The sequence below is a fragment of the Zingiber officinale genome, chromosome 11A, assembly GCF_018446385.1.
Source record: "Zingiber officinale cultivar Zhangliang chromosome 11A, Zo_v1.1, whole genome shotgun sequence".
In the NCBI taxonomy this organism is placed as follows: Eukaryota; Viridiplantae; Streptophyta; class Magnoliopsida; order Zingiberales; family Zingiberaceae; genus Zingiber; species Zingiber officinale.
The window spans coordinates 59151410-59223498 of record NC_056006.1 but is presented as its reverse complement, the minus strand read 5'-3'; the positions used below and the strand labels follow the sequence as shown (position 1 = coordinate 59223498).

Genomic DNA, 72089 nt, shown 5'->3' with positions numbered 1-72089 from the left:
ATTAATATGTCATCAACGTATACCTCCAAGTTGCATCCGATCTGCTTCCAAAACACCATGTTCATGAGCCTCTGGTAGGTGGCGCCAGCGTTCTTCAATCCGAATGGCATGACATTGTAGCAGAATGTTCCGTCGATCGTAATAAAGCTAAATTTTTCCTGATCTTCTTTGGCGAGCGACACTTAGTGGTAGCCTTGATACGCGTCGAGCATGCAAATCAACTCGCAGCCCGTCGTAAAGTCAACCATCTAGTCTATCCGGGGCAGTGGATAGAAATCCTTTGGACACGCCTTATTCAAGTTAAAGAAGTAGATGTACACCCCCCATTTGTTACTTGGCTTAGAGACCAGCACGACATTAGCAAGTTAGATCAGGAACTGGACTTCCCAGATGTGGCCGCCCTCCAGTAATTTCTCTATTTTTGCCCTGATGATCAAGTTATACTCCGCACTGAAGTTCCTTTTTCACTGCTTCACGAGTCGGGTGTCTGGTCAGATATGACGCTCATGTTGGGTGATGCTCAGCAAGATTCTAGGGAGTTCGTGGGTCAATCAGGCGAACACGTCATGGTTCCGTCTAAGGCAGGTAAACAACTCTGCCTTTTTCTCATTCTCCAAATCGACGACAATGAATGTGATTGCTGTTAGAGTGTATACTAAAAGCCTAGCTTTTTGTAAATATTATTTTTGAAATAAAGAATCACATTGGTCAAATGTCTACATTTATGTGCTAAGTGTAGTTGTTCAATTAATTTATATTATAGATAACATGGTGTGTGGTGTCACACATAGAAGATCATGTTATCAGTTCCTTATAAATTATAAACAGTAGCTCACGACTAAGATGAATAGGAACAAACCATTGGAATAGTCGTAGTGTAATTTGGTATTAGTTTATCTTGACTATAAAATTACACTAGTACACTCTGAGTGTATTAAGCAGGATCATTTGAGGTAGTTTTTTTTATACTGACTAAATAAAAGAACAAGACCTCTGTTATTATGGAAGTGTGTGCTCTTAATCCTAATATATTAACAAGCACATATACTTAATATTTATTTCTTTAATTTATCAAAGGGTGCGATTTAGTTTGATAAATCAATAGGTCCGATAAGTTAGGAAATGATATTATTTATAGTGTGTGTTATTGATTATAGAAGGAACCTGTGTCCTAGCAATCTAGGTTGATAATGTCCCCAAGAGGAGCTCATAAGGATTGTCATGTAAACCCTACAAGTGGAATTGGTTTGACATGACAATAAGGTTGAGTGGTACTACTCTTAGACTTAAATATTAATTAAGTGAGTTGTTAGTAACTCATTTAATTAGTGGACATTCGATATCTTAAACACAGGGAGATTAACACACTCATGATAAGAAGGAGCCCATATAGTAATATGGGATTGGTGCGGTAGTTCAATAATAACTCTTTAGTGGTATGAGTTATTATTGATGAACTCGAGTTGGGTGTTCGGGGCGAACACGGGAAGCTCAAGTTCATCGGGAGACCAAAACCAATTCCTCCTCTCGGTCCCTGTCGTAGCCTCTTATTTACAAGGTCTTATACCCACCCATACCCACCTTCTTACCCATCTTAAGGTGGCCGGCCAAGCCTAGCTTGAAGCCCAAGCTAGGGTCGGCCAAACCAAGGTTAGATGGGTCAAGTAGGTGGTCGGCCCTAGCTTGAACCCAAGCTTAGGTGGCCGGCCAAAATATAATAAAAGGGGAGTTTAAATTTAAATCTTTCCTTATGTGGAAGCCATGATTTAAAAGAGAGTTTAAAAATTAAATTATTCCTTTTATAGTTTCTACAAAAGATTAAAAGAAAGATTTGATATCTTTCCTTATTTGTAGTTAAAAGGAAGATTTTAATTTTGGAGAAAACTTTCCTTTTTGTAATCATCCACATGTTTTAATAGAGAAATTTTAATTTATAAAAGTTTCCTTTTATAACCAACCATGAAGGGAATTTTTAAAAGAGAAATTTTTATTTTAAAAATTTATGGAAACAAATTAGGAAGTTTTAATTTTGTTTAAAACTTTCCTTGTTTGGAGGAGATGGTGGTAGCCGGCCGTTAGAGAATTAAAAGGAAATTTTTTTAATTAAACTTTCCTTTTGATCATTGGCAAGGAATATAAGGAAGTTTTAATTATAAAACTTTCCTTATTTGCCAAGACCAAGGAATATAAAAGAGAGGGTAGAGGTGTCTCACCTCACAACAACACATCTATTATTCCTCTCTTCTCTTCCTTGGTGGTGGCTGGCTCTCTCTTCCTTTTCTTCTCCTATTCTTCTTCCTTGTGTGGACGATGGCATCTTCATCTCAAGGAGCTTGGTGGTGGCCGGATCTTGTTAGAGGAAGAAGGAGAGATAGGAGGCCTTGTTTCTTAGCATCTCTTGGAGCTTGGTTGGTGGCCAAAGTTCTTCATCTCTAGAAGACTCTTGGTGGTCGAAACTTCCAAGAAGAAGAAGGAGGCTTGAGTGCATTCTCGTCTCGGTAGATCGTCGCCCACACGACGTCCGAGATAAGAAGAGGAATACGACAAAAGATCGTGAGATCTATAAGCTATAAAAGGTATAACTAGTTATTAGTTTCCGCATCATAACTAGTTTATCTTTTTGTTTAGATCTTGAAATACCAAACACAAGAGGCTAGTGATTCTAGACTATCGAATTTATATTTCAATTTTGTGTTTCTTTTACTTTTCGATCTTGTGATTCGATTGTTCTTAATGGTTAAACCTAGGATTACTATAAGGAGACTAAATATTGAATTTCTTTGTAAGATTTTGTCTAGGCAGTGGTGGATGATCCTATACCTAAGAAGGCCTAGTGCCTTGCCACATTTGACCTAGAAGCCAAACTTTGAAATAAATATTTAATTAAATTTGTAACATAGGTGGATTTGGATTAATAATGTTAAGTATTGTTTGAGATCCAAGTCTAAACCTCTAAGAATAGATAAGTTAAATTTGGAATCAATAATGTTAAGTTCTATTTGCGATTCCAAATTTAATTTCTAAAGAACACAATAGGTTGTTAGGAAATGTTCAGGACTTGTACAAAATTTTTGTACAGAGAAACCAGTATGACATTCCGAGAAGCAACCAACAATTGGTATCTGTAATACCCCGGTTCTGAGATTCTGGTTAAGTATGACTTAAAAGGTTAGATGGTACTATCCATATCACCATGGTGCACCTTCTTTTTCGGAAGCCCAAACTTAAGAACTCCAAAGTTAAGCGTGCTTGGCTTGGAGAAATCTGAGGATGGGTGACCTCCTGGGAAGTTTTCCAGGGTGCGTGCGAGTGAGGACAAAGTACGCTGAAAGGACCTCCGGTGGTCTGTGGAGCTAGTCATCAAACCGATAGGTAATTCTGGTGTCATTCCTGGTTCGGTCCGGGGGGGTCCCGCCCGGGCCGGGGCGTTACAATATCAGAGCTTGGTTTTCAGTTTAATTATGCACATGTCATACATAATTTAGGCAGAATAATAGTAGGATATGCTAACTCTGTGGTTGCAGGCTCCAACTATTATGGCTTATTATGATTATGTGTGATTGGACCCTTGGACATGTCAAGGGCGTTTTATGTGTGTGCATGATTATATTTATTAAATACAGCAGGAGTTGTATTAGCCCTAGGATTTTACATTTTTGTTTGATCTAAACTTCATGTACATTCCCTTGTGGAATATAGGATCAATATATGTAAAATTTTATTTTTGTCACGGATCATATCCTTGCGAGGCGTGGGACTATTGGAGGACCAGAGGCACAGTAGAAAAGGAAGCTCGATGGACCTAACGACATGAACCCTAGGGCTGACAGCACACGGAGGACAGTGATAGAATAAGCCATAATAGTTGGAAAATTAATTTTCATATTTATTGCTTTTATTTACTGTGATGTGTGTTTGCATGAAAAAATTCCTCACCTTAAATAACTAAGTGGGAGAGGGATTTTAAATAAATTTCACGGACTCCATTACTGGTTTGTAAGTGATGCAATAAACTTGCGTGTTGGCTCTGAGTGCCTCCCTCCACAACGGATGAGTTTGTTTGTGGATCACTAGATCAAACTTCCTTTATGGATGGTTATAGGAAATTATTTAGGAGTGTGTGATCTTCTCCAACTGAAGGGGCACAATCCTATTTAATGGACTAAGTATCAAGTAATGGTATACACTTAGGCGCATCTAATAGTATCCTCCCCAACGGAGTCACTGCTAATTTTTGTGTGACCAAAGGAAAACCAACTATTAATTTTATTTGTCATAAAATTAGGATGACAAGATAATAAAATTAATGGGTAAAACCTCAATTTATATACGTCCACACTAACGTGGCATGCAATATTCATGGTGCTTTGAGGTGTTGATAAATTTAAATAGTATTGTTTGAGGAATCAATATTATTCTAAATTTAGAGTCTTGATCAAAAGTTTATTTTGTGATTCTTAGGATGACTTTCAACCCACTGGCCATTATACTGAAAGAGAACAAACTTATTGGTCCCAATTACATAGATTGGAAAAGAAACCTGAACATTGTCCTAATTGCTGAAAGCTATAAGTTTGTACTGTTAGAGGTCAACCCTAATGCGTCTAATAGTGATTCTAGTGAAAAGGAGATTGAGTATCATAAGAAATGGGTAAAGGCAGATGAGATGGCGCGGTGTTACATTATGGCTTCAATGTCAAATGTGCTGCAACATCAGCATCAGGACCTGCCAACTGTTTATGACACTTATGACATGATGAACAATCTCAAGGAACTCTTCGGACACCAGAATCAGGCTGCTAGGCAAGAGGCAATGAGAAAGTAATGACAACCACCATGACAGAGGGTACACTCGTTAGGGATCATATCCTAAAGATGATGGCTTACTTGAACGAGATACAAATCCTTGGAGCTGAAATCGATGGGGAAACCCAGGTCGATATTATTCTCCAGACATTGCCCAAAAGTTTTGAGCAGTTTTGCCTGAACTACAATATGAATAAAAGGATTTATTCATTGGTAGAATTACTGACAGAACTTCCGGCAGCAGAAGGACTATTTCATCATAATTCTCAAATTCACTTTGCTGAAAATGTTTCTAATTCTAAGTCGAAAGGCAAGAAGAAGAAGAAACAGGCTGGCTCAACAACGAAGGTGAATAGATCTCTAAGTACTGGACCAAAAGCTGGAGTGAAGAAGCCAAAGGGCAAGTGCTTCATCTGCAAGCAGTTTGGACATTGGAAGGCGGACTGTCCTCGTAGGAGAAAGAACAATAAAGGTATATCTTATTCTCTTGTAGTTGAAAAATGTTTAGTAGTGTTATCTACCAGTACCTGGTGTGTAGATACAGGAGCCACTGATCATGTCTGCAATTCTTTGCAGGGGTTCCAGGAAACCCGACGACTATTTGAAGGAGAGATAACCATCTACATGGGCAATGCTACTAAGGTGGCGGCTGTTGCAGTGGGAGAGGTCTACTTATCATTTAATAGGAATAGAAGTTTGGTTTTAAGAAATTGTCTTTATGTACCCAGTTTCAGAAAGAATTTAATTTCAGTTTCTAAACTGTATTTGGATGGATATTCTGTTTCTTTTAATAACAATGTGGTTATCAAGAGAAATAGGGTTATTATCTGTTTTGGTGCATTAGTTGGCAATTTATATACTTTAAATCCAATTTCTCCCGCAAAGCAACGAATGGAAATTAATAACACATCTTCTAATTAAAAGAGAAAAGAACATTCGGAAATGAACCAAACATATCTTTGGCATCTAAGGCTTGGACATATCAACTTGAGTAGGATTCAAAGGCTAATAGCCGACGGACTCTTGAGTTAGTTATTGTTGGAAAATTTTATTCTCATAGGAAAGAGAACAATAAAGGTATATCTTATTCTCTAGTAGTTGAAACATGTTTAGCGGTGTTATCTACCAGCACCTGGTGTATAGATACAGGAGCATGTCTGCAATACATTGCAGGGGTTCCAAGAAACTCGACGACTATATGAGGGAGAGATAACCGTCTACATGAGCAATGCTACGAAAGTGGCGGCTATTGCAGTGGGAGATGTCTACTTATCATTCGATAGGAATAGAACTTTGGTTTTGAGAAATTGTCTTTATGTATCAACTTTTAGAAAGAATTTAATTTCAGTTTCTAAATTGTTTGTGGATGGATATTCTATTTCTTTTGATGACAAAGTAGTTATCAAGAAGAATAGGGTTATTATCTATTCTGATACATTAGTAGGCAATTTATATACTCTAAATCTAATTTCTCCCACAAAATAACAAATGAAAATTAATAATACATCTTCTAATTCTAATAAGAGAAATGAACCTTCAGAAATGAACCAAACATATCTTTGGCATCTAAGGCTTGGTCATATTAACTTAAGTAGGATTCAAAGGCTAATAGCCGATGGACTCTTGGGTTCATTAGTGTTGGAAAACTTTTCAACTTGTGAATCTTGCTTAGAAGGTAAAATGACCAAGAACCTTTAAGGCCAAGGGGTATAGAGCCAAAGATGTGTTAGAATTGGTTCATTCTGATTTGTGTGGTCCTATGTCCATCCAAGCAAGAGGTGGTTTCAAATATTTTGTCTCTTTCATAGACGACTATTCGAGATATGGGTACATTTACTTGATGCGCCGTAAGTCTGAATGTTTTGATAAGTTCAAAGAGTATAAGGCTGATGTAGAGAAACGTCATGGTAAAAGTATTAAGACACTACGGTCTGATCGTGGTGGCGAATACCTCTTTGGAGAGTTTAGAAATTACTTATCAGAGACCAGGATTCAATCCCAATTGTCTACACCTGGTACACCCCAATAGAATGGTGTGACAGAACAAAGGAATAGGACTCTTATGGAAATGGTTAGATCGATGATGAGTTATTCAGAATTACCAAATTCGTTTTGGGGATATGCTCTAAAAACAGCAGTGTACATTCTGAATATGGTACCTTCTAAATATGTACCCTCTACTCCCATGAAATTACGGAATGGGCGTAAGCCTAATCTGAGTCACATTAGGATATGGAGTAGTCCAGCACATGTGTTGAAGGGAGATACTGATAAGTTAGAATCATGTATAGAAGTTTGTCTGCTTGTGGGATATCCTAAAGGAACGAAAGGTGGTTTGTTTTATAATCCTAAAAATCAGAATATCATTGTTAGCACCAATGCTCGATTTTTAGAGGAATATTATGTAATAAACCATAAGCCCATGAGTGAAATTGTTCTAAAAGAAATTAGAGAGGACACGTCTAGTCTAGGACCAACAGTACAAGATGAAATATCACAAGAAGCTGCAACACGTATCAAAAATGATACACAACCACAGACAATGCCTCGTCGTAGTGGGAGGGTTGTGAGGCAACCTGAAAGATTCATGTTTTTGAAAGAGTCTTCGGACTTGATCCCAGGTAAACATGAACCTGATCCCCGTACATATGACAAAGCACTCCAAGATAAAGATGCAGCATCTTGGCAAAGAGCAATGAATTCAGAAATAGAATCTATGTATTCTAACAAAGTCTGGGAGCTAGTAGAACCATCAATAGTGTAAAAGCTATTGGATGTAAGTGGATCTACAAAAGGAAAAGAGGGACAGATGGGAAGGTGGAAACCTTCAAAGCAAGGCTTGTTGCGAAAGGGTACACTCAGAAAGAGGGAATTGATTATGAGAAAATTTTTTCGCCGGTAGCCATGCTTAAGTCTATCCAGATACTCTTATCTATTGCCGCTCATATGGATTATGAGGTTTGGCAAATGGATGTCATGACAACTTTCCTTAATGGAAGTCTTGAAGAAAACATTCATATGAAGCAACTAGAGGAGTTTATTGCAAAGGACAAAGAGCATCTAGTGTGCAAGCTCAATCGGTCTATTTTTGGACTAAAGCAAGCTTCAAGGTCTTGGAACATCAGGTTTAATGATGTAATCCAGTCGTATGGATTTATTCAGTGTCCGGATGAGTCTTGTGTATACAAGAAATGTGATGGAAACGTGGTGGTATTTCTTGTACTATACGTAGATGACATTTTGTTAGTTAGAAACAATATCAAAGTGTTGTCGGAAGTAAGGGTATGGTTGTCCAAGCAATTCGATATAAAGGACTTGGGAGAATGTGCACATATCCTCGGGATCAAAGTAATAAGGGATCACAAGAAAAGAATGTTGTGCTTATCCTAAGCTTCATATATCGATACAATCCTAGCTCGTTTTAGTATGCAAGACTCCAAGAAAGGTTTTCTACCTTTTAGGCATGGAGTAGCTTTATCTAAAGAGATGTCTCCGAAGACATCAAAGGAGATAGAGGGCATGAAGGCAGTTCCTTATGCTTCGGCTATCGGAAGACTAATGTATATAATGCTGTGTACGAGACCGGATATCTGTTTTGCCGTGGGCATAGTTAGCAGATATCAAAGTAACCCTGGACAAGGACATTGGACTACTATAAAGCATATATTGAAGTACCTGAGAAGGACTAGAGATTATATGCTAGTTTACGAAGCAGATGATTTGCTCCCTGTGGGTTACACAGATTCTGACTTCCAATCAGATAGGGACAATAGTAAGTATACATCAGGCTATGTGTTTACTTTAGGAAGTGGAGCCATTGCATTGAGGAGTGTTAAGCAGAAATGCGTTTTAGACTCAACCATAAAAGCTGGGTATGTGGCAGCCTCTGAGGCAGCCAAAGAAGCTGTGTGGCTCAGGAACTTCTTGATGGACTTAGATGTGATTCCTAGTTTGCCCAAAATCATCACAATTTATTGTGATAATAGCGGTGCAGTAGCAAACTCGAAGGAACCACGAGCCCATAAGGCAAGTAAACACATAGAACGCAAGTACCACCTGATACAAGACATCGTAAAGCGAGGAGAAGTTGTTGTCGCCAAGATTGCATCAGTAGATAACCTGGCAGATCCTTTCACTAAGGCCCTTCCGGCGAAAGCCTTTGATTGGCATGTTGAAGGATTGGGAATCAGATGTATGGCAGCATTTATGGCAGCATAGTCTTTTAGTATAAGTGGGAGATTGTTAGAGTGTATACTAAAAACCTAGCTTTTTGTAAACATTATTTTTGAAATAAAGAATCACATTGGTCAAATGTCTACATTTATGTGCTACGTGTAGTTGTTCAATTAATTTATATTGTAGATAACATGGTGTGTGGTGTCACACACAGAAGATCATGTTATCAGTTCCTTATAAATTATAAATAATAGCTCACGACTAAGATGGATAGGAACAAACCATTGGAATAGTTGTAATGTAATTTGGTATTAGTTTATCTTGACTATAAAATTACACTAGTACACTCTGAGTGTATTGAGTAGGACCATTTGAGGTAGTTTTTTTTTACTGACTAAATAAAAGAACAAAACCTCTATTATTAAGGAAGTGTGTGCTCTTAATCCTAATATAATAACAAGCACATATACTTAATATTTATTTCTTTAATTTATCAAAGGGTGTGATTTAGTTCGATAAATCAATAGGTTCGATAAGTTAGGAAATGATATTATTTATAGTGTGTGTTGTTGATTATAGAAGAAAACTGTGTCCTAGCAATCTAGGTTGATAATGTCCCCAAGAGGTGCTCATAAGGATTGTCATGTAAACCCTGCAGGTGGACTTAGTTTGAGATGACAATAAGGTTGAGTGGTACAACTCTTGGACTTAGATATTAATTAAGTGAGTTGTCAGTAACTCATTTAATTAGTCGGCATTCGATATCTTAAACACAGGGAGATTAACACACTCATGATAAGAAGGAGCCCATATAGTAATATGGGATTAGTTCGGTAGTTCAATAATAACTCTTTAGTGGTATGAGTTATTATTGATGAACTCGAGTTGGGTGTTCGAGGCGAACACGACAAGCTCAAGTTCATCAGGAGACCAAAACCAATTCCTCCTCTCGGTCCCTGTTGTAGCCTCTTATTTATAAAGTCTTATACCCACCCATACCCACCTTCTTACCCACCTTAAGGTGGACAGCCAAGCCTAGCTTGGATCTCAAGCTAGGGTCAGCCAAACCAAGGTTAGATGGGTCAAGTAGGTGGCCGACCATAGCTTGAACCCAAGCTTAGGTGGTCGGCCAAAATAAAATAAAAGGGGAGTTTAAATTTAAATCTTTTCTTATGTGGAAGCCATGATTTAAAAGAGAGTTTAAAAATTAAATCATTCCTTTTATAGTTTCTACAAAAGATTAAGAGAAAGGTTTGATATCTTTTCTTATTTGTAGTTAAAAGGAAGATTTTAATTTTGGAGAAAACTTTCATTTTTGTAATCATCCACATGTTTTAATAGAGAGATTTTAATTTATAAAAGTTTTCTTTTATAATCAACCATGAAGGGAATTTTTAAAAGAGAAATTTTTATTTTAAAAATTTCCGGAAGCAAATTAGGAAGTTTTAATTTTGTTTTAAAACTTTCCTTGTTTGGAGGAGATGATGGTGGTCGGCCATTAGAGGATTAAAAGGAAATTTTTTAATTAAATTTTCCTTTTGATCATTGGCAAGGAATATAAGGAAGTTTTAATTATAAAACTTTCCTTATTTGCCAAGACCAAGGAACATAAAAGAGATGGTAGAGGTATCTCACCTCACAACAACACATCTATTATTCCTCTCTTCTCTTCCTTAGTGGTGGTCAGCTCTCTCTTCCTTTTCTTCTCCTATTCTTCTTCCTTGTGTGGTTGGCGGCATCTTCATCTCAAGGAGCTTGGTGGTGGTCGGATCTTGTTAGAGGAAGAAGGAGAGATAGGAGGTTTTGTTTCTTAGCATCCCTTGGAGCTTGGTTGGTGGCCAAAGTTCTTCATCTCTAGAAGACTCTTGGTGGCCGAAACTTCCAAGAAGAAGAAGAAGGCTTGGGTGGATTCTCGTCTTGGTAGATCGTCGCCCACACAACGTCCGAGATAAGAAGAGGAATACGACAGAAGATCGTGAGGTCTATAAGCTATAAAAGGTATAACTAGTTATTAGTTTCTGCATCATGACTAGTTTATCTTTTTGTTTAGATCTTGAAATACCAAACACAAGAGGCTAGTGATTCTAGGCTATCGAATTTATGTTTCGATTTGGTGTTTCTTTTGCTTTTCGATTTTGTGATTCAATTGTTCTTAATGGTTAAACCTAGGGTTACTATAAGAAGATTAAATATTGAATTTCTTTGTAAGGCTTTGTCTAGGCAGTGGTGGATGATCTCATACCCAAGAAGGTCTGGCCTAGTGTCTCACCACGTTTGACTTGGAAGCCGAACTTTGAAATAAATATTGAATTAAATTTGTAACATAGGTGGATTTGGATTAATAATGTTAAGCATCGTTTGAGATCCAAGTCTAAACCTCTGAGAACTTATAAGTTGAATTTGGAATCAATAATGTTAAGTTCTGTTTGCGATTCCAAATTTAATTTCTAAAGAACACAATAGGTTGTTAGGAAAAGTTTAGTACTTGTACAAAATTTTTGTACAGGGGAACCAATATGACATTCCGAGTAGCGACCAACAGTTGCTTCTAACCGACTCGAGTGGATCTGGACCTCCTCATTTTCTTCATAAACCAGTGTAGGGGGCTTCTCAATGATGGTGTTCACCTCCAAGCGCGGGTTTATCTAAGCGGTCTTTGCTTCTGATCTGACCATCTCAACGTAGTATCGCTGAGTGACCAATTGGTCACCTTTGACTTCTCCCACCTTGTTGTCCACCAAGAACTTAATCTTATGGCAGTAGGTGGACACTACTGTTCAGAACTCGTTGAGGGCCAGTTGGCCTAAGATAACATTATAGGCTGACGATGCGTCTACCACAATGAAGTTTGTGGTCCTTATCCTCTTCAGAGGCTCCTCGCCGAGTGAGATGGCCATCTTGGTCTAGTCGATCGGCAACACTTCGTTGCCCGTGAAATCGTAGAGAAGGGTCATCATCGGCAGTAGTTCGCTCTAGTCAATTTGCAACTAATCGAATGTCTTTTTGTATATGATGTTCACCGAGCTCCCTATATCAACAAAAGTTCGATGGATTGTATAATTGGCAATTACCGCTTGGATGATTAGTACATCGTCGTGAGGAATTTCCACTCCCTCTAAATCTCTAGGGCTGAAACTGATCTCGGGTCCTTCGGCTCTCTCCCTACTGCAGCCAATAGTGTGGATCTTGAGTCACCGAGCATGTGACTTCCTTACTCGGTTAGAGTCTCCACTAATCGGCCCACCGGTTCTCATTCCTATCTCTCCCCGAACGGCGTTACTATGGTTCTCTTCCTCCCGCACTGACAGTTTGTTCCGCTCGGCAAAGACTCGGGCAAGACTTCGATTGCTTACATGCTGAAGTCAATGGTGGCGTGGTTTGGCTATTGTCTTGTCTTCTTCCCATCGGCCGGTTGATCGGTGCCTATGTCGTTGATCAGGTGATGGGGTGCTAGCTAGCAAGGATATCCCCACAGGGTCGGCCTGCTAGCTGCCAGGTCGTAGTAATCCCGGGGGTTGTGCATTGTCGACTGGTGGAAAGAGCAGAACATCAGCGTCCACATCTTACCTTTTGCATCCTTTAGATGAGCGGCCGCCACATGTTGCACGGTATGTGTCCTAGGCTCATTTGGTGGGGCTCCTCCTTATCGAGGCCCCTTGGGGGTTGATGATTGCTCGGCTGTTGCTGTTCAGATACTCCTGCTGGCTCGACGGGCGTCTCCTTTTTCCTAGCTGCCTAGGCTTCTTCCATGTTAATGTATTCATTAGCCTTCTTTTGTAGGTGGCTAAAGTCCCTTAATGGCCTCCGAATGAGCGATCGGAAGAACTCTCCTTCGGTGAGCCCTTAGGTGAAGGCGTTCACCAAACACGTCCAAGGAGACTGCCGTGATATCCATCGTCACTTGATTGAAGCGCTGAATATAAGCCCTTAATGCCTCTCGAGGCCCCTGCTTCAGTGAGAATAGATTCACACTCGTCTTCTGATGGCGGCGACTGCTAGCGAAGTGATGTAGGAAGGCCACTCTGAAGTCTTTGAAGCTATGGATCGAGTTGCACGACAACCGCTTGAACCAACATTGCGTCGATCCATATAATGTGGTGAGGAAGACTCGGCATGTCACCCCATCCGTGTACTGGTGAAGTGTGGTCGCGTTATCACCTTGGCCAAGTGGTCGTCGGGATCAGCCGCTCCATTATATTCCTCGATCATCAGTGGGGTGTAATGCTTCGACAGAGGGTCATTTAGAATCCCCTCCGAAAACTGTTGATTTACCCGCTCGGGTGAATTATCCTCTCTGGGTACCTTGCTTTTCCTTGTGTCTCGAGTGGGTGCCTCATCAGAGGAAGATCCCCGGTCTCTATCCGCTCGGGCCCTCTCTTCTGCTAGAGTCCATAACAACGCTTGGTGGAATAGGACTGGTGCAGGGGCTTCCCCATCGGTGCCAATCGGCCTCTTATTTGGTTCCCGAATGGAAAGTTGTTCCGCTTGGTCCCCTCGCTCAGCCTAGCGACCTGCCACAGAGGTTGTGAGGTCTTGCGCTTGACACTCGTCCAATGCTTGTTGTTGCTATTGTTCCACTATCTTCGCCGCTCGGGCTTGTATCAGCGTGTCGAGCTCCTCTTGCGTCTCTGTAACCATTGTGATTCGTTCGACGTCTTCCATCTTCTCGTTCGGATGCAAGTGACGTTCCCACATAGGGCGCCAAAATGTTCCTGTCCGAAAGCGTGAAGCTGGAAAGTTGGGGATGTGGTGGCTCTGTTGACTAGATGAAGACATTGCTCCTCTCTGTAAAACAAAACCAAACCAGGGAAGGAAACTCTGGCGTTGGCCCTCCGACGCTCAAGTTAGAAACAAAATAAGAAGAGAAAGTGAAAGTACTAGGGACCGAGATTAATCTTGCCTTTCTTCATACCTATCATACTCTTTTATATACATGTCTTAGTGACTCTTTATATTCCCCGGTTTAATGATATTAATTTATAGACAGAAGGCATCTTTGTCTTGGCTTCTCCGCATTCAATGATAGATGGAGTGTTCTCTTTTATTTCTCTTCTCCTTATTAAGTATCCGTTTTTCCTCTTTTATTATACTGATTTATTATTCACTGTCAAGGGCATATCCCGAGACGGACGGATGACCCGCTTGGCCCGCTCTCCTGCCGATCCGATCAGCCTATGTATCCTCCTCTCGCTCGAGCGACGCGGTTGAGCCACCTTGACCATCTTGACTTTGACCTCCACCGTGACCGTTGACCCGTACCAGGTGGGCTCCTCTTTATCGCCGCATCAGTAACATTTCAAATGTCTACCTATACTCAATAAACCAAAATACAGAATTAAAACACTAATCTCCAACCATTGATGATGACATTCAGACTAGGATTTGATTATTCCCATTTGATCTTTTGTTAAGATCAAGGACCTATACTTGGAGCTAGTTTATATCGACCTTTATGAGAATCAAACAACCATAGGCAGGAGGTGGTTAGCATAAAAGTAGATTAAACATAGATTGATTGAGGGAAGTAATCATAACTATCTTGTAACTGCTTTGAATTCACAAGAGGACCCATAGCTTGTGCGGGTTTCTAACACTTGTTTGTTATATTCATAAACCAGATTTGTGCACCCCAAAACATCTCTACCGTAAGACACATTTGGGACAGAGATAAGTCAACTTGCATCATAGATTGGTGAGAGACTTCCAACTAAATCATAGATTACAGATGACTCTGATTGCCAAGATCTTGAAGTAGATTCATTCAACAGTTGGAGGCAAACTGCAAATATTGTCATCTGAACCTCTCCTTCATGGCAACTCTAGCAATGAGAGACACTTCATCAAGGGCTCAAGCATTTTCAAGGCCTCTCCTGCATCAGGTCGACTCTTTCTTGTAATCTCTGAGCACCTCAAACCCAAGTATGCCAGCTGCTCGGCCTCTGAGTAAGGCCAGTCTCCTGCTGAAGCATCAAGGACTTCAGAAAGGGACCCCTTATCCAATGCTTGCTGCACTGCTCTGTTAATCCCAAATGGTGGTCTCCCTGTCAAAAGGCGCAGAAGAATAATGCCATAAGAATACACATCTGAGAGCGGTGTAATCTCCCCAGAAGCAAGAAACTCAGGATCCATGTATACAAAAGTTCCCATGGCATGAGTACAGCAATAGAGAGTCATGCTGTCGTTGAACTGAACAAGACTACAGATACCATAGTCGCCAAGTTTGCTGATGAAGTTTGCATCAAGAAGAATGACAGCTGGCGTAAGATCTCCATGGACTACACTAAGGCACTTGTTATGATGGAGAAAGTTTAGAGCAGAGCAGATTTCCACAGCAACACGAATTCGGATCTGCCAAGTTAGAGGTGGTGAATTGTCTTTGCAAGTGAGGCGATCTTCTAAGCTTCCATTGGGAAGAAAATCATAAACCAGAGCCCAGGCTTCTGGACACGCTCCCAATAGCTTGACAAGGTTTGGATGCTTCAGCTTACTGAGAACATTAATCTGTATCAACAAGAAAAAGAAAATTATATCAACTACAGAATTTTACTGAAATATAGTATTTCCCTTATATGAATTCTGAAATATGCTAAAATTTACCTCTTTATGAAACGCTTTTTGCCTTTGCATGACTTGAGAATTCAGCTTTTTTATAGCAACTGTATTCTGCCCAAGTGTTCCCTTGTAGACAATTCCGTAACCACCTTCTCTGATCTTATATGACTCATCAAAGTTATTAGTTGCCTGTTGCAACTCTGAGTAGGAGAAGTCACAGAATATATCTGAACCTTGGATTCTCCTTTCCAATTCTTCTATCTGATGATGTAGCTTTTCAGCTTCTCTTACTGCATTGTCTCTCTCCTTCCGTAGCTCAACATTCTCACTTTGGAGTGTGATGAGAAGATAATGAGTATCTGATAATTTTTTCTCAAGGTCCTTTGTCTTGTGCTTGACATCAATAACTTCTTGTTCCAATGCTGCCTTTTTCTCAAGTGTTTTACAAAGTTGTTCAAACATTTCATTTCGCTGTTTCATAATTTCTTCTACTCTTCTTGTTTCTTTCAAGAGCATATCTTCAATATCCTTCCTTTGTTCCATCTCTGTAGTATACAAATCTTCAACTGCTTTGATCTGTGGTAAGTACAATACATTCACATCAAGAAAAAAATTCATAATCCTCGATAAGATGCGACACCTTTACCCAAAGAGGAAGAGATGCCAAATTACCTCCTCAAACTAAAAAAGGTGATGAACATTCATCCAACCAGATCTAAAAGAAAACAATGAAACTAAGAGTAATTGTTGTATTTTCCGAATAATAACAAAGCGAAGAAGGTTCATACTGACAAAGAGCAGTTTCCGTTGAATTTATGTTCACCAGATAATCAATATCATCATCAAGCCATGTCCACTCCAACTACTTGGCATTAGTTAGATGAATCTTATATCTCCATTGAGTTATATACAATTGTGTCATTATTCATATTCAAATCAACTAAACCATTTTCTATTATTAACTAATGTTTTATTGAGTCTCCCTTTAACACTTTGTACTTTCCATTCTAATTGAGTCAAACACTTCAAAATTTCTGACTCTTTAAACATATTATCTCAACATATTTCCTATAATTTACATCCATTGATTTTTGAAGGATATTAGTACTATCTATTTTACTTTTTCAAAAAGATCAAATTCATCTTAGCATTTAATCTCTATTATATTATAATTTTGTATTTGTTATTTTCTAACAGTCCAATGACCATAGAGTATGAGTTCTTATAAAAATTTTATCTTACTCTATGTGTACATAACAATCACAAAATACTCCAGAATATCTTCTTCATTTGCATCATTTTTTTGTATTTTATTAGTGATATCTCTATCAGTATCTCCTTATTGCAAGATCTATTCGAGATATCTAAAACTTTTACGAGACTTAGAATCGTCTTTATCCTTCACTATTTCGTCATTCTTTTCTTATCGCTACATTTACTGTTTCAATTTTAATTCTACTTAACCCTTTAGTTTCTAATGTTTTTCTATACGATTCAAGCTTTGATTTAATTTATTCACTAGACAATGCATCTTCAAAATAGATTTCATTGAACAAAAAAATTGTCTCTGGTAGTCTAAAAATATCAAGGTATATCAACTACACTTCAGTCTCATAATAGGCCAAATAACTAGGTTATAGTAATCAATGCAATATTAAAGAGGAAAACAAAAGGTCAATAGATGATACCTTCTCAGCAGCACCATGCAAATCTCGAACAGCTTTTTGATGCCTAAGAGCTTCTTCCTTCGCTGCGTGAGTCAAGTTATTTGCCTCTACAACAGCATGTCGTAGATCATTGTACAATTCATCATTTAGCGTGGCACCATCCTAGGAAAAAAGGGATGCCATTTTTACCTTTTTCTGTTGCATGAATGATTAGTACCTTCTTTTACTAGAAAAAACAAACATGTTGCTATTAAGTTGCAAGTGAAAAGGACTTTAGCTGTGTTTTTTTTTCCAAAAAAGTTAGAAGTGAAAACCTCAAGTTGATTGTAACATTGATTGAAACTTTACCTAAGGCATTGGGTTATGCTATTCTAAAGCAGCATCAAAACAAGATACAGGATCACAACCCAAAATTTCTTGGAAAGGAGAAACTAGATCAAGATCTGAAAATAGATATCTTAAGCATTCGAGAAATGAATCTGAAAGAACATATCTATTCCTATGCTGTGCCAGATCTTCCTCAAATTTTCCAAAGATGAAAGTACATTAGTAAACACATATGTACCATATCACTATTTGATGTTGACAATTGAAAGGGAGCTTCAAAACCATGTGGAGATTCAAGAACAAATGATCCCACATTTTTCTGATCCTTCGCGATGCTTATTGAACTGCTAGTGCAAGGTATCTCATCAGTCACCGAACTCCTAACGCTCCTTGAAACCACATCAAACAAATCAATGACTATACCATCTCTACTGCCTGAACTTGATTCAGTGTGGTTGTCACAGGGTAGATCCATCATTGATGAACCAGGAATAGTTGATATTGATGGTTGACTAAGTTCCTCTTGTGCAGAGTCAGGAATGAAATTTAGTAGATGACCGTGAGTAGGTGATGTGTTGGGATTTGAGTTACCAGATGGCTGGGTAGTGGCACTTAGAATGACTCTGCTTGCTAGTATATTACCATATGCAACTGGACTAGCTTCCCTGTTGAAGGAATTTCAAACATGAATTTTAGGGAACACAAAAAGAATGAAAAACTTCATACAATAAATACACTAACAGAACTTAGAAGACTAAAGTAGTACAAAGTTAAGGATGTAAAAAAAGAATACTATTAATTAAATATATCATATCCAAAAGGACATCTAATTTATGAAAGTCTTAATGTCAAACAATCAGGATTCAGGATATTATCAAAACTCTTGTAAATTGTAAACACTGTCTAACAATAGCCTATAGTTCCATCAAAAGACAGAAAAAACAAAAAAGACACTCATTAGCCAATGATTAAACTGGAATACCCAACCACATTACTATTGTTCTAAAGTCAACGGTTAAGAATTGTTTTTCAGTACAAATTTTTTTTTAAACATATAGCATGAGTTTACATATCCATATACTTCATTTAAAGTAAACTCAGACTCAAACAGGAAGAATAAGCCATGGCAGGAATTAAGGTAACTCCTTTTCATCAGCTGCAAAGATCGCTCTTAACGCCCTTAAAGAGCTTATACTTGAGAAAACCTGAAGTTAACTTATGCCTCAAAATGAAAGCCCTTAAAGAGGTAGTCATCTTTATATGTCGATAAATGATGTTTAATGCTAGTGTTAAGAAATGTGCTTAAGTTATAACAACTTTGGAACCATTCCGTTATGGACATGCATAAAAAAAAACTCTAGAACATGAAATTGGATTACTTATGATGTTTGAAGTCAGATTTGTTTGAAATTGGAATACTAGGAAAATAGAACCAGAAAATATTAATTTCTTCTGAAATGTGTTTAAATAATCATAGTATAATTCTGGAATGACTTTTCCTCTGAGGGATGGGAATGATATGGAGACAAGCCTTAAATAGTATGTTAACCATAACAATACAATATGAAGGGGTACTACTTCAAACACCCAAAGCTAGACTTCTTGGAGAAAACAAAAACACTACTGGACAACTCAATATATGAACAAATCAGAAAATATTAGATTGTAGAATTTATAAAGAAATGCAGGGTACAACCTGCATAACACACTCCTTACATCCAAAATTATATTGTCTATGTAGACTCTGTACAGCCATTGATCTATTGAGTTCTATTTAAGTCAAGACCGCTAATTTAGATAAATTGTAATTCTATTTATTATTTTGAAACAATCAACTTGTATTCATTCCTGTGCAGGAATGAATGTAACAATTATCTTCAACGTTTATTCTTGCTTCATTTGATGTAATATTCAACAAGAAGGGAATATGAATGAAGTTATTAATTATAGAATAAAGAATGGGTGGTCCATTTATTGTGTTATATCTAGATCGAGATGATTACCTCGTTGGTCCCGGATTCTCGCAGGATCAGAAAGAAGTCTACAAGAGTCTTCTTCGTAGTTCCTTGCTCCAAACGTCCTCGGGATCCGGTGGTGATGTCCCGTGAGAGAAGTCTTGTACTCGTGTGATCAAGAGAGAAAGAGAGAAAAGTGAGAGTCTTGCCCTTTTCAAGAGAGAAAACTCTCTTCCTTTTATACACATGGGAGGGGTGTGGTTTGTCAACCTTTGGCAACCTTTGGTCATAGGTTGCTTTGGCAACCTTTGATGTGGGCAATAACTGCGCATATTAACATCTCTCACTTGCCCACATAGGGCACAATAAAAGGTCAGTTGCTCACTAAGAGCAATTCATGTCTCGACACTTGCTTCTCAATCTAACATGCGGCGAATGGAGTAAGCGACCTTACGAGAGTCGGCACAACAAATGAGTAGTGATCTATTAAGTTATCAACAAAACTAACAGATCACAATATTCTAAAGGAATCCTGTGGTACCCTAGATATCTTCAATATTCACCAGTTTTAACATCCCGAATCTCTTAAAACTAGTGACGTCAAGACTCAAACGTTTTATGCTCACGACTTTATCGCCACTAAGTCGACATAGTCCCTCGAGGTATGAGCCACAAAACACGGTGCAATATTTAGATGTCTTTCTTGAGTTCTCATGTCAATTCAATTAGTCTTGACCGCTTTCCTAGTCATGTCCCGCTGGACTGTATCAGCCATAGCCCTAAGTTGCATGCTAAAGTAGGGACATCAAGCTTCCTTTTTATGACATAGATCTCAAGTCCTAAGGGTACAGATGGATCAACAAATTATGATCCAAGAGCTCACACAATGATGAAACAGAGATCTCATTCATCATTTTCTTCAATGGTCGTTTTACGCACATGTGGTATGGTCACATGCTATGGTGTTCTTCCATCATTATGGACATATCACATACAACATAAAAAAAACACCATACGATTCTTAGTCTAGCCACTCCCACTGCGGCTAACCCGAGTCTCACGACGTCTTATCATGAAACTCGCAACCGGCTTAATAAAGGCTTCACAGAATTGATTCTCATATCCTGTGATCGATCCAGAGGGATCTCATCTTAATTCAATTTAAGGCGACAATAAAATAAAAATATCTTGCTCGCTCTCATAGCGCCATAGATATAAATTTATCTCACTCGCTCTCATAGCGTCATAGATAAAAAAAATTGTCTCATATTGCTCGCTTTCTTAGCGCCAAGGCAAATGACCCGTGTGAGGGGGGGTCTATTCAGAGCCTAGTGACACTTTTCTCAATGTGTAAAGTATTCCAACCATAGACACACATAAGGAAGGAAAACATTATTGCTTAATTGTCAATAAATATTGTGTTACGATTTACATAATCCCATATTTCTAATATGGGTTACAAATGCCTCCCTCGGGATTTGTTTAGTTAGTGGATCAGCCAACATATGATCTGTTGAAATGTGTCGAAGAACCACCAACTCCTTTGCAACTAAATCCCGAATGTAGTGATAACGAATGTCAATGTGTTTGGTTCGTCCATGGTATTTAGGGTCCTTAGCATAGGCCAAGGTCGATGTGTTATCAACATACAGCACCACTACCTCCTTTGTCAATTATGTCATGGCCGATCACCGTAGGAAACTCTGTAACCAAACAGCCTCTTGACATGTAGCAAAAGAAGCCACACATTCGGATTCCATGGTGGATAAAGCAATGCACGTTTGTTTCTTGTTACTCCAAGAAATGGCCCCTCCACCCAACATAAACACATAACCTAAGGTGGATTTGCGTTCATCTTTGTCACTGGCCCAATCAGCATCGCTATAACCTCTCAATCTTAAGTCACCTCCTTTGTAACATAAGACAAGGTCCGAAGTACCACGGAGATATCGAAAAATCCTTTTAACTGCTTTCCAGTTAACGAGACCGGGATTACTTTGATAATGACTAACAAGGCCCACCACAAAGTTAATGTCTGGCTGTGTACATAACATGACATACATTAGGCTTCCAAGTGCAGCAGCATATGACACTTTAAACATTTCATTCTTTTCCTTATCAGTTTGTAGACATTGACTGATACTTAAAACACAACTGTTATCAACTGGAGTATCGATAGGTTTAGAATAATGCATCCGAAATCGCTCAAGAATCTTATTTATATAAGTCTACTATGACAAACACAGAAGTTTATTCGAGCGATCTCTAGTGATCTTTATTCCCAGCATATAATTTGCTTCACTCATGTCTTTTATCTCAAAGATAGAAGACAACCATTTTCGAGTGACTTCGATAGATTCCATGTCATTTCCTGCCAATAAAATGTCATCAACATATAATGACAAAATAAGAATCTTTTCCACCGTACGTTTAACATACACACAGTGGTCTTCTTCAATCATCTCAAAACCAAATGAGATAATAGATTTATGAAATACCACTGTCTAGACGATTGTTTGAGGCCATAAATGAAACGTTTGAGATAGCAAACTTTACGCTCCTATCCCTTTGCCTCAAAACCTTCTGGTTGAACCATGTAAATTTCTACGTCTAGTTCTCCAATGAGAAATGTTGCTTTAACGTCCATCTGAAAAAGTTCTAAGTCTAAATGTGCAACTATGGCTAGAATAAGGCGAACCGATATGAATCTCACCACTGGGGAGAATGTCTCATCCAAATCTATACCCTCCTTTTGAGTATATCCTTTCTTTATAAGTCGTGCTTTATATTTGTCGATTGATCCATCCGCCTTACGTTTGACTTTGAAAATCCATTTATTTCCATTAGCCTTACGCCCTGGAGGGAGGTTGACAAGTTCCCAAACTTGATTCTTACTCATAGAGTCCATCTCATCTTGTATTGCTTCCTTCCACTCTTTACTAGCGGATGAAGTTAATACTTCTTTAACAGAAGTAGGCTCATCATCATCAGCAAGCTGGCACACAAGGGCTTCCTCTTCGATCTCAAATCAACGACGAGGTATGTGTCCATGTTTGCTACGGCGTATCTGATCATCTTGTTCTTCTATAGCTGTGCTCCCACTAGGCACAAAGCTCCCACTTTCATGATCATCTCTACTATCTCCGGTGGCTTCTTGGTTAGGAACTAATTCCCTCCCTTCGCTGGAAGATGGTAGAATATCATTAGGGTCATCCAACTCATGGAGATTAAGACTTTTTCCAGTGTCGCCGATACTAGGAAATTTTGTTTCTAAGAAAACAACATCTCGGACATCTTTTTCTGCCATTCCTCCATTCAGATGTTGTCCGTACATGACATAACCCTTAGAGCCTTCAGGATATCTTATAAAGATAAACTTTCTAGTTTTAGGGCCAAATTTTCCAAACTTATGAGAAGTGTCATGGACATATCCCGCTAAATCCCATGGGCATAGATTATCTGAATTTGGTTTTTCACCACGCCATAACTCATAAAGGGTGGAAGGAACTAACTGTGAAGGTACGCGGTTAAGGATATAGGCCACAGTCATTATAGCATCCCCCAAAAAGATATTGGAAGGTTGGCATACGCCATCATCGACCTAACCATATCCAGCAGTGTTCTATTCCGTCTTTCAACAACACCATTTTGTTGCGGTGTATTTGGAATAGTTAATTGCTTGCGTATTCCTTTTTCTTCACATAAAGTTCGGAACTCATCCAAAAGATATTCACGTCCTCGATCTGTCCGAAGAACTTTTATGGTTTTGCCTAATTGATTCTCAACCTCTGCCAAGAAGTGTTTGAAGCAATCTAATGCTTCATAGCGGTAAGCGATCAAATAGACATATCCATATCGTGAATAATCATCTATAAATGTGAGGAAATATGAAGCCCCTTGACGAGTCTTCACACTCATGGGTCCGCAAATGTCAAAGTGAATCAATTGTAAGAATTCAGTGGCTCTCTTAGTCTTTCCGAAATGCTTGCGACATGCTTTACCGGCTAAACACGATGCACACATAGGAAGATTGACTTTAGTGAGTAAGCCTAGCAAGCCTTCTCAAGCTAACCTTGTCATTCTATCTTGTCCTATGTGTCCTAGCCGAGCATGACAAATTTTCGAATCAAGGTTATTATCAATAGTCACCACATAAGACACATGATAATCCAAATCTAACTTAAACAAACCATCCATGAATAAAGCATGATCATATATAACATTGTTCAAACAAATGTCAATTTGGTTGCTAGCAAAAGAAAAAGAGAAGTCTAATGCCAATAATGCTGAACTCTACGCGCATAGAGCACGACATAGAGGGTTAAGACTCGTCTAGTCTTTAACTTGAGTTGATACACACCAACTTCAAGGGCTTCCTCGCTGGAACCATTTCCCATGTATACGCTTTGCGATCCCGTTGAGATTCGGCGATAATACACGAATCCTGCTCAATCCCTTGTTATGTGCCTAGTCGCTCCTGAATCCACTATCCATTCAGGATTTGTTCCAGCAACTAAAATATGCGAACAAACATGCACAGTTAGAGAGCAAAGAAATTGGAATACCTTTTTCGGCTCAGTGCATTCACGAGCGAAATGCCCCAATTGTCCACAATTATAGCATTTAGCCTTCGACTTATCTCTCTTTCCACCGTGCTTGCCTCTTTGGCGCTTCGGTGTCTGCCCCTCTTTGGAAGTGGATGCAACATTTTGCTTCTTCCTCTTGAAGTTCTTCTTTGGACCCTTCATGCCCTGTTGTCTGCCTCCCTTGGCGACAAGGGCAGTAGCTCGCATAGCTTCCTCGCGCTCAGCTTCTAACTCCACATGGCGAGAGATGTCAGAAAAATTTTTAATGCTCTCATTTGTGAGTGAGGATTTGTTTCATGTGAGTCCAAGAGTCTGGCAAAGATCTTATGGCAGCATGCACCTGCTACTCATCAGTGAGATCGTGACATGCAGACTTCAAGTCGTGGATCATGCTTGACATCATCCTAAGATGCTCAGTCATGTTCTGATGGGGATCTTTTCGGAGGGTCTCAAATTTCAAAACAAGAGCCCTTAACCTCGTGGTAGAGGTTCCTCCAAAAGTAATTTTTCAAGTTATCCCATATATCCTTGGCAGTCTTACACTTTTCAAACTCGCCAATCAAATCATCCTGCAGGTTGCTTAACAGTGTAAAGCACGTGCTGCGATCTTCGTTGAACCATAAGTTGTAAGCCTCTTGATCTCGTTGGTGTAGAGCAGTGTTGCCTTCTGCAGGCAGGGTCATGGATGTAGTAATGTGATCAAGCAACTCTTGCTCGTTCAAGAGATATTGGATTTTTCGATGTCATATGTCATAGTTAGTGCCATCTAATTTATCCCCTTTCGTTAAGTCAGCAATAACATTTTTCGAGGCTCATCGGTGAATCTTATTATATGGAGAATATTTAATATTATAATGTACCACGGACTGTGCGGCCTCACAGTAGGTTGTGGTTGGCACGTTCGTGCGCGTTACCGCGGGTCGCGAGGCCTACATGGCCATGGATGGCGCGCCCGTCCACATGGATATGAGCCGCATCCCTCACAGGTTCGCGAGCAGCGTCTGTAGTGTGCTCACGAGTAGTGCCTCCGTCCATTTCGCGTGAAGTGCCTCCGCCATGCACGTGAGCGTCAACAGTGCGAGTCAAGGGAGAAGAGCGCAACACTTCAACATAATCCCTTGCAGTCATTAGTCTTCGATATCTAATAGGCGCCATAGACTCCTACGTGAGTGTTGGGTCGTTGCCAACCAAGCTATCCCCATCGCTGGCGGTGGAGATCTTCGTTGATTCAAAATCATCTTCTTCCATTGTAGCAAGCTCTTACGCATGGAGATCATCCGATGACATCATGGAGAGAGGAATGGGAAGGCTCTGATACCAATGTTATATCTAGATCGAGATAATTACCTCGTTGGTTTCAGATTCTCGCAGGATCAGGAAGAAGTCTACAAGAGTCTTCTTCGTAGTTCCTCGCTCCAAATGTCCTCGGGATCCGGTGGTGATGTCCCATGAGAGAAGTCTTGTACACATGTGATCAAGAGAGAAAGGGAGAAAAGTGAGAGTCTTGCCCTTTTCAAGAGAAAAAACTCTCTTCCTTTTATACACATGGGAGGGGAGTGGTTTGTCTCTTTCCAAAGGTTGCTTTGGCAACCTTTGGTGTGGGCAATAACCGCCCATATTAACATATTGGATGGTCAAAATAAAGAGGAGAATCTAGAATCTAGTGTTGGAACCCCAAGGTTGTTTTGGTGTGATCAACAAGTTAAGTTAGGTCTTGTGTTGTTTTAACCTTGTGTCTAAGTGTGCAGGAGCTTAGGAGCACAGGTACTCGAGCGGAAGACGCAGCTAGCGAGAAAGGACGGCACGCGGTGCGTCCGAGAGACAAGGTGCTACGGAAGAGTACTCCGGTGGACGAGAAGGAAGCGTGCGATGGTTCCGAGGGACGAAAGCCGGAGCGGAAGATTGCTCGGGGAGCAAGAGACGCAGCTAGCAAGAAGGTCGGCACAGGATGAGGGGAGCTGGTGAGTACAGACGAGAAGGAAACATGCAGCGAGAGGCCAAGAAGGCTCGAGAAGACCGGAAGTTGGGTTGGGTGAGCCGGATGACGAGATCACCCAAGCGAGCGGATCCGGAGGAGAAGAACCGGACCGAGGCGGGACTGAACCAGAGAAGACGAAAAAGTCAACATCTGTTGACTTTGGGCTCCGGCGCCGGAGCCCTCCGGGTGCCGGAACCCCGGCGCCCGGACCGGACCCGGGATCGAGATTTGACTCGATCTGATGTTGGGGATAAAGTTTATAGTGCTCGGTTCACGACACGAAAACCTATAAATATAGTTGGTCCAAACTTTCAATGAACTCAATTGTAATTCCAACTTGGCAATTTAGTCTAGAGTTCTGACACATCGCGGGCGTGGACTCCGCCTGAAGGGGTTTTTAGTGAGCTTAATCTTCCTTGGATTAACAACCACATCGGTTGTAACCAAGTAAATCCTTGTGCCTCGCTTTTTCTTTATGCTTTTAATTTATCGGCTTACTTTATATATGCAAGTGTTCTGTTGAAAGTTCGAGAAGGGTACTTTTGTTTTATTTTACAGGACTATCCAACAACCCCCTTCCAGTCGGCCCAACGGTCCTACAAGTGGTATCAGAGCCGAGACGCTTCAAGAAGGACTAACCGCCGTCTGAAGCAACAAAACGATGGTCGGAGCTAGCGACTACCTACCAGCATTCGAGGGGGAGTTTACCGTTTGGAAACAAAAGATGGAGGTATATCTTAATTCTGATTTTGGTATTTCTTTAATATTAAAATTTGGCTATGAAGCACCAAAGACAACGAATGGAGAAGAATTCGATCTACGCCTCTGGAACAAGAAGCAACGTGACGAGTCGCAAACAGTCAGGCAGAATTTCACATTCTAACCGTAATACCAAATGAAGATCTCAATAGAGTTGGCGAGTACAAAAGCGCAAAAGAACTTTGGGAAAAGTTCTTGAAGATACATGAAGAATCAGAAGAAGTCAAATCCGAGACTAAAGAAATTGCCGAAACAGCAATCATAGCAGAAGACCCACCAAAAGATGAAGAAAGCTCAACCGAGATGAGCATCGAGAAAGGGGGAGAGTCTTCAGAAGAAAGTAATTCAACAAGGGGAGAACCAACTATCGAAAAGGTAAGTCAGGTATGGACTCGAACTTCTGATCAATTGGTTCAATCAATCGAAAAATTACCTGAAGATTTTTTCGAATCAGAAATTGAATCTTCGAAAAAGATTTTTAGATTAATAAATATATTATTAATAGACTCCTGCAAATTAGAATTTTTGTTAAAAAATTCCTGCAAACTACAAAATATTTTTTCGAACGAATCTTGCACAATGCCGAAAGAATTTTTTATATTGTCTGAAAAATTTTTCGGATTAAAAAATCTTTTGTCAAACGAATCTTGTAAAACAGAAAAATTACCAAAAGATTTTTTACCTATTATTTTGATAAAAAAATTTTGCAAGTTAGAAAATATTTTGACAAAAGAATTTTGCAAATTAGAATTTATGACAAAATATTTCTGTGAATTACAAAATATTCTTCTGAAAGAATTTTCCAAAGTAAAGACATTGCCGAAAGAATTTTTACAAATTATATTGTCGAAAAATTCTATTAAATTAGAATTTATACTATCAAAATATCTTTGCAAATTAGGAATTCAAAATACAATAGAAAATGACATGTTACAATTTATACAAATTTTTACAATTCAAAATTCAAATTTTCTTGCTTTAAAGTTATGAAATTATGATAAATTAAAATGAAAATTTAAAATTTTCTGATAAAAGCATTAAAATAAAATAAATTAATGCATAGGAAATTTTTTTCAATGTTATCAATTTTCTTAAAGTTTTTCTTGCATAAAGTTTTGGGCTCAGAAAGATTAAAACTAAGAAATTTTTTCACAAGTTATTTTTGACTTAGTAATTTTTCCTTACTTGGAAATATTTTTTTCTGAAAATCATTAGGATAGATTTTTATAAGTTTCTAAGTGTCAACCTTTAGACTTTTCTTGCAACCCCAATTTTTTATGTGATCAAAGGGGGAGAAGAAAAAGTATAAGTGTAGGGGGAAGTAGAAAAATTGAAAATTAGAATTTTTGAAATTTAATTTTTCTATCTTGTTGCACGTTATTGAAAATTTAAAATTGAAAATTGTTTAATTTTTATATCTATTTTTGACCCTAGCTTAACTTGGGTTGATCACATCAAAAAGGGGGAGATTGTTGAAACCCCAAGGTTGTTTTGGTGTGATCAACAAGTTAAGTTAGGTCCTGTGTTGTTTTAACCTTGTGTCTAAGTGTGCAGGAGCTTAGGAGCACAGGTACTCGAGCGGAAGACGCAGCTAGCGAGAAGGACGGCACGCAGTGCGTCCGAGGGACGAGGTGCTGCGGAAGAGTACCCCAGTGGACGAGAAGGAAGCGTGCGGTGGTTCCGAGGGACGAAAGCCAGAGCGGAAGATTGCTCGGGAAGCAAGAGACACAGCTAGCGAGAAGGTCGACACGGGGTGCGATCGAAGGACGAAGACTGCGGATGAGTACTCTGGTGGACGAGAAGGAAACACGCAGCGATTCCGAGGGACGAGAAGCCGGAGCGGAAGGCTGCTCGAGAAGACCGGAAGTTGGGTTCGGGTGAGCCCTTTTCCGGATGACAGAGATCACCCAAGTCAGCGGATCCGGAGGAGAAGAACCAGACCGAGGCAGGACTGAACAGAGAAGAGGTCCCGGACGAAAAAGTCAACATCTGTTGACTTTGGGCTCCGGGGCGCCCGGAGTCCTCCGGGGCGCCCGGAACCCTTCCGGGCACCCGAACCAGACTTTTGACCAGGATCGAGATTTGACTCGATCTGATCGTTGGGGGATAAAGTTTATCCCCCCGGGCGCCCGGAACCCCTTCGGGGCACCCAGGGCGCCCGAAACCCCTTCGGGGCGCCCCGACCAAAGCTATAAATATAGCCTTGGTCCAGAAGCTTTTCAACGAACTCTGAATTGTAATTCCAACGCTTGTAAGCTTTAGTCTAGAGTTGAGCTTCTGTTTTCTGCGCTTCAATGCTGTACGAGGCTTCTCCACCTGAAGGAGTTTTTAGTGAGCTTAATCTTCCTTGGATTAACAACCACATCGGTTGTAACCAAGTAAATCCTTGTGCCTCGCTTTTTCTTTATGCTTTTAATTTATCGGCTTACTTTATATATGCAAGTGTTCTGTTGAAAGTTCGAGAAGGGTACTTTTGTTTTATTTTACAGGACTATCCAACAACCCCCTTCCAGCCGGCCCAACGGTCCTACATCTAGATTCCTGTGTAATGGTCATATTCCCTTTAAGTTGCAAGAAAAATATTATAAAAATATGTCATACATTATAGAGCTGACCCCGTCTAGTATGATAAGGGTTGGTTGTTATTGATGTCATATTTTATGGATTTATAGTGTTCAAAGGTTAGCACCCTTCAGATATTTCCCTTGTTAGGGTGACAGGACAACTCCGATACAAGTGGGCTACTTATAAATCTTCTTTCCGATTTTTTAATTCAGTAGCGATTTTCCACGACTCTTCTGAGGTCAGGAAATTCGTAGGTGCACCCCCACCACTTGGATTTGGAATGAGGAGGATCCAACGAGATAAAAAATTATTGTAGTAAAGACAAGAATATTAAAAAATGGATGCATGGAATTACTAGAAAGTATAAAACAAAAAACAAGCATCCAAGAGAAATTAAGTGTAGCTCCAATAGATGACAAAGAAAGAGAATATAGACATTGTACGAATAGGAGGATTCCCAAGAAAATAATATTCAAGGTAATAAAAAATAATTAACTAATTTGACTATTATTAGTGATATAACCTTGTTTAATGGTGGGATAAGATTCATGCAGCCAATCAAAAATAATTGGAATAGACACTACTTATTAATAATGATGATGGAGATGAATCTAACTAGAGAATGAATTCAACGGGGTAGGAGGAAAAAGTGTCCAAGAATATGATAACCATAATGTGTCATTTCAAAGCAAGACATTCTGTATTTTTATTCTTTGATTAAATACAAGTCAGACTACATTAACATAACTGTTCAATATTTGGTCAATAGACTAACATTGGTCTACTTTCTAGAGGATAAAATATTAGAAAGCCATCCAACAGAAAGGTTTCAATAAGATAAACAGACATAATTTGAATTTAAGATTCTTCCATAGAATCCTGGGCATACCTTGTGCAAATCAGGTTCCCTTTGCAAACAAATAAGATCTTACATGATGGATCGGCCTGCTTCTGTACAATGAGTGCTTTCTTTGATCTTGGCTCCCTCATTTTCCTGCCATCCAAAGCCTCAGATTAACATGGAACTAAAGTGATTTTCATCATTCATTCGGGAATATTTGTTGGGAAAAAGTTTGGGTTGGATGCACCAACTAAAAACAACACAGTTAATTTCTTAAGCATGGAATTGTATGTGATGGTCAAAATATCATTTGATAGCATATCTAAGCAAGGGGGAATTTATATAGTATATATTTGAACGAAATAAGTTGTTGCTGGTTCATAAACTTTGGGAACTTCATTTAAATTTGCTATCCCATATTATTTTACAATATTCCAGTGAGTATTGAGTGAATCAACAAGGACCACCTTGCAAGGCTAAATACTCTTGGGTGGCCCATAGCAAAGTAGTACTATGAGGAAAAGGTGAAAAGCAACCCCGTAAGGGTGTGAGTTCACAAACAATGGGAGGAGAATACAATTTTTGACTCATGTCTGTTGAAGAATGAGCCGATGACTCATAGGTAGTGGCTTGGTTAAGGAAATCCACTAGAGTCGTAGTGAAAGTGAATCTTCATAGGACGATTGTCACTACTTATAGACCCAAACTTGAGTGATTTATCCATGACCAAGATGAAGCTTGGGTGAAACTAAGTGGAATGTGAACTGACTGATGTAGTGTTAGAATCATAAAGATTTTATTCAAACAGTTATAGCTATAGTCCAAAATAGATAGCACATCAAAGACCTTATCATTATCTTCATGAAGTCATAGGACATGAAGGTATAGAGAGACTGTACCTTGAATAATTTTTATCTGCTGCTGCTCCCATAACAAGGTTGGTTATCTTATGTTGAGCAATAAGTTGTACTATCCCTGAACCAACATCATCTGCCTCAATCACCAGTTTTTCAGCTTGCACCTGAAGAAATTATTTCATGCATGACTTACCGTCAACAATCTCATGTATCTTATTGAACACTAAATCAAGAAGCTATCCAATTGAATGATCGATCTTGAGTTTAAGGAAACGAAATTTGCAAGGCAATATAATATTTTATTGGATTTAGACTAAATTGGGAACATGTTCACATATTATCTCTTAATCGTGACAATACAGTACAAGAGAAAATGTAAAAAGAAGAGTGACAATCTTTTAGTGGAAGAATATACCTCCTTTAGGGCAGAGCATCTTTGAACATATTTGTTTAATGCTTTTTCCATCTTTGCCTTCTCAGACTGTCGGAATGCATATATCTCCTGTTCCCTCAGTTGTTGTGCTGGAATCCAAGATCTCACTAGAACAATGTTCACATCAATTATTAGTATTGAGGTAACACCATGCATAACATCAATACGTTCAAAGAGAACCAGATTCTCATGGTAAGAACCAACTTCTTTTCATTCTGGGCAAATTGAATTTTTTTTCTACTTGAGAAACCTCATTCTCCCCATAATAGGCATTTCTATAAAGTAATGTATTAGCCCTACAGGTGTAATACAATGGTAAAAGATTTAGGAGAACAAATAAAAGGATGCATATTCTAGAGTTAAATCCCAATAGGGACGAATATTTTGGAGGTGGCTTCTAAGTATGCATAAGTTGTGTTCTGAATTTACACGGTAGATGAACCAAGGGGAAGGACGTCTACCTTTACGATTAATCAAGTGAAGCCTGGACACCTAGATTATAAAAAAAAAAGTAATGTATTATTATAGTGTCTGACTACAACTCCAGGACACATTAGGAAGATAACGTGTAAAATGACTTCAATGAACTGAGTCCACTACAAGACAAAAAAGGGAGATATGTTAATTAATTTATGGGTGCAGGGACTAAATAATCTCCTTGTAGGATCATGTAGCATTATCAGTTGGCTTAGTTGCAATGAGCTTAATTGAGGTGGAGCTATTGTATTAGATAATTTTAGTCTACGTTGGAGTGAAATAAGCCAAGAGCAACCGCACTATTATGGGACATCACTTTGAAGTACTAAATTATGGAGTAGAAATGGATCTCCTTGAGGTGGAGATGTTTTAGGTTTCAACTGTAAGAGCAAGGAGCACCAGAATCAAACATATGTTTTAATGTTGTTAAAGGTTCAAAGTTAAGTCCTGTTGTGATTTAATGGATTGATCAAGTATGCAGGTTGTTGTATTTGGAAGTCCTAATATTAGGCAATGGAAGTCTCGGCATATCAAGAACATCAAGCAAAAAGCCTAGATGGGTCAATGGATCAGACATCTAGCAAGATGGAATTGATAGGTCAGCAAGGACCCGATATCGAATCAAGGGAAAGTCCTCGCAGGTCGATGATCAGATGCTGAGCAAAGAAAGTCCAAACAAGTCTGGAGGACTAGATGTTTGGCAAGTAAATTGAGGTATGGAGTGGTTCTTCTGAAAAGAACAACAATAAGGGCGTGCTCCAGTCGAGAAAACCCTTAGGCGTTGATCCAACTGAAGCGAAGGTTTTTAAGTTGAGATCATACTGTCATAACTATCTATCACATGCATATTATTTGTTATTTAACTCTATTTTGTAGGCTCATTTTTATTATCACTGTGGTAACTTTGTTTTGTAAAAAAACAAATGTCGGACTTGACCGAAGGGTTCGATCAATCGAACATTCAGTAATGGGGTTCAGTTGACCGAAAACCCATATTTCACGGGATCGATCAAATCTAATCGGAGAAAACAAGGAAGGGAGCGAAGGATTAGTCGCCTGATCGAGGTTCAATCGACCGAACAATTTCGAGTCGATTGGACTAGTCCTATAAAAGAAGTCTCGTGGTTCGAGGCTCATAATCAATTCTCTCCTCAACTCATTCTTTTCTTGTTGCTAAGATCGTGTAAGTTATGCTACTACGATGCTGAAAGGCTCTCTGACAACCTACGCCCAACTTCTACAATTTGTTGTCGGTATATTCTTTTTAATTCTTGCATTCATTTAAGGAGATTGCAGTGTGTTACTATCCTTCTCATATACATGTTTGCTCCTTCTCTTAAATTTTTTGGAGAGGAGAACTTTAGTTGATTGCCCATGCATAGTAGTCGCTGGACTACGAATCAAGTAAAAAATAACTTATGTTTTTGTGTGTTTGTTTTTCTTTATTCTGCTACAACTTTACTTTGATTTACGAAAAAAAGTTTTAAATGAACAAGATTCAACCCCCCCCCCCCTTTACCTCTATTTCGATCCAACATGAACATTATCTACCGAGGCACTAGGTCCATCATAGAAAGCTTTGTTACCACTTATTTATGTTGATGTAGGAAACACCATAATCGAACCTATGTTTTAATGTTGTTAAAGGTTCAAGTTAAGTCTTGTTGTTATCTGATGAATTGATCAAGTGTGCAGGATGCTCAACTTGGAAAGTCCTAGTAGGTCAGCTGGACCCGATACTAGACAAGGGAAGTCTCAGCAGATCGCGGAACCAGGTAGGAAGTCCAGATGTGTCAAGTGAACCTGACATCTAGTATGTGGACTCGGTAGGTTTGGAGGACCCTATATCGAGTCAAGTGGAAGCCCTGGTAGCGGATCCAATGATGAGCGGTTAAGTCCAAATAGGTATGAAGGACCCGATGTTTGACAGGTAAGTTGAGGAAAACTACTGAAGATAGTGAAGTGAGGTGGTGTCCCATTAGGGACAAACCTTAGGTACTGATCTAACTAAAAAACCCGACGAAGGTTTTTAAATTGAGATCAGGACAGTCATTACTGTCTCATTCATGCATACTATAATCTTACTTTGCACATTTATGTTCTAACTTTGTTTTGCAAGGTAAATATTATTTTTATTTACTAACACTGTTTTGCAGAAAAAGTTGTTCCAGCAACGGAACAAAGGTGTTCAATCAACGAATCCATGGAATATCATAACAGTAAGATTCGATCTGGAATACAATAGAAATTTTTGGTTCAGTTGACGAATAAAGGTGATCAATCGACGGATTAGTTTATTTCCAAAATTAAACAAGATTCGAATCAAAGTACAAATGGCAAAAAGATGTTCAGTTGATGGAAAGATCTTGATCCATCAACGGAACAACGAGATTTCCGCAATCAAACGGATCGGATCAACACAAACAAGGAAGGGACAGAGGATCACGGATAGAGTTATCAGTCGACGGATAAGTTCAGTTGACGGAACCTCTTATCAGTCGACGGAACGATACCTATAAAAGAAGCCCTCGAGCTCCGAGCCAGAAACAACTTCCGCTTTTCAATTTTCTACTATGCTCATGCTCTGCTCGTGCAAGCTGCAACTATTACAATGTCGAGAGGCTTTCGACAACCTGTGCTACTTCTTATATTCATTGTCGTCGGTATACTTTACTTTTACTTGCACATTGTACTCTCATTTGTAATATCAGTTTATCATTTTGTGGATTGCCCAACAAAAGTGATTGATGATCGCGAACCTTGGAGTAGAAGTCGGCTGGGCTCCGAACCAAGTAAAAAAGAGATGTGTTCTTTATTTTTATTATTTTTACTTTATTCCAATGCTTACTTAAGTGTTTACAAAAGATAAGAAAAGATTTTAAAGCTACAAGATTCACCTCCCTCTCTCGTTCTTTCACGATCCAACAATTTAAAGGCTTTTGTGCCTTGAGAATAGTGTTTGGCTACATTAAATTTATACTAACTTCCTAAAGAGTCATGATACAGCTAAAGAAGCATATGGACACTCTCATAGTTACGTTTGGAAGGGTTATTTTCTCGGGGAGGGTGCATTAGGTGTAGTGCATTTAAGGCAAGGTTTTTATCATACCTATTCAAGAGGTATTTCTCATTTTTTATTATTGAGTAAATTACTAAAACACTCTTGTATTCCATGTATCCTTACTTTTCTATAAAAAAAAATCTTCACTTTAGTAAGCCAATGATGAACTAAAGTAGAGATTTTGAAGAAATGGGAGGTGGATACATGGAATACAAGTAAATTAATTTTTGTTAGAAGGGTGTAGACATAATTACCCTAAATTAATTTCTCTATTTGAATTAGTCATAAGTTCAACTAGGTATATGGGTTTTGCATTGTGTGTTGTGAGTGCATGCCACATGTTGGAGGTTGATTTTAATGTACATATGTATTCATTGAATTGCAAAGGTTTCTGTATTTTTTATGAATTGAGTGCTGACCTCAAGAAGAAATGAAAAGACATCTTAGGTTTTGATCTATGAGGAGAATTGAGAAACAATGTTAGGTAGATTCAAATCCCAATAGATTGTGCAATGTTAGGTAGATTCAAATCTCAATAGATTGTGCAGACATGCATTGACATTTGGGAGTAATTGTGATCATCCAAACTAGGGATTATAGCATCCAAACAATACATAGCCTGTTGATTCAGGTTAACATTGGTCAACTTGAAGTCACTTTGTTTGAAGTCATTCCTAAAGCATGATCCAAGAGAGGATACAAACTTGGAGAGGAATCAAATAATCTTGTTTGAAACGATAAGAAGGGAAATGATCAAACGGTGTAATGGAACTGGCAGCTGAATATCAAAAACAATCACACTAGCGAAGCAATAGATTCATAAAGAGAAGTGTTATCTATCCCTAAAAGGAACCTAAAACAAGTAAGCATCCTCTTAGCAACCTCCCATTTTAAATAGGGCTTCACGAATCTCCTCAAAACTCCAATATCCAAGGCCAAGCATATATAAGATTGCATACATTTAAATCATTGAAACCTCATACTATTTGCATTGTCTCACTTTGTTTCCCCATTTACATTTATTTTACGTCAGTTTGAGATCATGAATACCCATAATGACCAGATGAATCAACTTATCCATTGTTCTTATAATAATAATAATAATAATAATAATAAAGGGAAAAAATGTTTATCCTCAATATCAAAGTTAAACTAGAAATGTGCAAAAAGAAAGAAAACAACAAGAAGAACTAGCATTTCTTTTCTTAAGTAAAGAGATTTGATTATCAATCTCCCCCTTTGTTCACGACATCGAATATGCATTTTGATTTTTTTTTTAAATGCGAAAAATGGAAACTTGGTAGCAGACTTACAGGGAATAAACATGGCGGGGACATTGACGTGGACGATGACGATTGTCTTCGTCTTAGGGGTGTTCTTAATCACCCACACCAGGTTTTCCTTTCCCAGCTTGAAGTCCCTTTCTACCGCCACATGAATCTTGTCGTCCTCATTCTCACCGCCCCCTTCGTTCTTCAATCTCGAACCATCCGCCATTTGCTGGTCATCGTCGATCTCCTTTAGGCTACTCCGGCTGCCCGAGTAGGTGGAGAATCCGGCGCTGCTCCCGCTCCTCGAAGTCGATTGACTCTCCATCTGCAGGGAACGGGAACCCCAGCGCTAAGGAACCGAGGGCAGCCAATAGCTAAAGGTGGGAGCTTTACTCCGCCTTCACTCTCTGCTGCCTTTATTCTTCCCATCAGCGCAGAAATGCGACGGCTTACAGCATGCCGCGCCACCAGTTAGAGGGAGAGCACCAACAAGAGAATTCAACTCTCTGTAGCAGCCTCCACCCTCCAGTCCAGCTCCAAAATAATATTCAACCTGCCTCTTCGAAGTTTAGTGATTTTTTAAAAATGCTCCAAAATAATATTTAATCACCAACAATAACACTTAATAAATGGGGTTCATGCTAATAATAAAAATTAAACAATTCAAGTCTCAACTAGAATAGATACCAATACACTGAACTAGAGAGAGAGAGAGAGAGCAGAAAGAAAAAACAAAATGCGTGCTAAACAAACGTGGCGAGTCGAATAAATAAGATAAGGGTTGACAAAAGAATAGCGTATCCACAATAACATAATGATCAGTCACCTCATTATGCTTCAACTTGAGCATTTGCTGCAGAATTATGCTGTTTCATATTGCTACAGCATGACTATACACATTGTGCATGATGTAAAGATCCGCCCCTCATCCGACATCACTGACGAAGCTTTTTGAGATGGCTAAAAAGGCTTCTTAATTTCTTCCAATGCGATCAATTGTGTGAATAACACATGTAAGAAGGTCTCAATAGTAGAATGAAAAGAGAAAAACAGTAAAAAACGAGAGAGAGAGCCCTTACTCGAGTATATACATGGCCTTTTATTCGTGTGAGAGGGCTGACATCTATAGAGATCTCATGAGAAGATGGAAAAGAAAATATGGAAAAGTAAAGACCATGCCCCATGTCTGCTTATGCCCAGCTGAACCCGATTAATAGAATTCAACCGAATTAGGTAATTGGGTCCTACCGACTCGACAACTCAACCGCTCAACAAGCAAAATCTCGGATCATCTCGAAGCAACTCAGAATTAATGACTCGACAACTTGGGGTGGGACCACTTAGGTGCATTCTACAAACCTATCTTGAGCTCTTTCATACATTGGGCTGATTGCGGTTTGCATTGGTTGAGTCCTGGTTCAAATCCTAGGCTTGCCACATGACACCTATCATTCCCACCACACCAACACCGAAAGAACAAATTAATATTATTGCACCTTATCATTGATGAATTTGAGTTAGAAGGTGTCACATTCTTGTTGAATTAATCTTTGCTTAGGCTACCATCAAATAAGAATCCATTAATCAAATATTCAAGAGATGATTTATCAAACTCATCACAAAAGCCATTATCCGTTCTTAGTCATGCTATTAACTTAATTAACGCACCTCTAATCTTTTGAAGTTTGATGAACAACATGGTTAGGCTTTACCTCCATATGTTTGCATTAATTTTCTTTGAAACATTCTTTTCGGTAATTCATCATTGGAAAATCATCTATATATCATCTCCATAAAGTCTTGGTTCTTTTGTGTGGGCATTTCGTCCCTAGGATCATAGTACCACGATAGGACATTCAGGTTGTCACCCAAGTACTCGTGGTTCGAACCCTAGTTATGACGTATTTGTAGGAATTTTTCCTCCAAATGGGGGGAGGGAGCATAATCAAAGGATATTGGGCTTCCTGATGTACCTTAGTGGCCGGTGGGAAACTTCTATGGGGTCGGGCCGGTCATTCCCAGGGATAGTCAATGAGACTAACTAGGATTATCATTTTTTTTGTGGTCATTTCTTTCTTTGTCAAAAGATCTCAGTACAACTTTGGAATGTTTAAGTTGGAATGTCTTGTTACTTATAGGATCGAGAAAGCACTAGAGAGGAGGGAAGGGGAGGGGAGGGTAAATAGAGTGTGTTATTTTTTTACGATTTTTAAAAAATACGCAATGGAAAATAAATGAATCAGAGTAATACTAACACACTTTATTTTTACTTGGTTCACACCCCATACTGCTAATCCAAGGTCAATGATCGTTGATCGCTTTCAATGGACAATCCACTAATAATATTTTTCTCTGAATAATGATTCGGAGGCAAACAATCGGTTTTTACATGAAAATCCAAGTATCAAGAGACTTAAAAACAATAACAACACTGGCATAAAGGAGTACTCATTACGTTGTCGAAGCGGCACTTTGGTGTTGCGTCAGAATTTCAGAGCAGTAAAGCACAACAGTTGATCATAAGCGAGTATAGAAAATGTTGTCTTGAACTGTTGGTCTACATTTCTTTTATAAGGCATTTCGGGCTACATTTCTTTTATAAGGCATTTCGGGCGTCTGGAATCCTTTCTAGGCACCTCTATCCTTTTTTGAGCGCTTGGATTCCTTCTCAGAGCCTGGACTACTACATGGCAAGATCTTACCGAAGCTCTATCCGATTGTGACTTATCCTTCTCCGAGCACTTATATCCCTTTCAGACGTTGACGTGTGTCAACCAATTGAAGAGTGTTATCTCAGTTGCATGTGTAGTTGATTTCAGGTCATTATAGGTGCCTGGATCCATCTGGTCGCTCAGACCTCTGGGCGCCTGGAATCTCCTAACTCCCGACTAACTTCCGATTTCATATTCCTGCATCATAGAGTTAGCATAACAAGTACAATAAAAGTAAACATAAAACAGTTTTACAGTCTTAGGGCTGTCTGGTCTTAACTTTTAAATATCTAATGAAATCTTAGGTTAGACCGACACTGACTATTCCCTTTCAGGGAACACATCCTTACCCACTCCTCTCAGGAGAGTTTTATCTAACTTGGCCAAATATTCAATCATCTAGACCTGTTTGAACTTCTTGCTCGACATCCAGTCCTTAAGAGCCATCGACCTGCTAGACGTCCTATCCTCCAGACCCGTTTGGACATCCTGCCTGGTGCATTGATCTACCAAGTCTTCTGCCTAGTATCCAGTCTAGTTGATCTACTAAGACTTTCTCTTTGCCTAATATCTACTAGGACTTTTCTCTTACTTAATATCTACTAGGACTTTTCATTTGCCTAGTATCACTAGGATTTTTTGGTTGAGCTACTTGCATAATTAGTCAACTTTCATTATATCACAATAACTTTTAACTTTGAACCTTTGTCAATTATCAAATTATAGATTTAATTATTTGGTGCTTCCAGCACCAGCATATCTTAGCTTAGTCATACAAATTAATGGAGTGGCCTACTCCAAAGACCATCATAATGCTACCAAGTTTTCATTAGCCTCATTAGTTATTATTGCAAGTTAGTGATAAATTATATATGTAATGTTTAGTGCTTTACTAACAACTCTATTTAATAAGGATGCATTAAAATGGTCCTTCTATTAAAGTTTATTGTAAAATTGTCAAATTGACATTCCACAAGTTAAAGAGTCTAAGTTAACAACATTAATTAGTTCTTGCTCTATCAAATTTCACTAAGCTATTACTCATTGAAGTTGATGTATCCTGAGTTGTCATTGGAATAGTTCTCATTCAAGCATACCCCTTAGCTTTTATTAGTAAACCATTGTCTCCTCTACATAAGTAGATGTTTGTCTATGACAAGGAGATGTTGGATATCATAATCACAAAGTGGAGACAATATCTTCTTGGTGGACACTTTTAGGAACTAACCATAAAAGCCTCAAGTACATAAATGTAAAAACGTGATCACTCTCATAAATCCTTTTTTTTTCCTTCTCAGACTTTTTTTGGAAGTGTAAAAACATCTTACAATGCATGTTGTTACAACAATATAAGAGAAATACAAAGATTACCTAAACAAGCACAAAACAAATGAAAGATTACAACAATTGCATTTTTCTCTATTCTAGAATTCACCTATTAGTGGATTAGTTTGCACCCATTAGTCGACTGCTATCTTGTTAGTCAATCATCTACATAGCTTTTTGACAATAGATCCTTTTCTTGTTGCATGCTTTATTTACTAGATTGAGTGAATCATCTTACATTTCTTATATATATGTGATCTTGTCTAGAATCTGAGTTAGACGAAGATCGACGGAGATGACATTGGTGTTGACGGAGATGTGATTTTGACGCACCCTACGTATGCGCGTCGGAAAAGCAAACCCCCACATGGAACCCCCAAAGTATATAGTAGAAAAACTAGTGGTACTTAGACTATGCACACACTCAGACAAGCACTCGGAGCATTAGAGACCAGAAACTAGAGAAAAAGTCCCCGACGCAGACCCTCCGATGCTCAAGTCAGGTCCTTTTCCCCTGGAAAAGCAGTGTACGATGGAAAAAAGAACTATTGAAGACGAGTGCAGATGTGTGCATACTTGGCCACGGAAGAGGAACTCCCTTTTATATGGCTCTGCGTACCTTTTGAGTCGGACCACTGTCAAAGAATGTTTGGTGTTAGGGCCTGTTGGGTGAGAGAGGATGTACAACGGCCTCCTATTGGTAGAAGGAAGTTTCCATTCTCAGGGAGTGACAGGCCACTGGAATATTCCTTGGCGTATGACAGTTATTCTCAGACAGGATGTTATGATTCTCTGACATTTTTGTCACTTAGTGCTTTCCGTCCTGTCCAGGTTCAGCTACAAATAGATTGGGATGACCGCTCAGATGTGCTACTAGGACTGAACCTTGATAAAGAGGATGAGCTGTGGTGAACTGGTTGGGTTTTATCTGAGACTGTGGCGAGGGACCCATCTTTCATGATCTGACTGTTGAAGAGGCGGCCGGGAGTTGTCTTAGTAAAAGTATCAAGATCATCTATAATGTCCAAGCCGGGGAAATCTAATCAGTCTGGGGCAGGCCAGGAACTAGTCCAAGCTTTGTCTTATGTCTCAGATCTGGGGACCTGCCATGACTGTGACCAACTAGGAATTATGCGGCTGATGACACGAGACTGTCTAACTCCCGTCTTTCCTAGACTATTGACTGCCACATCCTCTTGAATATTGACTGTTATGTCCCCTTGACTTTTGACTTTCTGGCCCCCTAGGGTCCCTCCTTTACACACCGTATTACAAGTCTCCCCTTCAAGTCTAGTCGAAAAGGAGGCTCAAGTCCGATTGACTAAACCCTGGTATACTTGTGACTCCTCCTGCACAATGGGAACGAGAGCATAGCCGACTATCCCTGTCGAGGTTGAATCCTCTTTGTACGGCTATTAGTCAGGTGACGCTAGAGATGGTTGGACAGATGAAAGCAAAACAAACGCCCATGTTGTTAACAAGTGGTTATGAGAACCATGCTTGCTTGTACCTTGCATTGGGGCGAGAGTCTGGAGTGCTGACTGAGAGGTCGTTGGTCGCGAGATCATGCTCACTTATAACTCGCACTGGGATGAGAGTCTAGAATGTCGACTGAGAAATCGTTGGTCACGAGATCATGCTCGCTTATAACTTGCACTAGGATGAGAGTCTGGAATGCCGACCGAGAGGTCATTGGTTGCGAGAGCATGCTCGCTTATAACTCGCACTAGGATGAGAGTTTGGAATGCCAACCGAGAGGTCGTTAGTTGTGAAAACATGCTCACTTATAACTCACACTAGGGCGAGAGTTTGGAATGTCGACAGAGAGGTCGTTGGTCGCAAGAGCATGCTCGCTTATAACTCACACTGGGACAAGAGTCTGGAATGCCGATCGAGAGGTCGTTGGTCATGAGAGCATGCTCGCTTATAACTCGTACTGGAGCGAGAGTCTAGAATGCCGACCGAGAGGTTGTTAGTTGTGAGAGCATGCTCGCTTATAACTCACACTGGGACAAGAGTCTAGAACGCCGACAGAGAGGTCGTTGGTCGTGAGAGTATGCTCGCTTATAACTCGCACTGGGGTGAGATTTTAGAACGCCGACCAAGAGGTCGTTGGCCGTGAGAGCATGCTCGCTTATAACTTGCACTGGGACAAGAGTCTAGAATGTCGACTGAGAGGTCGCTGGTCGCAAGAGCATGCTCGGTTATAACTCGCACTAGGGCAAAGTCTAGAATGTCGATCGAGAGGTCGTTGGTCGTGAGAGCATGCTCGCTTATAACTCGCACTGGGGCGAGAGTCTGGAATGTCGACCGAGAGGTCGTTGGTTGCAAGAGCATGCTCGCTTATAACTCGCACTGGGGCGAGAGTCTAGAATGCTGACCAAAAGGTTGTTGGTCGCGAGAGCATGCTCGTTTATAATTCACACTGGGGCGAGAGTCTGGAATGTTGATCGAGAGATCATTGGTCGTGAGAGCATGCTCGCTTATAACTCGCACTAGGGTGACAGTCTAGAACACCAACTGAGAGGTCGTTGGTTGCGAGAGCATGTTAGCTTATAACTCGCACTGGGGCGAGAGTTTGGAATGCTGACCGAGAGGTAGTTGGTGAGCAAAGGAAATGCGCCCATAGACTTAACTTTTGCGGCCTTTGGAGCAACCTGGGGTCATGACTTCAACTTTGTACTTAGGCATTAGCCAAATTTAAATCTTACTATCGTTACGAGGCTGGGGCGAGACACCAAATTCTGATTAACGCTTCCCGCAACCTTCTATTCATATTCCCAAGGTAACCGCATGAAATTGTTGATCCTTGAGGCATGGTGCTAGTGTCCCCATATCAGCCTCATGATTTCCCTATATTTTCCATCATAAATGCTCATTCATAGGAAGCCGACACATGTCTGACTGACTTCCTTTGATATGACGCCTAACGCACACTTTCTGCATAGGACTCGATAGTGCTTCCCTTCTTTTGATTCGACGGCTATCCTTCGTAGTGCTATTTTGATTGCCCGACTCATTTCCCTATATATGCCACTTGGTAGTTTTAGTTTAAAAATCCTAAAGGCATCGAGCGACTGTTCATCGCTACTTTTTCTTCTCCAAACTTCTTCTTTGCTTGTTTGCATTAACCTCCGTGTGTTTCCTTCGTAAGTGCTCATTTCCCTTTTCCCCTACTTCTGCATTTTTTATTATAGTTGAAGACACTTTAGTCCCCTGGTATGCCTTCTTTCGCTCCGACTTTGATAGGATTGATCTTAAGTCGGTGCAATCTAGCCTGAAGCTTTCTGAAGCCTACAACCTTCACATCCCTAGGCCTGATGATCATCCCTATTATCCTCCTCCTGGTTTTGTGACTTTCTTCAAGAACCAACTTCTTAGTGGTCTGCACTTCCCTATCCATTTTTCTTTTCAGAGTTAAGTCAGTATTTTTGCCTCCCTTTGTCTCAGTTTGCTCCCAATGCCTTCCATGCTATATGTCGGATGGTAATCCTATGCCATCTATATGACATTCCTTTAACTCATCAACTTTTTTATCATTTTTATTCTCTCAAACGATTGAAATCTGACATTTTCATGGTACAGTCTTGACCCGGGTGTAAGTTCTTCATGGGCATGCCTTCTTCTAATAATGGCTAGAAGTCCCATTTTTTCTATATGCGACTACCCAAACCTATGGCTTGCCCACTGAGTGGCGCTTAAGTCTTCCTCCTTCCTCTGAGTAAGCGACCATCAACATAAGCTAGATTGCTTTACGGTTTCTGGGAAATTGGATAGGGTGCAGCCCCAACTCCCTTCCCTACTATGGGAGAACGTGTTGTACACCTTCGGGCTAAGTCCCATCTGGACACCCTTGACTGCACCTTTTGGTAAGATCAAACAACTCTTCTCTCATATCTTCACTAATTGAGGTATCTTCTTTTACCTACAGAAATCATCATGTTTAGAGCTTTTGCCCTATTTTATTGCCCTTCTCTTTCGATTTTGACTGACATTTTTTGGCCCAGTTCTTTGTTGCAGGGTTACGATTGAGCCAGCTGTCCATGGACATGTATTGACAGAATAAGATCTTGAAAGGTCGCATTTCTGACTTGGAATCTCATCCCTCTAACTCCATTCCAACAGTACGCCAACTAAAGGTGAAGGTGGAGTCTTTGAAAAAGTAAAATGTAGCCCAGGAATAAACTCTCAGTGAGACTTACTATTAGTATTGGTCCTAGTACTAATTATGAGATGATTGTAAAGGGCTCTTTTTGTATCATATTTCATTATCAATAAAAGACAACAACAACAACAACAACCAAGCCTTTTCCCACTAGGTGGGGTCGGCTGTATGAATCATTTTACACCATTGAGCTCTATCTCCTATTATATCATCATCTATATTTAAATAAATTTTATCTTGTTTTATTGTTGCTAACCAAGTCTTTTTTGGTCTTCCTCTTCCTCGTTCGATATGCATATTTATCATAGTTTCACATCGCCTAACTGGAGCATTTATTGGTCATCTAAGTACATGTCCGTACCATCTTAAACGTGTCTCTCGGAGTTTGTCCCCAATAGATGCAACTCCGACTTTCTCTCTAATACTTTCATTTCTTATTTTATCCATCTTCGTATGTCCACACATCCACCTTAGCATCCTCATCTCTGCAACTCTCATATTTTGCTCATGTGCTCGAGTCATAGCCCAACATTCAGCTCCATATAACATAGCAGGTCTAACTGTGGTTTTATAGAACTTACCTTTAAGTTTAAGAGGTACGGTCACATAACACGCGCCTCTCCTCCATTTCACCTATCCCGCTTGTATTATATGTAAGACATCTCTCTCAATCCCTCCATCATTTTGTAAAATGATCCTAAATATTAAATCTCTCGGTTCAGGCAACTCGTCCTCTCCTATCTTAACAATTGTTTCATTACTTCTAATATTGCTAAACTTAAATTCCATATATTCTCTTTAATCTACTAAGCTTAAAACCTTTCCCTTGAGTGTTTTCCTTCCAAGATTCTAGCTTAGCATTTACTCACGTGTCTCATCTACAAAATAATATCATGCAAAACAACATGTACCATTCTTGATCTGGTGTCTGAATGTGAAATGAGTCGATAATTAGTGTAAAAGATAGGGGCTTAGAGCTGATCCTTGATGTGACCCTATCTTTATTGAAAATACTTGAGTTACTCCCGAAGTCTTTACTCTGGTTACATCCTCATATCCTTAATTAGTTCAATATATGTTACGCTAACACCTCTTTTTTCTAAAATTCTCCATATAATTTCTCTTGGGACTCTATCATAAGCTTTTTCTAAATCAATGAATACCATGTGTAGATCTTGTTTTTGCTCCTGATATTTTTCAATTAATTGTCTAAGAAAATGTATAGCTTCTATTGTCGACCTTCCAGGCATGAACCCAAATTGATTTTCTGTCACTGTGGTCTCCTTCCTTAATCTTTTTTCTATTACTTTTTCCCAAAGTTTCATAGTATGACTCATTAATTTAATACCCCTATAGTTTGCACAATTTTGTACGTCTCCCTTATTCTTATATAAGGGAACTAGAGTACTTATCCTCCATTGATCAGGCATTTTTTTCGTCTTCAATATTATGTTAAATAATTTTGTAAGTCATTCAATACCTTGTTTCCCTAAGCACTTCCATACTTCTATCGGAATATCATCTGGTCCAACGGCTTTTCCATTGTGCATCTCATTTAAAGTTTGTTTTACTTTTGAAGTTTGAAGTGTAAAAAATGAAACTTTTGAACGGTTATATCAAAAATTGGATACAAAGAAGGGGAAAGAGACATTTATAGAATAGTTAAAGTGAGAGAAAGAAAAACAAGAGATCTTAGCCAAATAAAATGTATTAAAGATGAATGTAATAGGGTATTAGTAAATGATGGAGAAATAAAAGAGCGGTGGGAGAGATATTTTCATCAACTTTTTAATGAAGGTTTAGATGACCAACTTAACTTAGGTAATTTAATTAGGTCAAATGAGCATAGAAATTTTAATTTTAATTTTAACTCCGCTCATGATGATCGGTCATGGCCGGTCCCAAGCCCGGATAAAGGAGAAGGGTTGCGTTAGGTTGCCAACCAGCGTCAAAATATGGCAAATATTCAATGAATGAATTCATTAAACTATTGTGCTAATGCTAGGTTGTTCCCCGGAAGGAACGCGTTGCAGGGTCCGACTGTAACATCTCGGCAAGGACCGCTACTTCTCCAAAACTCGGGTGTAGTGATAAATATGCAAGAGTTTGCGTTACAGGGTCCGACTGTAACGTCTCAGCAAGGACCGCTACATCTCCATGAGAACTTGGGTGTAGTGTTAAATAGGAAAGAGTTCTCACACCATAGGTTAAATAAGAACAAATATGATAGGAAAACTAATAATCTAAGATTTGGAACATGGAACATAGGAACTTTCACTGGTAAATCAATGGAGGTAGTAGATATGATGATTAGGAGAAAAATTAGTATTTTGTGTGTACAAGAGACAAAATGGACAGGTGAGAAGGTAAAGATGATAGAGAACTCGGGTTTTAAGTTATGGTACACTAGAAAGAGTAAAGCAAGAAATGGAGTGGGTATTATTATAGATAGTTTGTTAAAGGATAAAGTTGTAGAAGTAGTTAGAAAAGGAGATAGAATTATAGCCCTTAAAATAATAGTGGCAAAAGAAACTATGAACATAATTAGCGTATATGCACCACAAGTAGGATTAGATGAAGCTACCAAATCAAGATTTTGGGAGGACTTAGATGAAATATTATAAAATATTCCACCAAATGAAATCATTTTAATAGGAGGTGATCTAAATGGACATGTCGGAGTGAAAAATGAGGAATATGAGAGAGTACATGGGAGTTATGGATTTGGAACGAGGAATGAGGAAGGGAAAACTATATTAGATTTTGCGATAGCATATGACCTTATATAGCTAATACATTTTTTAAGAAAAGAGAAGAACACTTAGTCACATTCAAAAGTGGGAATCATAAATCTCAAATTGACTTTCTTATGGTTAGGAAAAAGGATAAAAAGATTTGTAAAGATTGCAAAGTCATCTCTGGAGAAAGCTTAACTACCCAACATAGGGTAGTAGTGTTGGATATACGCCTCAAACATAGTATCAATAGAAAGAAAATATATACAATTCCTAGAATTAAGTGGTGGAAGTTAAAGGATGGGAAGCAACATATATTTAAGGAGAAGGTAGAAGTACAAGCATTAGGTGAAATATATGATGACTCTAATACAACATGGGATAAGATGGTATCGAAGTTGAAAATAATAGCTAAGAGTGTACTCAGTGAGTCAAAGGGACATGCATCACTAAGTAAAGAATCTTGGTGGTGGAATGAGAAAGTACAAGAGAAAGTGAAGGAAAAAACGAATAGCTTATAAGGAATTATATATTTGTAAGAACGAGGAAAATTTGAAAAAATATACAATAGCCAAGAAAGAAGCTAAGAAAGTAGTGAGTGAAGCAAAAAATAAAATTTTTGAACGGTTATATAAAAAATTGGATACAAAAGAAGGGAAAGGAGACATTTATAGAATAGCTAAAGTGAGAGAAAGAAAAACAAGAGATCTTAGCCAAATAAAATGTATTAAAAATGAATGTAATAGGGTATTAGTAAACGATGGAGAAATAAAAGAGCGGTGGAAGCGATATTTTCATCAACTTTTTAATGAAGGTTTAGGTGACCAACTTAACTTAGGTAATTTAATTAGGTCAAATGAGCATAGAAATTTAATTTATTTATCAATAAAAGATAAAGTTGGTTATTATATTTATTTCAATTCAGTGCCGAATGAATAAGTATAATAATATCGTAGAGTAGGAGGTTCTAATTTATAACATATCAATTGGTTAAATTGATAGTGAAATATTGTAAATGTACATACAACATTACTCTTAACTATTCCTAGCTAAGTATTAATATTCAAGGATGATATTAATACGTTGAGACTAGCATGTAGGTCAACGGATGACTTAATCTCACAAGTCATAGATATGAGATATCAGGTAAACACATGGGTATAAATTAGAGAATATATACTGAATTACCCGCCATGAGAATATTTCATGGATCGTTATATAAGTGTCATAAACATTCTCATATGATTATTGGTATGAATAGTCCTTAGACTTAAAGTCACTATGGTTTGCTACATAAGGAGTTGTGTACTTTGGTATCATCAAACGTCATCTGTAATAGGGTAGACTATAAAGTCGATCACTAAGTATGCAATGAATTATGCAGAGGGATGTAAGTGATGTAGATGGGATATATCCCTTCCATATGATGGAAGTGATATCTGTGAGCTCCATGATTAGTAGGACACAAGAAAGTATGGTCATGCTCATATGAATCAATATGAGATATTGAGCTTATTTGATTGAGTGTGTCTACTTAGAGATCAAGAAACACAAAGATTGATAAGAGGATGACACAGTCTATGCCTCATTGATCAATCTAGATATCAAGGATAGAAGGATTGAGTCATACAATATAACAACCATGAAAAGGTTAAGTCAGATCTCGACATTCTCATCACTTGGGTAGCAATGATGCCTTACTAGATGTCACTCATTACTTATGTATCTAAAATAATTTTAGAGACATTGCCAACGTTATGAAAACCTATTGGGTCACACATAAAGAACATATTGATTTGAAGATAGGTTCATTTTAGTTTGACTAAAATGTGATGAACCATTGGATGAGATTATTTTACTAATTTACACTTGAGCTAGTTGGAGATTGATAGTATTAGCTCTAAGAGTCAATTATAAGATGATTGACACATCTGGATTAGAATCTTTGCGTTAGACTTAAGTGAATCCAACCATATGGATTCAATCTAATCCGAATTAGACTTGAGTTAGACTCAAGTGAATTCATTCACCAAAGAGGATTAATGGAGATTAATGGAACATTAGAAGAGTTAATTTTGAAATTCATTCAATTTTGAAATTGAATTCAAAAATGAAGAGTTCAAAAATAGCCTTAATGGAGTGTTAATGCTCATTAAGTCTCATTAAGTAATTTCATTGGATGAAGTACAAAAGTATTTTTTTCCTCTCATTTTTGAGTGTGAACTCATTCTTCTTCTTCTCCTCTTTTTCTTTGGCTAAAACTCATTAGAGGGTTGCTAGTACAACCTTGAGTGTTAGTCTTCTCCATTTTCTTGTGTTTGTGTGGATACCGAAAGAGGCACGGACACGTGATCATGCTGAAATCCTAGCTGTCGAGAGATCAAGTACATGCATCAAAGGTATAACTTCCTATGATGTTAAAACTTAGTATACGTTTTCTTCCTTCACATGGATCTTTTGATAGGAACTAGATGTTTTTTGATGCACTTTCTGCAAGTTTAGTGCCCTAGTTCCTTACACTTATGAGTGACCAATCTTTTACAGGATGACAAGAAGAAACTTGAAGCCCTCCACCAAACAGTCGATGCCAAGTATCACGAGGAGCTGGCCCTCAAGGAGAAGGCATTATTGGAGCTGTCCCGGCAGACCGAGGCCCTGGGTAACTTCAAGCTTATACACAAGTAGGAGATGGACCACTCGACTAATGAACTCAACTCCAAAGACCTGCTCCTTATGGACTATTGAAAAGATTTGGAATCCCAGACCATCGAACTAGGTTCCTTACAGATGAAGCTATCTCAAGCCCAATCTGCTCTATCTAACTTAGCCATTGCCCAAGAAGCTTATAAGGCGGGGGAGAGCAATACGCTTCAGACCAGTCAAGAAGAGTACTTGCACTCTCCGGAGTTTGGTTCCCAAGTGGGAGACCACTTTGTCCGGTTGCTTGCCTATGGGGCAATAGGAGCAATCCAGCAACTTAAGGAATGAGGGTACCTATCATCCGACCATCCAGAGGACTTCCTAGACCACCATCAGATTATTAAATAAATGTTCGATGATATTTTCTCAGAGTTCAAATGATTCTTTGTATAGTGTATCTATTATTTATTTGTGGCCACTATTTATAAAAGCTTATCTCTAGCTTTCACATCCCTGCTTTTTGTTTATGCCTCATGCCTTTCCCTTAGGCTAGATCCTATCATGAGGATTCTTTCTAGCTCGGGTCATTGAATGAGCATGAGTAGGGTGAAACTTATTATACTGAGAGCTGCACAGGCTAATTGCGAATGAGATTTTAGATCCCTGCCTAACCAAGCTCGGGCAGTCAGTCGAGTTCTAGAGGACCTCTACTCGGGGCTGGCACAAGGAGAGGGGGGGGGGGGGGTATTAAGACTCGACCAAGTCCTGTGCTTCAAGGACTTCAGGAGCGCTTCATTTTTCGTGACTCTCCGAAAGACTTAAGTATCATCCTAGCTGGCTTCTCTCGACCGAACACTTTATGCATATGCCCGTAGTGCTTATTCCCTGACCCTGGATCTTTCTTTCAACTGACTGTTAGTACAAAGAATAACACCTTTAAGCATGGGAAGACTGAAGGTAATTAGTACTCCATGGGTGGTCCAACTTTCTACCCTGAGCGTCTTGCAGGTAATAGGCATCTGACGCTACCTTTTTAATGACTTTATATGGACTGTCCCACTGAGGCGCTAGCTTGGTTACCTCTCCTATCAGCTTGATCCTTTTCCATACCAAATCTCCTTCTCCGAAGAAATGGGGGATCACTTTCCTATCGTAATTTTGCCGCATCCATTGTTGGTATGCAATTAATTGGGAGGTCATTCTCTCTGGGGGTTCACTGATAAGATCCAAGTCTAAAAGCTGTCGCTCGGTATTCTCGGCGTCATACAGTAATCGTCGGACAGATGTAACTCCAACCTCGACCGGCACGACTGCCTCGCTACCATAGACGAGGTGAAACGAAGTGAGCCTCGTGCTTTCTTGTGGAATCATTTGGTATGCCCAAAGGATGTTGGGGAGCTCTTCAACCCTATTGATGCCCACGTGGTCCAACTTAACCTTCAACCCCTAGACTATCTCTCTGTTAGTGACTTCAGTCTGTCCATTGCTCTAAGGATACACTACGGAAGTGAAGGTTTGAGTTATACCAAACCCTTGACACCATTTCTGGATCTTGCGCCCTTGAAACTGTCGCCCATTATCTGAAATCAATTTGTGCAGGATTCCAAATCAGCATAGGATATTTTTCTATAGGAACTAGATAACGACTCCCTCCATAATCCTGGCCAAGGCATTTGCTTCCACCCATTTAGAAAAGTAATTTACTGGTATGAGCAAAAATCACCTTGGACCTGGGGGCCACTGGGAACGGTCCCACAATGTTTATGCCCCATTGATCAAAATGACAAGAGACTACTGAAGTCTTCAAAATCTCAATCGATCGATAGGATAGGTTCTGATGCTTCTGACAAGAGAGATAAGTGGCCACCAACTGCTGGACATCCCTCTGCAAGGTAGGCCAAAAATACCCGGCTAGCAATACTTTACGAGTTAACGTCCTTCCTCCTACATGATTACCACATTATCCCTGGTGAATCTCTTATAGGGTATACTCTGCCTCGTTCGGGCCCAAGCATATGAGTAATGGTCCAGAGAATGCTTGCTTGTATAATTGTTCCCCAATCAGTGTATAAGCATGAGCTCTCTTCTTAATCAATCTTGCTACCTCAACATCAGCGGATAAGACACCTTGCTGAAGATACAGGATCATTGGGGCTCTCTAGTCGATTGATTCTTCCAAGTTATTTTGCAAGTCGATCTGAGCTATTAGAAAACTCTGGGCTATTGACTTATCCAAGACCCAAGTAGTCAAAGAGCTGGCCATCTTGGCTAACTTATCTGCTCTTTGATTGTCTGCCTTGAGAATTTTAGTTACTGTGACTTCCTTAAAGTCTTCTTTCATTTTCTCATATGTTTCTCTATAAAGCTGTAGCTTCTCATTATTGATCTCAAAGTTATAGGCCACCTGCTGAGCTACCAATTGGGAATCTGAGTAAATGATTACCCATGTGGCTCTTACGTGTCGAGCTACCTGCAGTCCAGGCAATAACACCTCATATTCTACCTCATTATTGGTAGCTCTAAAGTTTAACCTAACGGTTAGTTGCATGATATCTTCTTGAGGGGATATAAGGAGTATCCCCACTCCGCTTTCTTGTTAAGTGGATGACCCATCTACGTATATCTTCCATGTTTCCTCGAAATCATATTGATGGATTTCTGTCAGAAAGTCGGCCAAGGCCTATGCTTTGATCACTAGCTGAGGCTGATAATGTATATCATACTCTCCCAGCTCAGTTGCACATTTGATGAGATGGTCGGTTATTTTTGTATTAGTTAGGACTTTCCCCATGGTGCTATTGGTCAGCACGGTAATTGGATGTGCCAAAAAATAGGGCCTCAAGTGGCAGGCCATGAAGACCAACTTGTAAACCAACTTATCGAGGGTCGTGTACCGGGACTCTGCCCCTTTTAATAGATAATTGAAGAAATACACTAACTGTTGTGCATCATCTTGCTTTCACTAGAACTACCCCCATGGACTTAGGGGTAGCTGACAAATACACCCAGAGCTTCTCTCCCGCAATAGGTTTGAATAATGAGGGTAGGGACTCCAGGTGTTGTTTCAGTTTCTCGAAAGCTTTGCTGCATTCTTCATCCCACTAGAACTTGGCAGCTCTCCGGGGCAATTTAAAAAAGGGGAGCACTTTAAAAAAGGGGAGCACTCGGTCTGTAGACCAGGATATAAACCTAGAGAGTGCCGTGATTCTTCCCACCAACTTCTAGGCTTCCTTTGGATTTCTAGGAGTCTGCGTATCCCGGAGTGCTTAGACCTTCTCCAGGTTGGCCTCGATTCCTTGCTTGGTGATGAGATATCCCAGGAACTTTTCCCCTTGAGTTCCAAATATGCACTTCAATGGATTTAGCTTTAGCCCATACGTCTCGAAAGTCGATGGAGACCCTCCACTTATTGTTGGGCTTAGACATTAGGACCACGTTAGAGAGCCAGGGTAGGAATTGTACATCTCTAATGTGTCTTATTTTCAAGAGCCGATCAACTTCAAACCAGATGATCTTATTTTGTTCGACCAAGAAGTTTCTCTTCTTTTGCTTGACCGTCTGAGAATTAAGTAAGAGATGAAGCTTATGCTCAACTACCTCGGGCTTAACTCCTTACAACTCCTGGGGGGACTAGGTGAAGATGTTCCTATTGTGCATCAGACATTCAACCAGATTTGACTTGATCTTGAATGGTAGGTCGCTTGTTACGCTAGTGATGCTTTCAGGGCGGTCAAGATAAAGCTGGACCTCCTCCCAGTAAATGGGTTCTTTCGCTTATAGGTAAAGGCTCCTCTTGAATAACGTGGATTCCCCCATCCTAGGTCTTCTGAGCTTTGCGAGCCTCGACCTTCACCATGTCCACATAACACCTACAGGAGACTAGTTATTCGCTTCTAAGTTCCTAGACCTAGTCTCCCACTGGGAATTTTATATTTTGATGAAAGGTGGAGACTGCTGCTCGGAATTCATATAGGGCGGGCCTCCCTAAAATAACATTGTAAGAGGATGGAGAATCCACCACGATGAAGGTGCTCCTCCGCGTCCTCACCAATGGTTTGCTATCCAAAGATATGGCTAGCTTAATTCGACCCATTGCTCACACTTCATTACTTGTAAACCCGTATAAAGAGGTGGCTATGTATCGAAGTTCACTGGCGTCGATCTATATGCCATCAAACACATTTTTAAATAGCACATTGACCGAGCTTCCGGTGTCAACGAAAACCCTGGCCACGTGGCTGTTGGCAATGACAACTTTGATTATAAGGGCATCGTCAGGAGGGAGCTCCACTCCCTCCAGGTCTTGCAGTCCGAAGTTGATTAAGGACCCTGAGGCTTGCTCCCAACTGTAACCTACCACGTGTATCTCTAAGAGACGTTCATGGGACTTCCGAGCTCTGGCGAAATCTCCATCCGTGGGTCCTTCGGAGATCATGCTGATCTCCTGGATAACGATATTTCCCCTATTCTCTTCCTCAAAGGATTCCATCAGCTCCTTGCCCCGGCTTGCCTGTTGACTTCCTTGACCTCTGCTCTCGGGCAGGGATTTGCTTGACTATCCTGTGGAGGTATGCGGATTGTCCAGTAGCCTCTGGAGTTTGGGCGCGATCTTAGGTGGAGGCAGGTCAAGTTTGGATGCCCGCCGAGAATCTCGGGCAAACTAGATGCAATCTCCTGTGTAATGGGTGTGGGGATCTATGGTAGGTATAATAACGGGGCCCCACTATCTGTATTTAGGAGCTTGGATAACTTCTACTCATTGTGTTGCCCTGAATTCCTGACCGGGTGGAAAAACCGGTCGGGCATCCTTGGAATGGGGAAAGGGTCGAACGGGAGGTTGGGGCAACCTTCTCTCCACCTTGTTGATAGGAGCAGGCGTTTTGGATTTTTTCCTCCGAGCTTCCTGGGCCTCCTCTACATTAATGTAGCTTGCTGATTTTCCAAGTATCTAATGAAAATTTTTCACAGGCTCTTGAATGAGGGCTCGGATGAACTCCCCTTCTATCAGACCATAAGAGAAGGCGTTTATCAAGATATCAGAGGTAGCGGATGGGACATCCTGGGCTACATGATTGAAGCATTTTATGTAGGCCCTTAGAGGCTCTGTAGGTCCTTACTGGAGAGCAAATAGGCAATGGTTAGTCTTTTGATACTTCTTGCTATTAGCGAAGTGATGCAGGAAGGCTTTCTAGAAATTCTAAAAGCAAGTGATGGATCCAACAAGTAATCCGTCGAACTACTTTTGTGCCGAGCCTGATAGAATATTTAAAAACACCCGACGCTTAATGGCGTCGTTGTACTGGTGCAACAGCACAACATTCTAAAATTTAAGGAGGTGATCTTCTAGGTCCTTACTGCCGTCATACTTTCCAATAGCTAGGGGCTTATACGCCTTTGGTAGGTTTTTCTCGAGCACTCTTAGAGAGAAAGGTACTTGCAATTCCTAGGGCACCTCCTTCGGCTCCTCTCGGATGACTATGGCTTTCCCCTTTTTTGAGTCTCTGGGTGGAGAGTTTTCGGCCTGGCCTGGTGCTACTCTCTTTTGTTGTAGTAATCTGAGCCGAGGTCACAATAGAAAGCTCCAGGGAAATTTTCGGGTTGTTTCCTCTTAGAACCCCTATCTGGAGCGTGGGTTCAGCCCTTTGAAATTGCAGGTATCCTATGTGGTTGTTGTTAGTTAGAGCCCTAGAGCCAATCATATGATGAATGTTGTATGGACTCGATGTATCATATTCCTATATATATATATAAAGGTATTTCTTTATGGTTATTATACTTACTTGTATTGGTACCAAATAACTAAGTATAATAGCGTCCCTAAGTAGAAGGTTCATATCTATATCAATCGATTGGTTGAATCGATAATGACATGATATAGAAAAGACTACTCTTAATCATTCATAGTCAAGTATTAACATTCAGGGACAATGTTAATGCGATGAGACTAGCATGTAGGTCAACTCGATGACTTGATCTCACAAGTCATGGATATAGAGATATCAAGTTGACACATGAGTATGCATTGAAGAATGTATACTGAATGACCCACCATGAGAAAGTATCATGGATCGTTATATGAGTGTCATATATTTTATCATGTGACTATTAGTATGACTATTAGTCCTTGGACCTGAAGTCACCATGGTTCCCTACATAAGGAGTTGCATACTTTGGCTTCGTCAAACGTCACCCGTAACTGGGTGGATTATAAAGGCGATTACTGGATATGTAACAAATTATGCGGAGGGATGTGAGTGATGTAGATGGGATCTATCCCTCCTATATGACGGGAGTGATATCATGATTCTTGATAGAGTGAGACCACTAAGTGCATGGCCATGCCCAAATGAGTCAATATGAGATATTGAGCTCATTTGATTAGAGTGAGTCTACTTGGAGTTCAAGATATAGATTGATTAGAGGATGACACGGTCTATGCCTCATTTGATCAATCTAGATGTCAAGGATAGAAGGACATTGTCACATATTGTGAGAGTCACAATTATTAGTCACAAAGGTGATGTTGGATCTCAACATTCTTGTAACTTGGATAGTAATGATGTGTTGCTCGATACCGCTCATTACTTATGTTTTTAAATAGTTTAGGAGCATTGTCAACGTTACAAGAACCTATAGGGTTACACACAAAGGACAATTAGATGGAGATTAGGTTCATATGATGAACCAAGAGGATTAGGTTCATGTGATGAATCAAATTGGATTAAGAGTAATCCAAATTAGACTAATTGAGTTGGACTTAATTTGATTCATGTATTGAATGAGTCTAATTTAGATTATGACTCATTGAATCAATTTAATTTAATGAATAGAGATTCATTAAATCAAATTGACTTGAATCAATGGTTAGATTTGATCAACCATGGGGAATTTAAGTCAAGTTTGACTGGACATGAGAGGGAAGATGAAGGGTCAAGTTTGACTTGACCTTGACTTGACCAAAGCCACCTCATTTGTGAGTTGGCATAGGGCCGGCCAATGATGTTGTGCCACATCATCAAGGCCACTTCATGGTGTGTCACCTCATGAGGAAAACCAAGAGCCATGACTCTTGGTATTCCATGGAGGTTTAAAACCTCTCCTTTAGTGGTCGGCCACTTTAGATGTGATTGAATGCAATTGTGTGCTCAATTCAAGAGGTCATCTTCTTCCTCCTCTCTTCTTCTTCTCTCCCTCTCTTCCTCCATTGCCAAGACTCCTTGGGGTGCTATCACATTCTAAGGTTTCCTTTCCATCTCTTGTTCGTGTGGATACTTCTAGAAGTGTGTACACTTGAACACACTTGAGATCCGACGGACCTTGGACGAGCGGGATTTGCAAAGGGCTTCGCTTCAAAGGTATACTTCCTTTTTCATGTAGATCTAAGGTAGATCTAGGATAACAAACATGTACATGTAAAATTTTTATATATCTTCGCACGGATCCGTGGCAAGACTTCGGGGTTTCCGCAACGCAAAAAATGATTTTTACGGCCCAAAAGTCACAACAGTGGTATCAGAGCCACGTGCGAAGCGTGTACATGTTTCATTTTATATTTTTATGAAAAATATCAGATCTGTAAGTTTATGTAAGTTTACTATTTTTATGTATTTTATGAGTATTTTTCTCGTAGAGGTGAAGCAACAAGTGCTTGGACACTTGTAGGCTTCGACTACCGAGAAAAACCTTCCGAAACGGCAAGGTCTCGCCCAAATTATTTTGGGACAGTGGCTTAAGGTGTTGTTAGATCATAGTAGGACACTCATGATACTCATTTCACAAGAAGGGGTGCTGTCCCTAACCCCGTAAGGGGCATTGTCCACCGATCGCGCCCGAAAATCGCTAAACGGGACCGTCGAAAAATTTTAACTCATAAAATTATAAAAACAGTAGTAAATTATAGAAATTTATGTAAAATACATAATTTATAATTATGTATGATTTTGTGATGGTCATGGCCCAAAAACCCAATTTGATTGGACAAAATGTGTTGTAATTCATAATATGGCCTGCACGCCATTTTTGTGTGTTGTGCATGTTGTATATGTTATATGTGACCTGCGCGTCGTGCCTCTCCTTTTATTTCCTGTTGTAAATAGATTTTAGACTCGAATGTAACTCGAGTTTCATATTTGTAATGTACAAAATAGAGCGGTGGAAGGTTCACTCGAGAAGGAACGACGAGGAGGGTGCGAGCAACACATGGTGGTCAAAGGAAGGAGCTTGAAGAAGCTGTTGACCCTAGGTTGATCGTCCGATCTTCTCATTGGCTTGAGAAGATCATAGTAGGGTCATGACCTAATCAAAATTTTAATTATTCATTGCTTGTGTGTATGTGATGCATGCTAGTGTAGGATAATTAGTCCCTTGATGCGTATAAGATACGAATCCATGATTAGATTAGATCTTAATCAAGTCAACTCGATATGCCTACCAAGTTTTGATACCCATCACTACCTCGATCATTTGTTGTTGTTGAATCTACCAAAGCAAAGCAACGCATATTATCTTGGTAGGATGCAAAGGGACAATCATGATCTCGCCTATCAAGGCTTGGGTGAGTACAAACTCAATTAGATTGAGTATAACTAGTTAACTCAATTTGATCGGGTATAACTATAGGCATTTTCCAACAATTGGATGATAGGACACAAATCACATTTATACTAAATCTTGGGCGATTTAGCCAAAGCAAACTCAAGATTTTTTATAAATGAGGATTTTGATCCTATAAACAAGAGTTGCATAGAGATGTAATTGATAATTCGTTATCTACCGATCATACTAAGTCTTGGGCGATTTAGCCAAAGCTAACTCAAGGCATAGTATGATGTGGATCTTGTCCCACGAGAATTATAGCTAATTGGTAAGAATCTTATAGTGTGGTTGGACCACATCCATGACTTAATTCTACAAAAGCTCTATAATTCAGTGGGAGCATCACTTAGTTAAAGGCCTAATTAAATGATAAATAGAATATGATATTTACTTTCTGCATTATTTCTGTTGTAGATTGTCATGTCGACAAACACGAACAACTTCTCCTTGCGTTCTGTCCTTGACAAGGACAAGCTCAATGGAGCTAATTTCCTGGATTGGTACAGGAATTTGAGAATTGTTCTCACTCAAGAAAGAAAACTGTACGTCCTGGAGCAACCCATTCTCGAGGCACCTCCTGCCACTAGGCAAATGACCGATGCTTATGAGAAGATGACGCATTATCATGCCTCATGCTACGCAACTATGAACTCTGAGCTTGAAACAACATGAGTTGATGACTTCTTATGATATGGTTGAACATCTTCCAATTATATCAAGGGCAAAGGCGAGCGAGAGATTCGAGATCTCCAAGGCCATTTGGTGCAAGATGCAAGATGGGGCTCCAGTAGGTCCATATGTGCTCAAGATGATTGGGTATATAGAGAACCTACAGGATGTTGGGATACTTGGCAAAGGCTGCTGCGACTTGATCTTGCAATCCTTGCTAGAGCTAATTTGTCATGAATTACAACATGAACAAAATTGACAAGCCTTCACACGAGCTGCTAAGCATGTTAAGAAGCTGAGCCTTAAGATAATCCAACCTTGTAACTCCATTTGATGGTACAAAACATAAGGGCAAGGGCAAGCCTAAAGGTAGGGAAAGTCAAGCAGAAAGGTAAAGGCAACATACGAAACCTAAAGGAGGAGTTGCTAGGAGGTGATACTTGCTACACATGGTAGAGACTTGATAAATATATCTGGAAGATCTTAAGAAGAAGAGAAGTGAGACTTCTACTTCAGGTATATATGTTATAGAAGTCAATCTATCTATTTCTGCATTGTGGGTATTGGATACTGGATGTGCTTCTCATATTTGTACTAATGTGCAAGCGCTGAGAAATAGCAGGGCATTGACGAAGGGCGAGGTGGACCTACGAGTAGGAAATGGAGCATGGGTTGCTGTTGTTGCTGTAGGAACTTACTATCTATCTCTGCCCTCTGGGCTTGTAATAGAATTAGATGATTGTTGTTATGTGTCTGCTCTTACTAAGAACATCATTTCAGTTTCTTGTTTAGACAAGAAAGGTTTTTCGTTTGTAATAAAGAACAAATGTTGTTCCGTCTATTTAAATGATATGTTCTATTGTAGTGCACCTCTGATAAACGAACTCTATATTCTAGACTTAGAGAACCTTATCTATAACATAAGTACCAAAAGGTTCAAATCAAATGAAATAAACTAAACCTATCTCTGGCACTGTCGCTTAGGTCATATAAATGACAAACGCTTATCCCAGCTCCATAAAGATGGTTTGCTGGACTCATTTGATTTCGAATCATATGAGACATGCGAGTCATGCCTACTAGGCAAGATGACCAAGACTCCCTTTATTGGACACAGCGAAAGAACGACTGAGTTGTTAGGACTTATACATAGTGATGTATATGACCCTTTCAATGTTGCTGCCAGAGGTGGTTATAGGTACTTCATTACATTTACTGATAACTTCAGTAGATATGATTATGTGTATTTGATGACACATAAGTCAGAATCCTTTGAAAAGTTCAAAGCATTCAAGAATGAAGTACAAAACCAGCTTGGCAAGAGTATTAAGATACTTCGATCAGATCGAGATGGTGAATACCTTAGTCATGAGTTTCGTGACTATCTAGCTGAGTGTGGGATTCAATCCCAACTCACTCCTCCTGGAACACCATAGTGGAATGATGTATCCGAAAGGAGGAATCGTACCCTATTAGATATGATACGATCTATGATGAGTCACACAGATCTTCCTATTTCTCTTTGGGGCTATGCTCTAGACACAACAACCTTTATACTTAACTGTGTTCCATCCAAGGCCGTGATAAAGACACCATATAGGATATAGATTGGGAGAGATGCCCAGGTGTCTTTTATAAGGATTTAAGGTTGTGAGACTTACATTCGACATCAAGTCTCAGACAAACTGGGACCCAAATCCGATAAGTGCTATTTTATAGGATATCCTAAGAAACAAAGGGATATTACTTCTACATTCCCAGTCAACACAAAGTAGTTGTGGCTAAGACTGGGGTATTTCTAGAAAGGGACTTTGTTTCTAGAAAAACTAGTGGGAGTACGTTCAATCTTGAAGAAGTTCAAGATATGGACCATAACACTGAAGCCTTGATGGAAGTTAAACTGGAACCACAAAGTGTTGTGGATGATGAGATTGTTCCACAAGGAGTTGAGGAATAACAACCAGTTCAAGTAGATATACCTCTTCGCAGGTCTGATAGGGTACGTCGTCAGCCTGAGAGATACTCATTTCTGTTGTCTGACCATGATGACGTTATGCTCGTTGAGAATGAGCCTACCTCCTATCAGGAAGCTATGATGAGACCAGATTCTGAGAAATGGCTAGAGGCCATGAGATCCGAGATGGATTCCATGTACACCAACCAAGTATGGACTTTGGTTGATCCACCTGAAGGCGTCAAACCCATTGGGTGTAAGTGGGTCTTTAAGAGAAAGACTGACATGGATGGACTTATTTATAAAGGTTGTTTGGTAGCTAAAGGTTTCAAACAAATTCATGGTATTGACTATGATGAAACCTTTTCTCCAGTAGCGATGTTTAAGTCCATTCGGATCATGCTTGCTATTGCAGCACACCACAATTATGAGATCTGGCAGATGGATGTCAAAACCATGTTTTTGAATGGAAACTTGCTCGAGGATGTGTACATGACACAACCTGAGGGTTTTGTAGATCTACAACATACTGGCAGAGTATGCAAGCTGCATAAGTCCATTTATGGACTCAAGCAAGTTTCTCGAAGCTGGATTCTTCGATTCGATGATGTGATCAAATAGCTTGGTTTTATCAAGAATGAAGATGAACCCTGTGTCTACAAGAAGGTTGTTGGGAACACAGTTGTCTTTTTTGTATTGTATGTGGATGACATACTACACATTGAGAACGACATCCCTTTGTTGCAGTTTTTAAAGACTTGACTACGGAATTGTTTCTCAGTGAAGGACTTAGGTGAAGCAGCCTGCATTCTAAGCATAAAGATCTATAGAGATAGATCTAAAAGATTGCTTGGCCTAAGTCAGAGTACATATGTTGACAAGGTATTACTACGGTTTGCTATGCAGAATTCTAAGAAAAGATTTCTGCCGATGTCACATGGTATGAGTCTTTCGAAGACTCAAAGTCCCTCTTCTAGAGAGGAGAGAGACCGCATGGATACCCCTTATGCTTCAGCCATAGGATCTATCATGTACGCCATGCTATGTACTCGTCCTGATGTTTTGTATGCTTTGAGCATGACGAGCAGATACCAGTCAGATCCAGGTGAGTGTCACTGGATAGCGGTCAAGAATATTCTTAAGTACTTGAGAAGGACTAAAGAATATTTCTTGATATATGGAGGCGATGATGAGCTAGTTATAAAGGGTTATAGTGATGCCAGCTTCCAAACTGACCAGGATGACTATAGATCGTAGTCTGGGTTCGTGTTTTGCTTGAATGGTGGTGCTGTGAGCTGGAAAAGTTTGAAGCAGGACACAGTTGCTGATTCTACAACAGAGGCCTAGTATATTGCTGCATCAGAAGCAGCAAAGGAGGCAATTTGGATCTGCAAGTTCATTACTGAGCTTGTGGTGGTTCCTAGCATAGCAGATCCTATAGAGCTCTATTTTGACAATATGGAGCAATTGCGCAGGCTAAGGAACCTCGCTCACACCAGCGGACCAAACACATACTACGACACTTCCATATCATTCGAGAGATCATCGATAGAGGAGATGTGAAGATTTGCAGAGTACCCACAGAAGCTAACGTCGCTGATCCCTTGACCAAGGTTTTGGCACAGAGAAAGCATGATGGTCACACTAGGTCATTGGGCCTTAGAGCCTACACTGATTGGCACTAGTGTTAGTGGGAGATTGTTAGTTAAAGCCCTAGAGCCAATCATATGATGATTGTTGTATGAACTCGATGTATCATATTCCTATATATATATAAAGGCATTTCTTTATGGTTATTATACTTACTTGTATTTGTGTCAAATAACTAAGTATAATAACGTCCCTGAGTAAAAGGTTCATATCTATATTAATCAATTGGTTGAATCGATAGTGAGATGATATAGAGAACACTACTCTTAATCATTCCTAGTCAAGTATTAACATTCAGGGACAATGTTAATGTGATGAGACTAGAATATAGGTCAACTCGATGACTTGATCTCACAAGTCATGGATATAAAGATATCAAGTTGAGACATGAGTATGCATTGGAGAATGTATACTGAATGACCCGCCATGAGAAAGTATCATAGATCGTTATATGAGTGTCATATACTTTCTCATGTGATTATTAGTATGACTATTAGTGCTTGGACCTGAAGTCACCATGGTTCCCTACATAAGGAGTTGCATACTTTGGCTTCGTCAAATGTCACCCATAACTGGGTGGATTATAAAGACGATTACTGGGTATGTAACAAATTATGCGGAGGGATGTGAGTGATGTAGATGGGATCTATCCCTCCTATATGATGGGAGTGACATCATGATTCTTGATAGAGTGAGATCACTAAGTGCATGGACATGCCCAAATGAGTCAATATGAGATATTGAGCTCATTTGATTAGAGTGAGTTTACTTGGAGTTCAAGATATAGATTGATTAGAGGATGACACGGTCTATGCCTCATTTGATCAATCTAAATTCAAGGATAGAAGGACATTGTCACATATTGTGAGAGTCACAATTATTAGTCACAAAGGTGATGTTGGATCTCAACATTCTTGTAACTTGGGTAGTAATGATGTGTTGCTAGATACCGCTCATTACTTATGTTTCTAAATGGTTTAGGAGCATTGCCAACGTTACAAGAACCTATAGGGTCACACACAAAGGGCAATTAGATGGAGATTAGGTTCATATGATGAACCAAGAGGATTAGGTTCATGTGATGAACCAAATTGGATTAAGAGTAATCCAAATTAGAGTAATTGAGTTGGACTCAATTTGATTCATGTGTTGAATGAGTCTAATTTAGATTATGACTCATTGAATCAATTTAATTTAATGAATAGAGATTCATTAAATCAAATTGACTTAAATCAATGGTTAGATTTGATCAACCATGGGGAATTTAAGTCATGTTTGACTTGACATGAGAGGGAAGATGAAGGGTCAAGTTTGACTTGACCAAAGCCACCTCATTTGTGAGTTGGCATAGGGTCGGCCAATGATGATGTGCCACATCATCAAGGCCACTTCATGGTGTGTCACCTCATGAGGAAAATCAAGAGTCATGACTCTTGGTATTCCATTGCTCTTGGTATTTCATGGAGGTTTAAAACCTCTCCTTTAGTGGCCGACCACTTTAGATGTGATTGAATGCAATTGTGTGCTCAATTCAAGAGGTCATCTTCTTCCTCCTCTCTTCTTCTTCTCTCCCTCTCTTCCTCCATTGCCGAGACTCCTTGGGGTGCTAGCACACTCTAAGGTCTCCTCTCCATCTCTTGTTCGTGTGGATACTTCTAGAGGTGTGCACACTTGAACACACTTGAGATCCGACGGACCTTGGACGAGCGGGATTTGCGAAAGGCTTCGCTTCAAAGGTATACTTCCTTTTTCATGTAGATCTAAGGTAGATCTAGGATAACAAACATGTACATGTAAAATTTTTATATATCTTCACACGGATCCATGGCAAGACTTCGGGGTTTTCATAACCCAAAAAATGGTTTTTACGTCCCGAAAGTCCCAACAGTTGTGAAGCGGCTGTATGCCTCTCGGAAGCTGCTCGCCTCTTGGCTTCCTTGAATAATTCGTACTCTTTGGCTGTCATGGTTACATTGATCTTACCAGTATCCTCCATCGTCACATTCTAAAATAGGTGGAGAAGATTCTCATAGACGACGCTAAATTTGATCCTGTCCAGAATTTGAATCAGACGGAGGTCGGTGGAGATGGTGTTGGTGTTGACGGAGAGGCGACTTTGATGCACCCTGTGTATGCGCATCGGAAAAGCAAACCCCGACATGGAACCCCAAAGTCTGTAGTAGGATAACTGGTGGTACTTAGACTCTGCACACACTCAGAAAAGCACCCGGAGCATTAGAGACCAGAAACCAGGGAAAAAGTCCCCGACACATGCCCTCTGACGTTCAAGTCAGGTCCTTTTTCCCCGGAAAAGCAGTGTACGATGGAAAAAAGAACTGTTGAAGAAGAGTGCGGATGTGTGTGTACTTGGCAAAAGAAGAGGACCTCCCTTTTTGTATGACTCTGCATGCCTTTTGAGCCTGACTGCTATCAGAAAATTTCGGGTGTCAGGGCATGTCGGGTGAGAGAGGATGTACGACGACCTCCTATTGGTAGAAGGAAGGTTCCACTCTCAGGGAGTGATAGATCATTGGAATATTCCCTGACGTATGACAATTATTCTCTGACTGGAGGTTACAATTCTTTGACATTGTTGTCACTTAGTGCTTTCCGTCCTACCCAGGTTCAGCTACAGATAGCTCAGGATGACTGCTCAGATGTGCTACCAGGACTGAGCCTTGATGAAGAAGATGAGCTGTGGTGAACCGACCGGGTTTATCTAAGACTATGGCGAGGGGCCATCTTTCATGATTTGATTGCTGAAGAGCTGGTCGGGAGTTGTTTTAGTAAAAGTACCAAGACCATATATAAAGTCCGAGCCGGGGAAATCCGATCAGTCTGGGACAGGCCAGGAACTAGTCCAAGCTTCGTCTTATGTCTCAAATCTGGGGACCTGCCCTGATTGTGATCGACCAGGAATTATGCGGCTAATGACGCGAGGCGGTCTAACTCCCATATTTCCTAGACTGTTGACTGTTACGTCCTCTTGAATATTGACTGTCACGTCCTCTTAACTTTTGACTGCCTGACCCCTAGGGTCCCTCCTTTATGTGCCGTATCAATATGCATGTCTTCTTGTGCCATGTTAGATAGTTTATTTGTAATTCATGTTTTCGAATCATGTTCAAGCTAAGGGTTCATCTTTTAACTATATATTGAAAATAGCCAATACTTGCCCTAGCTCATCAAACAATTGCTCACAACTTATGGTTTTTGACAGCCATAAAAAATCCCATAACGTTCTTCTTCAGAAATACATATCATACTTATTATAAATTATCTTTTGTGGAGATTGACAAACATGGATATATATATCAAAGAATGAATTATTGCAGATACAAATGCAATGAATAAGCAACAATATTGATATGATATTATTAACTTTCGTTGGTTTTCTAGAACTGAGATTGGATCCAATCGATAGTCTTCTTATCCACCTGGAAAGCCTTTGAAAGAATATCATCCGAGATGTTTGGCTTTGACCCAAAGATAGTGTTGGCGATGGTGATTACTCCTGGATTTTGGCTACTTAGAAATGACATCGCAAGAGCCCTCGTCCTACCAAGATTGAACTGGAAGTGAATTAGGCCTTGAGGGAATACGAACACATCACCCTTGTTAAGCACTTTGGTCACCAACTTGTTCTCGGGATTGGACGTTATGAATCCAACATAGAGCGAGCCTTCCAACACTGTTTGGAGCTCTGTGGCACGAGGGTGGATGTGCGGAGGATTGAGACCGCGGGGGGCATAGTCCACTCGAGCCATGGAGATGCCAAGAGTGTTGAGGCCGGGAATTATATTTGCATTTATGAGCGTCACATTGGAAGCAACTTTGTTCATGGTGCTACGAGGCACATTGAGACCCGACAAGAAGAAGTCGTCAACTTTAACGAGTTCTGGATTCTTGCAAGTGAATCCATTCACAATAACTGCATATAAATACATTGAAGCATGTATATGAATTAATCATCGATCATCTCCATGCATATATATGTTGGGAAAGATTTAAGGTAACAAATATACATATATGTAAGCTAGGTAATTAGTATACCTTTGGACATGCTGTCTGCAACACAGAAGTCTTGAAGGGCGCCTGGATCACGGGCTAAAGCTTGAGAGAAAGACAAAGCTGCAACGAGAGCAACAATAAGCAGGAGGGATAGATCAGAAGCCATGGAATCGTTGAAGAGAGAAGAGGATTCTGGTTTTTGTTATTGATGAAGCACATAAAGTGGATTTATATAGAGAGGGTGGGAGGCGTTGGCATGGCCCTGGCCTAAGGGAGCTGTTGATTGGAAGAGTTTGACTTTGCTATTAATTAATTATAACTGGAAGAAGAGTTCTAATTGACAAACAGAATTTTCCAAGACTGGATTTGTTGTTTGGTGTGTCGGCGAGCAGGAATCAGTCTTTTATACTTTCTTAAAAGAGTTGTTGTTTAGTGTGGCCTGCCTTACGTGTTACATATATAAATTCCATGCACCATGTCAATGGTGAATTTGTCAAAATCACATTAGGGGTTGACAGCGTAAATCAAATTAACAGCAATGATTGGTGATAAGTCTGGCATGCAATGATGATTAAATGGCAGCCGTTCGTGGCCGTCTCCGTTGCCGCGTGCCACTCACGGGTGCGTGCCTCACACAGCCGTTGCCGCGGTCGTCTCTTGAAACGGTCACCGTTGCTGCCTCGTGCAGCCGTCGCAGCAGGACCTGGGAGTTCCTTCACTTCATTCTCTTCTTTGTGCAACAAGTACAAGTGAATCCCAACACGGACCGTGCACACATCCTCGATCGTGCATAAAGTCCCTTCCGATTCTCATAACTGTCTTAAAGTAGATATACTATTTAAACGACCTCTAATGTAGGTTCACATGAATAAAAATAAATATAGGTACATTAATACTAGACGTATAATTGGATAAATTTTAAATTATGAAATCAATCCCTGATTATTACGTCAGAGATGTCATACGTCCATCATCTATATATGCTACGTCCTGAGGACAACAGTTTGTCCTAAATAATTAAGTCCACATAGGTGAACTTAATTTGATTAAGTCCACATGAATGAATTGAATCTCCGTAAAATGAGTTTACACTTGATTAGAACATACACAACTAATTGTTATTAAGGAACTAAACCCTAATTAAATGATCTAATATTTGTAGCATGAAGGAGAATTTGGATTATAAGATATGGATTCAATATATAGATCTGTTAACCTGATTTATTAATAGTAATGGGTTGTTAATAATGTAAAATATGATATCCAAATAATAATTAAATAATAAGGTTATTTGAAAATTAATCTTATTGAAAATTTTAAGAATTTTATGAGAATTTATTATGTAACGACCCAATTTTCCCTATTTCAAGTTCTAAAAGTCCATAAAAATATTTGGAAATTCTTTTAAAATATTCTAGAGATTTTTAGAAATTTTTAGAGTATTTTTACGTAATTTTTGGAAGTTGTTTAGCATGTTTACAAAAAGAAAGAAGTTTTGACAAAAAAACCATTGAAGGCGAGGTTCGAACCCGTGACCTCGGGTCGAACCCGACCTAACCGAACGCATCCGACCAGCCGAGCTACGCTCGTTTTGTTAACCTAATAGGAAGAGAAACATATTTAAGGAGTAGTTAATAATAAAGCCGGGGTTTTAAAAGAAAACCTAGGTTTTCCTCTGCGGCCGAACCCTTTCTTCCCCTCTCCTTCACGTGCGGCAGCTGTGCGGGCGGAAGACACACCGAGGCGACGACGCTAGGATTCATCTCCGGTGCCGGCGAAAGGACTCTTCCGACCAATCTTCAAGCTTCACCGTATGTGGTCATCCCGACGGAAGGAGCTCGGAAGCATAAAGGAGTTGCCGAGAAGCTTCGCCCGAACCCTAAAAGCCTTCTTCCTCTCCTTCGGTTGTAAGTGCAAGCAAACCGTGGTAAGTACTACTCACCTGTGGTAGGAGTAGCCCCAAATTTCATATTTTTGTTCCTTGCTTCTGGATCTTGCTGTGCCGAGTAGAAGAGCATGTTAGGGTTGCGTTGCTGAGCTAATTTGTTGTGTTAAAGGTTGCTGTACCGAATTTGCCATGTTAGGGCAATAGAGTTTCAGATTTTTTTATGCTAGGCCTTCCTTTTCAATCAATTAGGGTTGTTGTGTGGAAAATTCTATGTGAGTTTCCTTGTAGAAGTTGTTGTGCCGAATTTTACCATGCAAAGTGTTGTGCCGAGAGTTCTCGCTAGGGTTTGCTGTTGAACAGGACTATAAGATAGGGTTTTTCCCTTTTATTCCTTACCTTCTGTAGCATAACTATTGAGCATGCTAGGTTATGGTTCGAGTTTAATTGTGTAGAAGGAGTTTAGCTCTTAAATGTTGTATCCGTGTAGGTCTACTTGCTGCCCATAAATTCCAGCTTTCTTTTGCTCTATTTTATAGCATGATTAGTAAGTTCAAAGTTGCTTTCTTTTGCTCTATTTTATAGCATGATTAGTAAGTTCAAAGTTGCTTTCTTTTGCTCTATTTTATAGCATGATTAGTAAGTTCAGATTTGCTTTCCTTTGCTTTGTTTTATAACATGCTTAGATAGTTCAGATCTGCTTCCCTTGTGTTATTTTTATATAGCATGCTTAGTTAGTTGTAATCCTACACTTGTTAAATATATCTACAGGATTCTAATAAGCTCTAATCAAGGAGTATGAGAAGTATGAGTAAAGAAAAGACTAGAGTTTAGTTAAAAAGAAATAACTAGTAAATTAAAGTAAGAGGCTAGTACCCGACTTCCAAGGTTGTCGTTAAATAAATCCAGGTGACCAATTCCAAGGTCTTGGTCCTGGTAAGATCAAGGTCTTTACCTCATAGGACTTGAGGCTCGCTACCTCAGTCACTATTAGAGAGCACGCAAAACAAAGATGGTAAGAAGAAAAGAAAAGAAGAAGAAAGTAAAAGAGAAATTAAAAGATTAATTTCTGGTATAAAGATGTAAGAAAATGAAACAAGTATTATGCTTAGAATCAATAGAAGTTAGTTTCTTTAATTCTGAGCCTACAGTAGTAGTTTCATTATTTTCCTATCAGTTAGTGAGTATGTTTAGTATTCAGCTTTATTTCTGTATACCATGAGTACATGCAGCTTTCCTTTTAGCATTTTAGATTTAGTATTGTTGCATTATTTTTATGCACTTCGAGTTTTTGTGAGATAGATTAGTACTTACTAAACATTTCGCTTATAGTTTTATTTTTCCTCCTACTGCAGATAAAGGAAAAGTTAAGATATGAAAGGGAGGCGACAGGGTGGTGGTGGTGATGAAGGTGTGTGATGACTGGACTATGGAGAGATCCAGAGTTTGCTAGCAAATCTTCAGGCCTATCTGTTTAGAGTTTATGTTTTAGTTCTCTTCTTAAATACTATTATGAAGTTTTGGTGAGATTGTGATTGAGTTTGATTCGTATTTGTAGCTTATCATGTACTACTCTTGGAGGTATGTTTAGTTCTTATTGGTAGACTAGTTTTCGTTGATTATAGTGTGATTTTGTTACTGCGTGGTTGTAAAAAATGTGTTCCAGCCGCCTGTGGCTGCGTATATATTGGTTGTATTATGGATTTGGTCACCGGTACAGGGGAGACTCTGCCGAAATTTTTCGGTAGGAATTCCTCTGGGTCGTGACAAATCTAAGTGTCGCTAATAATAGCATAAGTGACACTAGTGAGTAGAGTAGTAGTTAGGTAATGGTCGCCCTTAGAGAGTAGTAGTAAGAAGGGTGGTTGTTACAGTTGGTATCAGAGCAGTGTTCCATTCTCCAGCATCACACACACACATCAGCATCATCCTTGCCGTCTCCAAGTAAGAAAGTATTTAAATCCTTTCTTTATTCTGCTTTTCTTATTATTAACTACAGTATATAGTACTTAATTTTTTTGAGTGCTTAAGTAAGATAGAAGATTTAGTTTCCCTTTTCTATATTCATATATAAGTATGATTAGAAGGATAGAGAATATATCAAGCCTCTTTCTTTGCATAACTAGATGACAAGAAGAGGACGTCCCCATACCGTTCGTGCTGAGGACCAAGCTCAAGAGAACGAAGTTCCCAGAGAAACTGAGCCCAATCTTTCTGAAGTTGTGGCTCAACTCCAGAAGCAAGTAGAGGAGCAGCAGCAAGTAATTGCCAATCTGATGGCGAATCAGCAATAAGTTCCTCCCCCTCCCCCAGCAGTCACTACGGAGACTCCAGCGGTAACTGAGGTTCCACCAGCTGCCCAAGGAGTCGCCACAGCACCTCAGAGACCAGAAGCTTACCTTATACAGTGGCTGAAACTGAAACCAGAGAGCGTCTCAGGCACGACTAAGCCCTGGGATGCCCAGGCTTGGTTTAAAACACTGGAGAGCACTATGGAGCTTCTTGACTAGCCAGAAGTCGAGAAGGTCAAGTGCGCCTCTTTCTGCCTGTCTGGAGATGCTCGTATGTGGTGGGAGAGGATAAAGACCAAGAGAGCAGCTGATTAGATGAGCTGGGCTGATTTTCAGTCAGAGTTTTATGAAGAGTTCTTCTACCTACAGATCACCAACAAGCACTATGAGGAATTTATAGAGTTCAAACAGGGTGACTTGTCAGTGGAAGAAGCAGCCAAGAAGTTCAACAGACTAGCTCGTCTCTGCCCAGAGCTAGTAAGTATAGAGAAGGAGTGAGTCAGACTGATGCTCAGAATGCTGAGACCACAGATAGCACTAAATGTGAGTAGTGGAGCTCATCGACCCCAGACTGGTGAAGAGCTGATCAGTAGGACATTAGTTGCTGAGCACTACCTGAACAACATCAAAGCACAACGAGTGCAGCACAAGCTAGTGAAGATAGAGGACAAGTCACCGGGGAACCAGAAATCCCAGTCAAATAAACAGAACTGGAAAGACAAGGGTAATAAAAGAAATCCCTGTACCAAATGTGGGAGAATGCATCCAGGAGCCTGTCTTTTGGGCAAGACTGGGTATTATTCCTGCGGTCAGGAAGGACACATGGCTAAAGAATGTCCTAACAAGCTCAAAGCACCTCAGCCATAGCCAGTGCAATATGGAGGCCAGCCTGTACAGTTGCACTACATGGGAGCAGCATTAGAGGGACCCCATATCAGTCAGGGAAGGTTGGAAGCTCCACTAGTTCCAGCCTTTGACAGTGCCAGAGTGTTCTCCCTCACCAAAGAAGAAGCTGCTAGTGCCAACACGGTTGTAACAGGTCAAGTAGTTATTTTTCAGCATTTAGCTACTGTACTATTTGATACTGGGGCGACCCATTCTTTCGTATCAGTACCCTTTGCTAGCAGATTATAGGTGCCTACAGAA

General features: G+C 39.7%; 2 protein-coding genes across 2 annotated transcripts; both read right to left on the bottom strand.

Moving 5' to 3' along the window:
* Nucleotides 1–14507: 14507 nt before the first annotated feature.
* On the bottom strand, nucleotides 14508–36863 carry LOC122032223 (U-box domain-containing protein 33-like). The gene is made up of 8 exons (XM_042591492.1): nucleotides 36354–36863; nucleotides 31485–31609; nucleotides 31112–31233; nucleotides 30261–30365; nucleotides 17767–18193; nucleotides 17223–17363; nucleotides 15580–16110; nucleotides 14508–15483 (listed from the first exon to the last, which is right to left on the bottom strand). Exons 1-8 carry the CDS (start codon nucleotides 36634–36636, stop codon nucleotides 14791–14793), a joined length of 2427 nt encoding a protein of 808 aa, XP_042447426.1. The 5' UTR covers nucleotides 36637–36863; the 3' UTR covers nucleotides 14508–14790.
* A 29163-nt stretch (nucleotides 36864–66026) lies between these two features.
* LOC122032242 (putative germin-like protein 2-1) lies at nucleotides 66027–66956 on the bottom strand. Its single transcript, XM_042591516.1, has 2 exons — nucleotides 66810–66956; nucleotides 66027–66687 (listed from the first exon to the last, which is right to left on the bottom strand). Exons 1-2 carry the CDS (start codon nucleotides 66931–66933, stop codon nucleotides 66152–66154), a joined length of 660 nt encoding a protein of 219 aa, XP_042447450.1. The 5' UTR covers nucleotides 66934–66956; the 3' UTR covers nucleotides 66027–66151.
* Between the last annotated feature and the right edge of the window lie 5133 nt (nucleotides 66957–72089).

What these genes read in the sequence shown, in the direction of transcription:
- LOC122032242 (XM_042591516.1), bottom strand. Translation starts at nt 66,933, where the DNA reads ATGGCTTCTGATCTATCCCTCCTGCTTATTGTTGCTCTCGTTGCAGCT. An exon ending in TGCAGACAGCATGTCCAAAG is followed by an intron (nt 66,688 to 66,809) that starts GTATACTAATTA and finishes ATTTATATGCAG; the next exon opens with TTATTGTGAATGGATTCACT.
- LOC122032223 (XM_042591492.1), bottom strand. Translation starts at nt 36,636, where the DNA reads ATGGAGAGTCAATCGACTTCGAGGAGCGGGAGCAGCGCCGGATTCTCC. An exon ending in GGGAACCTGATTTGCACAAG is followed by an intron (nt 18,194 to 30,260) that starts GTATGCCCAGGA and finishes TTCCTTCAACAG; the next exon opens with GGAAGCTAGTCCAGTTGCAT. An exon ending in CAACATCAAATAGTGATATG is followed by an intron (nt 17,364 to 17,766) that starts GTACATATGTGT and finishes CTTTTTTCCTAG; the next exon opens with GATGGTGCCACGCTAAATGA.